At 40.5% G+C, this 72,089-nt stretch overlaps 2 protein-coding genes across 2 annotated transcripts; both read right to left on the reverse strand.

The window, feature by feature from the left end:
* Nucleotides 1-10,312: 10,312 nt before the first annotated feature.
* Nucleotides 10,313-10,963, reverse strand: LOC110924462. The gene is made up of 2 exons (XM_022168465.1): nt 10,772-10,963; nt 10,313-10,675 (listed from the first exon to the last, which is right to left on the reverse strand). Exons 1-2 carry the CDS (start codon nt 10,961-10,963, stop codon nt 10,313-10,315), a joined length of 555 nt encoding a protein of 184 aa, XP_022024157.1.
* A 17,279-nt stretch (nt 10,964-28,242) lies between these two features.
* Nucleotides 28,243-29,774, reverse strand: LOC118489038. The gene is made up of 3 exons (XM_035986552.1): nt 29,446-29,774; nt 29,145-29,365; nt 28,243-29,067 (listed from the first exon to the last, which is right to left on the reverse strand). The coding sequence occupies exons 1-3, from the start codon at nt 29,669-29,671 to the stop codon at nt 28,630-28,632; spliced, it is 885 nt and encodes a 294-aa protein (XP_035842445.1). The 5' UTR covers nt 29,672-29,774; the 3' UTR covers nt 28,243-28,629.
* Between the last annotated feature and the right edge of the window lie 42,315 nt (nt 29,775-72,089).

The raw sequence follows: 72,089 nt of genomic DNA on the forward strand, positions 1-72,089 counted from the left end.
ACGCATCCCATCTTCATATCAGACGCATCCCATCTTCATCCCAGACGCTTCAAGTTTTCAGACGCATCTCGTGCATTTGGATCCGTGATGCCCTACTCCAAGGACGCATGAGCTGGCTATTTTGGTAAGTCAACCATTTTCCTGGCCATTTTAGTAATTTTCTCATGTATTTATCGCATACGTAGTGTGGCAAGGATAAGAACCTGAATTCTATTCACGGGACACGATATGTAGCTCCTGATATTGAACCTTTATTGATATTTAGTGTAACTAATTAAGATGTTGATGGAATTTTTTTATGGAAACAAAAGAATTACTAACCAACTTGAGGTTCTTAATGAATTTCCATGGGATGGCAAAAAAAAAAAAATGATTCAAAATTTCAAATTGATAATTCGTACAACGGTACTTGCTTTATAATTTAATATATAACCACATAAAAAGGTTTGAGTGTATGATAAAAATTAAACACCTATTTTCTATGATAAAAATTCTCGGATGAGGCTAAATTAGATGGATGCTTTTGTGGTGTAGAACATATCCCATCATGAGGTACTCATAGCCTCCAGGCTACGAGATTATAAGGTAGAGAAGGGAAAGTCTTGGACAGTTAGCAATATTTTCAATTAGGGTTTCAATTTAAAATGTTACTACATAACAGGAGTTTTTTTTTTTTTTTTCAAATTATTTGGTTTCCTTATAAATTGGTGTATATGCATTATGTCTAGTGGAGATAGATATAATCAGGTGGTTCCGCTAGAGGCACGATTATACTCTAGTGGTCTATCAGCGATACAAATTTTCTGTTAAAAAAAATATAGTTTATAATTTAATATAGAAACGGAAATTATATGCAAGACCAGAAGGGCAATTAAACACATGTTTTCTATGATAAAATTTTCCAGTGACGAATGACGATGAGACTAAATTTAGATAGATGTTTTTGTGGTGTATAGAATATCTTACGTACGGTGTAATCAGATAAGAAGAAAGAGAAAGGCGAGTAGTTGGCAATATATTGAGGTTGTTTAAATTTAAAAATGTGACTACACAATTTAAAAAATATATTCAAGTGGTTTAAATTTAAAAATATGACTACAAAATTTAGAAAGTGAAAGTTTGAGTGGCGCTGTGAGAGACAACAATGTGTGGGTAATGAAATACACAAATTAATAAAATGGATCATTCTAATTCAATACGGTATTGTTTGATTATCATATGGAAAATAGAATCATTTATTACTTTGTGTTGTTTCATTCTAACTCATCCTACTCACATAACACTTTTAGTATATAAATCAATGTTTTCATGATCGGACCAGAGATTGATCCGGTCTCCTTACAGGGTTAAAGGTCAGACCGGTTCGACCGGATTTAAAACCCGGATTACTTCATAAATCATATAAAAATATATATAAAATACATAACATGACAAGCCTGAAAAATTATATAAATATATATATATAAGTAATATATAAACATATAGAGTTTTAGGGTTATTTTAGTTAGGGTAATGAAAAAAAAATACATAACATGACTAGGGATGACAAAAATGTTGGGTTCGTAGGCTTTAGGGTAGCCGACCCTAATTAGGGTTAGCCTGCCCTAGTTAGGGTTAGCCGGCCCTAGTTATTAGGCCCACTTAGTTAACTTGTTGACCAAGTAGGAAACCCTAATCTTGTTCTATAAATACCTATGATGTAATTGTCGTCTGTGTCATTCTGAAAACAGTTGTGAGCATCTTATAAAAGTAAAACCCTAGTTGCAACCCGTGGACGTAGTGTAGATCCCAAAACGTATCCGGATCACAGTGGTTGGTTGTTTTAGCCCATAACACCTATTGATTAGGTGTTTGAGATATGAAAAGTCAAGAAGAATCAAAGATGAAGGTGAAGCTAATGGATTAATGAATACAACAAGTGTTGTATTGAATCCAAACAATAAGATATAACAATAAACAACCTTGGATATCAGATTTGAGCACAAGATCAACAAGAGAAAGTAACAACACTAATATTCATCAAAGAGCCAAAAGCTTGGCTAGGTTACAATGCTTAGGGTATTTATAGTAGACTCCTGACTTGCCAGCGAATTTATAAATTTGCTGGAATCTTAACTACACCAAGTCAGGATTACTAATTCTAGAGAGTTACAAAATAAGCCCCTATACATTCAAAATAGCTACTAACTACTATTAAACTAATCCAGCACAAGTATCAACGATCTCATAAGCTCTAACAATATCCCCCTAGATCGTTGCATACTTGTCTTTTCATTCTTCGGTAGTTGCCGCTGGATTCCCAATAGCTTGCTTCTCGGGCTCTGTTGGATTTTCTTCGATAACTATTGTTTCTGGTGGTGCCACGGTCTCGGTCGGTGCTTCCGGAGTTTCTTGAGTAACATTAGCTTCACACGTTGGTTGGTCCTCCTTAGTGGCCTCATATGTGGATGAGGCCGGAGGTGTTGGTGTTGTTTGTGAGGTTGTGGTGGGTGGATCAGCAGTAGAAGCAGAAGATCCGCCCTTCTTTCTTTCATGTTTCTTTTTCTTTCTCGCTTCCTGTTTCTTTGCATCCTTTTCTTTTCTCTTCTCCATTTTGTCAACCATATCCAGCATATCTCTTTTTAGCCTCCATGCTCGCTCCACCGCTCTCGAAAATAACGCCGCCTCCTCCAAATTAGCATTTCCTGCTCCCACGTTTATACGGTTGGCGTTTAGTATTGTCAGATCAGAGAGCCCAAACATGAAGACATCCATTGGATCCAGAATACGGATATCTTCATTTTCATTTGATCTTATAACAGCTTCACCGGTATTACTGTCATAGAACCATTTCTTGAAGTTTGTGAGAGCGACAGGAGCTTCTTCTGGAAGTTTGATCCGAGTGACAACTTTAGCTGGGTTGATTACCCACGCCACCTTCCCTTTTCCTGTAACTGGATCGATGGTTGTTTTGGACACTCTGCGCCTTGGTCGCTGAGGAGCGTGATTTTGGAATCCTTTGTTACATTCCTTAGCAATTATACGTTCAAAGTCCCTTCCTATTCCTCTTTCTTCGTGATTCAGTAAGTTTAGACGCCCAAGTTCCTTGAGATCCCATCTCGGAAGTGTGAATAGATCAAATCCAGTTTCAAAGTACTGAATTACTCCACCGCGTCTTTTTACCACGAACATTCCTCTAAGATTATCATACTTCCAACTGATAATCTTATCAGTAGCCTCAGATTTTTCAACTTTGATAACTTGATGAAAATCAGGAAGTCGTTCTCTTTCCTTTTTGAACCATTCCGGGTGCTCGGGAGCTAATGTTTTTCCATTTGCTTGCTCGTATAGAACTTCATCCTCAAGCCCCCATTCAATGAACTTTGATGGCATATCTTCCCGATCTACCGCTTCTTCCTCACTTTCATTACCTTCCGATACTTTGTCAACTGACTCTAACCGCCTCTTCTTTGCTTCAGCCTCTTTTTCTTTTCGAGATGTTTCTTCTTCAATAAAAGTATCGAAGTCAAAGATTTCGTCAAACGTGAACATTGGCTCGATTTTCATTTTCTCACACATCCCTCGCATCATCCTGTACATTTTCTCCAGCCCTGCTTGCTGGAACCTGATGAATTTGGACTGCTTAGCCATGTATGCAGTCATATCTTTGTTTTTTTTCCTCTGGTCTTTAAGCTTTTCCCTGAGGATGTTGGTATCATTTACTTGATTTTTCAATAAGCAGATTTCTTTTGCCACTAAAGGCCCGGTGTCTTTGATTAACTTGTCGTATAGGTCTTGAAAGGGGCGAACCCTTTGCGGAGGAACCGGAGGCCTTGAAATCCTTGTAGGCTTTACTGGAGACACATTTGATGGACCTTGACTTGCTTGGACTTCATCGGGATCAACAAGTATGGCGTCAACAAAATCATTCATTGTTTGAATTTCTTCAGGTATCGTTTCGGGCCTTTCTGTGGGAGATATTTCTTTACGCTTTAAACTTTTCTCTCTTTTCTCCTTCTCTTGCAGAGCGTGAATTGCTTTCAAATCTTTGATGTGTTGGCGGTGCTCTTCAGATTCAGCTGCCCTTATGCTTGCACCCATGAAATGTTCAGAGCTTTCTGTTGTCTTTTTCTTCTTGGGCGGTTCCCCTTCAGCAGGTTGTTTTTCTTTTCTTTTACCTTTACCGCGTTCTTCTCTTGCAGCTGCTTCGGCCTGAGCCTGAGCAGCTCTCTGCTGTTTTTCTCTTACTCCCTCTTTGTACTTCTGATAAGCTGCCTTGACATTTGGTAGTCTTTCTGCTCGGTACATCCAATCTTGCAGCAACACCCATTCATTGGTCTTTATTTCAGTATACTGTCGGCTGGTGGGGACATGAAACTTGTAAGTGTTTCCATCATTAGGGAGATCCTTGTGTTGATCGTTGATAAGCATTTGAATGAATCTAGGGTACATCGCCCACGTAGCTCCGTTTGCATTTTCACGCATGTAGTTGAATATTAAGCCCGAGAAGTTGAACTTCTGACTTAGGCATAAATTCAACATGGCCGCCGACCATTCCAGGTTCAACCCATCAAATCCACCTTTTCGATGAGCTAGACTCATAGAGATCACATGAACGATGAATCTCCAATCTCGGGTGAGTCCACCTCTCTTGATTTCTTTCTTATTGCGGAAGTCTCCAACATAGCCCATTCCTCTAAAACCATCAAGGACATCATCTTGACTTAGAGTTCACGAATCTTGATTGTTGTCTTGAAACCTTAACACCTGACGAATCCTGTCTTCAGTCACCTCCACTCTCTTGTTACGAACGATTGAAACTATTCCTGGTTTGTTGTTGATGGATTCTAGCTTCACATTTTGCCAGAAGTGTTGAATGTGTATGGGGTAGACTATAACAGATGTCTCCACAGCGTATCCGATCCTGCTGGAACGCACCCATCTGGTTACGTCTTCAAAATCAGTAGGCACTTCGTATAGATTTATACTTTGATTGTGCTTTAGCGTTTTATCCCATTCCAGATTCTTCACCATACTGCACATTACACGGAAAACGAGGCAAGTTAGAATGGGTAACTACACGATAAACTGTGCATAGAATAGAATTTACAAGAAATATACAGAATTATATTACATATTTAATTAAAAAATGAATTTAAACAAAATAAAACTATAATTTCGCTGTCAGATCAAGCATTTTCATCGCTAATGCTGGTTATCGGGTTCAACCACTAGATCAATAAGCGAAGATTGATCATCGCTGACTTCGCTAACTGATCAGACCCCGATTAACTTTGCTAAGTTCGCTAAGTTCGCTAGAGATCTGATGCAATAAAGTTTGATCATGTTCACTTGTTTTCAAGGATAATTTCGCTGGCGAACATAGCGATGACGACGTTTCTTTTCCGGAAACGGTTTACCAGCGAAGACAACACTCTAAATCGCTACACGAGCGAAATAGATAGTTTGCTGGTTGCTCGAACTCGCGTTCGAGACTTTTGAGTTTCTCAAGTAAATTCGCTATATTCGCTGACATCATGTTTATTTCGCTGTATTCAAAAATTTCATATAGAACCCTTTTAAAACCCTCTTAACTGTTCATATCCCACCGATCACACATTGGATTGCTCATATCTGAAATTATACAGACATTTTGATGGCTGATTCATCTTGGTTTTAACACTTATATCCTATAACATGAATCTAAGATCTGTAATTGCATCAAGAACAACCCGAAAACCCATATAATTTCAAGACCCAAAACCCACAATATATTAATCAATCATAACCGAAAGATCAGAGAATGTATCGAACCAAGAAATGAGAATCGTGATTTCGTGAAGGAGATTACCTGATATTCTTGATAGGATATGAATTCTGTGTTGAGTTTATGAACAAATCGGAGATTAAGTGATAGAGAAGATGAAGTGACCGGCGTTGAGAGGTTTTGAAGATGATTTTGAAATTTTAACTGTTGGTAAAAAAAACGTATACATATGTACGAATTAGGATAACTAGCGAACTTATAAGTTCGCTGGTATCTTAATTTCGCCGCTGTTTTCTCCTTTTCAAACAATTTTTATTTATTTTTTTTTTGCTTGATGATTTCAAACTTTCTCGAAAAACGTGCCCATTTTTTATTAAAAAGCTTTTTACTTCCAAATATTTACAATAATGCTAAAAATTTGGCCATTTTGACTCCGAACTTCAAATTTCTTGCTTTGGGAGGATTCATTTAACGCAGATTTTCTTGAAATATCTGACGCTTATCGAACTTACCTGCAGAAGATCACATTGCCGACACTTGCCAAATTCTTAATATATTATTATTATTTTGCTAACCAGGGCACAAGAAAAACTGTCAGTATGTTTGTCAGCTTAAATCCATGCATCCTTCTTTCAACATACCTTCGGAGAGCGTGTTTATCATGTTTTCAGTAATATTGACAAGTCTTCGATGGCCCCCACACAAGCTATTGAAAATAGAATCATTACGCCCTCGTAAGTCCCACATCAGGACATACCCCCGCGATCAAGGTATGCACAAAGATTCCTCATAACGGGTGAGTATATTGGTTTCATTCTCTTCAACGATAGAACGGAGATCAGGTCTGTACTTTCGTACAACAGAGATTCCAGGAGCTATCGAGGGTTAAGATAGATAGTTCGGCGAACAGGTCAGTACCACCGTACAGCAGAGTTACCAAACTGATCTATCAAAGGATTTGGCCAAAGATGGCACTTATTGTGGATTTTGGCCAAAAATGGCGCTTATTAGAAAGGGTTTGGCCTCTTTTTTTTTTTAGGCACTTATTATTAAAAGAATATCATAGCGTCTAGGTCAGCATGTATCTGGATGCAGCAGAAGAGCAACTATGATATCCTCCGAATGAAATACCAATATAAAGACCCGAAATCTCAGACTTTGGCAATCTGTCAACGCAAGATTCAAGACCATTAAGCCATATGCCGCAACGTGTTACCCACTGAGATGCGTAATGCCTGAGAAAAGCCAGAATTCTTGTGTAGACATTATGTTTTGCTCCCTAACAGCAGTTTACTCGTTGGTGTTGCTGAATCTACCGACACGTCGTTGCTTGGTACCCTGATTTCATTTTGTATTCTGTTCAAAGAAATGACAAAGTGTTAGCAATTTTCTATCGCTTCCTCTAACAGGAGTCTGACCTAAGCAAAGGATTTTCTGAATATCCCCCCTAAAATTTTTATTTTCGTGAGTCTGTTTGCCCGAAAATAATTTTTTTTTAACCAGAAAATCTTTTTGGTGGGCGACATCCTTCGATACTTGTTTTATTTTCAACAAGTTTTTTTTTTTTAATCAACACAAGATTCATTTCCAGTCAGGGAAATTGACCATTTCCAACCAGGTTACCAACTGGTTGAAACGAGTTTTGTCGAAGGCTTTCGTGAAGATGTCGGCCCGTTGCTGTGTTGTATCCACTGGCACCACTTGAATATATCCCTTTTCATAAGCATCTCGAATTGCGTGAATACGAATTTCGATGTGCTTTGTTCTTGAGTGGTGTATGGGATTCTTCACAATTCCTAGACACGCTTCATTGTCGATGAATATAGGAGTCTTCATGATGTTGATTCCGTAATCCAGCAACTGATTTTGTATCCAAAGAACTTGTGAACAGCAGCTGTAGGCCGCGGTATATTCTGCTTGAGCGGTTGAGGTGGATACTGTTGTTTGCTTCTTGCTCTGCCATGAAATCAAACGGTTTCCCAGAAATTGACATCCTCCTGATACAGACCTGCGATCTACTTTGCAGCCTGCATGATCACTGTCAGAATATGCAATTAAATCAAAGTTACTATCTTTAGGATACCAAAGCCCTAGTTTCGGAGTTCCTTTGAGATAGCGGAAGATGCGCTTTACAGCAATTTCATGGGATTCCTTGGGATTTGTTTGGAAACGATCACAAAGACAAACTACCCACATGATGTCTGGTCTACTGGCTGTCAAGTACATCAGGGAACCGATCATTGAGCGATAAAAGGATTTGTTTACTGGCTTTCCCTGAGGATCTAGAGTGAGTTCTGTCTGAGAGGCGAATGGCGTGCTTGCAACTTTGCAGTCGTTCATGTTGTACTTCGAGAGAATGTCCCGAATGTACTTAGCCTGATGAATAAGAATCCCATCCTCCTTTTGCTTCACTTCTAGCCCCAAAAAGAAATTCAGCTCTCCCATCATGCTCATCTCGAATTTCGCCTTCATGACCGTTTCGAATTCTCTGCACAGTGCCTCGTTGGTTGACCCAAAGATGATATCGTCGACATAGATTTGCACGAGCATTACATCCTCTCCGATCTTTTTTGTAAATAAAGTCATGTCGATCTTCCCTCTGGTATATCCACATTCCAACAAATAAGTGGACAAAGTCTCGTACCACGCGCGTGGAGCTTGATGAAGACCATAAAGTGCTTTATCTAGCTTGAAGTAGCGACCTGGAAAGTGTGGATCTTCGAACCCTGGAGGCTGACATACGTAAACTTCTTCCTTTACTTTCCCGTATAGAAATGCACTTTTAACATCCATTTGAAAGACTTTGAAGTTTCTATATGAGGCGTATGCCAGGAATATTCTGATTGCCTCCAATCGTGCGACTGGAGCAAAGACTTCTTCGTAGTCAATCACTTCTACTTGTCGAAAACCCTGTACTACCAATCGAGCCTTGTTCTTGATAACCACCCCACGATCATCCATCTTATTTCGAAAGACCCATTTAGTGCCAATTGGAAACTTTCCTTCAGGTAGATCTACAAGTTCCCAAACTTTGAGCTTCCTGAATTGAGATAACTCTTCTTGCATTGCCTGAACCCAGCTGGAGTCTTGAATAGCGTCTTCGATGTCACGTGGAACTGATTGTGATAGAAAAGCTGCGAAGAGACCTTTGTTGATGCTTGACGACTGCCCGCGAGTACGTACTCCTTCTTCTACGGCGCCGATGACGTTTTCAAGAGGATGATTTCTATTTGTCTTGTATCCGGCATTTGTCAGAGATTCAATCTGCTGCGGAAGGTTGGTGAAGTGTTCGTCCACGTAAATCACTGGTGGATCATCTTCTTGAGTTGGCTCATTCACATTCGCCTGTGAAGAAGAAGCACCATTGTCTTGGGTGTTCTCAGGCGAAGTGTCACCAGTTGTTTCATTTACAGTCAGAATAGGATCAGCGGATGATGGAGATAAGCGGGTGGTGAAAGGAGTCAAGCCAATGTCAGACGAGTCAAACAATGGTTCAACTTGAGTGTCTTCAACTGGCTCATGGTCAGGTACAATCTCCGGAATTTCAAAGTTGTTGAAGATCACACCCACATCATAGAACCAATCAGGAGTACTTCCGGTGTTGGTGTAATTTCCTTCTTGAAAGTCAACATAGTAAGATTCAATTACCATTTTTGTTCGTTTGTTGTAGACACGGTAAGCTTTCTGTGTGGATTAATACCCCATAAAGTAGCAGATATCACCCACTGCTTCAAATTTGACGAGATTTTCTTGAGTGTTTAAAAGAGTGCACGAGCAGCTGAATGGTCTAAAGAAGTCAATAAGTGGCTTTCTTTTGAAGAGAATTTCATATGCTGTCTTTCCATGAGGTTTCACGATGAGTACCCTGTTTAGAACGTAGCATGCCGTATTAACTGCTTTTGCCCAGAAAATAATTGGAAGCTTTGAGTCCACCAGCATGGTTCGTGCAGCTTCGATCAGCGTTCTATTCTTGCGTTCAGCAACTCCATTTTGTTGGGGAGTTCTGGCTGCACTGTATTGGAGATGAATTCCCTTTTCTGTACAGAACGATATGAAGGTCTGATTCTTGAACTCGGACCCGTTGTCGCTTCTGATAGACTTCACTTTTAGCTTGGTCACGTTTTCAATCAGCGGAATGAATGATTTCAAAACTTCAGCTGTCTCGCTTTTTGCTTCAAGAAAATATACCCATGAAAACCGAGAGAAATCATCTGTTACAACCAAACAATAAGAGCTTTTAGCAAGACTTTTAACACTGATAGGACCAAAGAGATCCATATGCAACAATTGAAGTGGTGCAGATATCGTGTTCACTGCTTTGGACTTGTGCGGTTTCTTATGCTGCTTTCCCTGGGCGCATGCAATACATTTTTCAGAAAATGGAAATTCTTTAATTGGAAGACCTCTAACTAAGCTTAACTTAGAGAGTTTGTTCATATTTTTGAAATTAACATGGCCCAGTCGTCTATGCCAAAGCAGTGACTCCGATTCTGAAGCTTTGGAGATTAAGCATGTCAAGTTGTCATTTGTCTTGGCATTTTTCATGTTGAGCACGTATGTGTTGTTCTATCTTGGAGCAGTGAGCATGATCATTTCTGCAGGAACAACATAGCCGGGCTTCAGGAACAAGCATTCCATGTCATTGAAAAGCACCGAGATTCCTTTATCGCAGACTTGAGAGACACTCATAAGATTGTAGCACAGCTCTGGAACATAGTTGACATTTTCCAGCGTGAGGGCTTCGGACACCACATCTCCTACTCCAACAATCTTTCCTCCCTTTTCGTCTCCAGCGAAAGATACGAAATCACCATCAATGAAGCGAAAGTTCTTCAGCAGTTCCTTCAATCCAGTCATGTGTCTTGAACATCCGCTGTCGACGTGCCAGATGTATTCCATGAGCATTCGAAGCCATTTCTGGAGTTTATTCTGATATACACAAATATAAAAATATACAAATTAGTTTGATTTAGGAACCCAAATTTGCTTCATTTCGAATCTGTCGTGGTTTTGACCCACGTTGACCTCTTTTTGTTTCCAAAAATAGGCAATTGATTCCACCAGATTTTTAACAGATTTCTTAAGATAATTTAATTGATATGTGACGTTTGTAAGAAAATCATGTTCTGGTTTGGAAAACTTTTTGGTTTTACAATGTTTCGCTGTATGTCCTAAATGACCACAGCGAAAGCATCTTGAATTTTCTGCTTTCTTCATTTTCTTGTCCACTCTGCTTTCATCTTCTGAAAGTTCTTCATCGCTGTCTGAATCGAATCAGTTTTCAGACGTGTTGTCCTCGCTCGAGCTTTGTTCTTCACTTGCTTCGTAATTTGACTCATTGTAGCTTCGATCTTTGTTTGTGCCTTTTGAATCTTGGTCTTCAATAGCTTCATAACTTGAACACTCGAAGCTTTCAACACTAGTTGCTTGATCTTCACTTGAACTTTCTGATATTTGCTCGTCTTCTGTGGTAGTGACGCTTGAATTTTCATTATCATGGTCTTCAGTGACGCTCCTTTCTGATTCTGTCATACCTGTTCTGGAAGGAATAAATTCGGGAATTTCCTTTGTAAGGAATTTTCCAAAGCTATTCCTTTTTAATTCTGGCACAAATACAGGAGATTCACAAGCAACTTTATCATCACAACACACATAATTCAAATCATGACATTCAGACACAAAATGTTCACGATCACGGGTCTCAAATGTAGGCACATGGTCCTTACAGTCATCCAAGGATTTAAATTTAGGCACTTGGCCATTACAGTCATCCATCCTACTTAAATTATTACATTCATCCTTAACATTGTTTTTCTTAGAACAATTCCAGACGAACCAGTTAACGGTGGAATAACTGTCGCCTGAATATCCAATTCCTATTTTTGACCCGCCGCAGTCTCCATCCTCATCGCACACATCTTCTTTACCCTCAATGGGATCTGCATTGCTTTTAGAACAGTTAGCGGTTGTCTCATTTTTATAAAATTCATTTTGTTCAACTGAGGCCTTTTCATTTATGAGATCATTTTCGGGATGGGGAGTCGGCATAGGCACGTAGTTTTTGCTGTGGGGTGGAAAGAAAAGTTTTCTTTCATTTCCGTGCCTATCCTTATATCCAATCCCGTCTTTCACAAACGTTGGTCGTTGGCAATTTTTCATGTCAGTAAAGGCCTTTTGACTGACATTCCATTTATCTATTATAATTTGAAGTTTGTTCTTTTCGTTCAAAGCTTTTTCTAATCTTTCTGTAAGATCATTAATGATAAAATCTTTTCTAAACACAAATTCTTTAAGGGTTTGCATTTCAGCCAAAGTTGAGTTCAACTTTCTCTGATATGCAGCCTCGTTCTGTTTAAGCTCGTTGTTAAATTTTAAAGCTTTGTCTTTTTGCCTTTCAAATTCTAGGTTTAAGAATTTGTAATGTGCCACGACATCAACGCATGCTGGTGAGCATAATTTTTCTTTAAAACTAAGTGGAATACTATTTACCAAGTCCTTGTCAGCCTTTTCTTTTGATGAATCTGCTTTCATGGCTGCTGCTTGGACCTTATCCTTGCCTTTCTCAGATGTTTCTTTAGCAACATGTTTTTTTTGCTTGATCACAAGTCTCCAATGAAGTAAGAATGCTTTTCAATCCCTTGTCAGCAGCATTGTCTCCAGTCGGAATTCCAGCTGTCTGCTTCTCAAACTGCCTTGCAGATGATTCACCTGAGATCTTGGCCATCAGGGCTTTGTTAACTTGCTGCTTTGCTTCAGTGATTTCCTCACTCCAATCATAGTCTTCAACGACTAAAGCTTTTGGCATGCTGGGAGACGCATTGTTTTTGTTCTCTTCAACTGTGATTTGCTTAATAGCAGGAGTAGTTTCACTGTTTCCTTCTTTTAACAGAGGACAATCGCGCTTGAAGTGTCCTAGATTCTTGCAGTTGTAGCACCTCAGCTTAGATTTGTCAAAGCCAGCTTTTCCAAGACCTAAACGCTTTCCTGTCTTGTCTTGAAATTTCTTTAACCTCAAAGTGATCATGGCCATTTGCCATTTCAGATCCATTTCTTCCATATCATCTGGATCAACCTGCTCAGAAATGTGTTGAAGAGTGCCACATTTTCAGTGGATACTTTCAACACTTGAGTATCCACAGTGATGGTCTTTTCAACAAGTTGTGGGGCTTTAGATGCGCTTGCGGAAGCGTTCGCGTAAATTAAGTCAGAAGCTTGTGGAGTGATGCCCCCTGAAGCGAGAAATGCCACATTCTTCAATCCAGCTGAAGGTTGAGTTGACTTAGGTTGATACCCAGTAGTGTTCATCTCTCTTTTGTTAACATCCATTTCAAAGGCTCTTAGGGTGTTGATCAGATCTGACAGAGTGACAGGATTAGGATTGTTGAGGAAATCCTTCTTGATCATCATGCATTGTAGGCTCCATTCCTTGGGGAGTGAATCAAGCAGCTTCTTTATTGCAGCACGATTGGTAACAGGATTTCCTGCCTTCTTCATTTTGGTCATCATGTTCAAGAAGCGACTGATGTGATCAGAAAGACTTTCTCCACGAACTCCGCAAAACATGTCGTATTGTTTCTACACCATATCTCTCTTGCTTTCGATCAGTTCTTCATTTCCTTCATAGTACTCGATTAATGCATTCCAGAGTGCATTTGCAGTTCGGTGTTCTTCAAACATGTTGCAATCGTTGGTTGATAGAGCCATGGTTAGAGCAGCGTGTGCGCGACGATCACGTTGAATGAGAGCCTTGTCTTCATCAGTGAAGGTAGTAGCGTCATTGTTAGCAACTACTGCATCACCTCGAACTACCGTTGGAATATGAGGACCAGCGGTAACAGAGAGCCACAAATTGTAGTCCGTGTACTCGAAGAACGATTGAATTCGATTTTTCCAAGTGCTAAAGTCTTCCGCCCCTTTCAACTTTGGTGGACGAGTGGTAGTTCCAGTTTCAAGTTCCGCTTGAGCAATTGGACTTAGTTGATTTAGCGACATCTTTGCTTGATTTAGACAAGTATGAGCTGATCAGATATTAAATTCGCTGACAGGGCACTTAATTTCGCCGATGACCGATGATGATTGAACACCTTCGCTAGCTAATCCGCTACCTTCGCTGGAGAGTTATGCAATCCTGCACGAGCGATCACGTAACTTCGCTGACAAATCAAAACACAGACAGATGTTAGGTAAATTTCACTGATAACCGTGATAAGAACGCTGTGGTTCGCTATTACGGCTCTCGAAGTCGCCTTCGATAATTTCGCTCAAGGGACAATTGACACTATTTCGCTAATGATCAACAATTTCGCTTGAACAATGGTCGGCGAAATTAATGATTATGCGATAAGATTCTCAACGATTTGGTTTACTTCGCTATATTCAACGCTGAGTTCGCTGGCTTCAAGTTAATTTCGCTGGACAGAGGGTTTAACACGAACTAAAACCCTCTAATCACTCAAAAACAGCTCAAAAACCATGTTTTGATGCAACAAAATGTCCAAAATGACTCTCTAATCAAGTATTAACAGCATCCTATCGATTAAACACACCAAATCAATCCATTTTAAGCTCAAAAATTTGAAAAACCTTGAAACTTTAAAAAAACCTTCAAAACAATGAAAAATCTCAACAAGAACACAACAACCAAGAGCACAAAGGCTCTGATACCAAATTGTAGATCCCAAAACGTATCCGGATCACAGTGGTTGGTTGTTTTAGCCCATAACACCTATTGATTAGGTGTTTGAGATATGAAAAGTCAAGAAGAATCAAAGATGAAGGTGAAGCTAATGGATTAATGAATACAACAAGTGTTGTATTGAATCCAAACAATAAGATATAACAATAAACAACCTTGGATATCAGATTTGAGCACAAGATCAACAAGAGAAAGTAACAACACTAATATTCATCAAAGAGCCAAAAGCTTGGCTAGGTTACAATGCTTGGGGTATTTATAGTAGACTCCTGACTTGCCAGCAAATTTATAAATTTGCTGGAATCTTAACTACACCAAGTCAGGATTACTAATTCTAGAGAGTTACAAAATAAGCCCCTATACATTCAAAATAGCTACTAACTACTATTAAACTAATCCAGCACAAGTATCAACGATCTCATAAGCTCTAACACGTAGGTCACCTTGACCGAACCACGTAAATTCTCGTGTTCTTTATTTTCTGCTAGTGTGTGTGTTTGTTTGTTCCGCTGCCGCTCGAGCCTACTCTGATCCGGTCTCCTTACAGGGTTAAAGGTCGGACCGGTTCGACCGGATTTAAAACCCGGATTACTTCATAAATTATATAAAAATATATATAAAATACATAACATGACAAGCTTGAAAAATTATATAAAAATATATATATATAAGTAATATATAAACATATAGAGTTTTAGGGTTATTTTAGTTAGGCTAATGAAAAAAATACATAACATGACTAGGGATGACAAAAATACCCGAGCCGACGGGTACACCCGAAACCCGACACAAATGGGATGGGTATCCCGATACCTAATGGGTATTGGGCTGGGTATGAGATTAGTTTTAAAATATTCGCGGGTATGGTAGGGTATGGGATTAGGTGATACCTGACCTGATTACCCAAAACCACATACCCATTTACCCGATTACCCGAATGCAAATGATTGGGGACTTGTAATCGTCCATGAGCTTGTGGATCTAAATGAAGGTTGGCCAGTTTTGAAGCATTTGGATGATGCAGCCAAAGAAGGGAAGAGGAGTTGGACCTGGTGGCAGTTGGTGTGTGTTTTTTTTTTTTTTTTTTTTGAATTTCTTTTAAGGGAAATTGGCCGGTGATAATCTCTACTAGACGTCATTGGCCATTGGCAGTCACACCTTTGAATATTATCCCTACTAGTCCAATCTTTCACCTATTTTTCCTCCACTGGTTCCTCGTCAAAAAACTTAACGGAGTTAAGTTTTTTTTTCTGAATAACAAACAAATGTTTTATGACTTTTGATTAGAACGATGATGCGAGTCTATTGACGTAAAACTTACCTCGAAATGATGCTCCAAACGACTTGTTTTTTGTTAATTGGAAGTTTAAACACCCGAATTGAAGCATCATTTTCGTCGTTTGGAGGACCGTTTCGAGGTAAGTTTTATGTCAATCGACTTGTATCGTAATTCTGTTAAAAAATTCCTAAAACATCTGTTTGTAATTCAGAAAAAACTTAATTGCGTTAACTTTTTAAACGGGGGACAGGTGGAGGAAAAATAGGTGAAAGGTTGTCCCGGCAGGAGAAATATTCAAAGATGAGACTGCCAAGAGCCAATGACGTCTAGTAGAGATTATTACGGACCAATTTCCTTTTTTTAATGACATTGAAGAACAAGAGGAATATGATGATGCCAATAGAAGATTGAAAAGTGGTTGTTGCTAAATTTGAAACATCTTGATGGAAATTTTTGGCACTGACTTAAGGCTACTAATGAATTTCATGGTATGGAAAAAAAAACATTTAATGCAAATTGCTAATAACATCTACTAATGGCGCAACTTTGAAGGGGCTGGTGGGTCGTCCGATCCTCCGAACTTTTAACTAAATAGCATTATATATGTAGTTTTCGTATATAAATTTTTGGGTACATACGTTTTCGACCCCCTGGTCGAAAACGTCAAGCTTCGCCACTGAAAGCTGCAACTGTACTTGCTTTATACTACACTAGATTATAACCCCGTGTATTACACGGGTTGAATAAATAAATTTTATATACTAAATAATAAAATAATATATACTTAAAAACTTTTTTTATTGCATGAGTTGAATAAATATAATTTTATATATTAAATAATAAAAAGTTATATCTATAAGAACAATATTGTACAAGTTAAATAAATGTAATTTTATATACAAAATAAAAAAGTTATATTTTTAAAACCACATGTATTACACGGGTTGAATAAATGTAACATTGTTTACCAAATAATAAAATAATACATCTTTAAAAAACTCCATTTATTACACGGGTTGAATAAATGTAATTTTATATACCAAATAATAAAAAAATATATCTTTAAAAATGTGCGTATTACACGGTTTGAATAAATCTAATTTTCTTTACTAAATAATAAAAAAATATATATATCCTTAAAAACCTCGTGTATATTACGAATTGAATAAATCCAATTTTATACATCAAAAATTAAAATTACGATTTTGGCCCCGTGGTTATATCACTTTTACCCTTTTAGCCTAAAAAAGAATTTTTTAACATCTAAGCCCCCAACGTCTTTTTTTCTAACCTTTTTGGCCCCTAACGTCTTTTTTTAACCCTTTTGGCCCATAACATTTAATGGATGGGGTTAGTGTTAGGGGTCAAAAGGGCTAGAAAAAAAGACAGTGGGGGCTTAGATGTTAAAAAATTCTTTTTTGGACTAAAAGGGTAAAAGTCATATAACTACAGGGGTCAAAATCATAATTTTCTCTAAATAATATTATAAATGAGAAGAAAAGATTAAACTAAATAATAATTATTCATAAGATATTAAACTAAATAATATTTAATAGGAGAGTTATCTATAATTAATTAGAAAAGATTAAATTAAAATAATAATTATCTATAACAGGTGGCCTAATATGATGACAAGTGTCCCTAAAGTGGTTTCTTTTATTATAGTAGTTAGAAAGTTAGAATTTAGATTTACATAGGTTTCTTGTAATATTGATAATTAATATTAATTATTAATAATAAAATAGGGTGGAGATACAATAGGAAGTTTATTTGGCTAGGAAGGATAGAAAGTGATCTTGACCATCCATTAAGTTAATCAAGGGCTAAGATTAAATCAGGGAAATTGAAAGGAAGAAAAGAGGCGCGTGAGTTTGTTCAAGGGCATTCTAGTCAATCCAAACCAATAGTTTCTCTCTCCTCCAATTCCCCCACATTTTTTAAACGTTAATAACTCTTTCATACGACATTATTTTTTTTATAAAAATTGCACCAAAAAAACGAGCGTTTTTTTATCTTTAAAACGAGTATACTATTGCTATATTTAAAAAAAAAAATTTAACCCAGTTGCGTAAAACGCAATAGAAAAACAACGTAAAACGCAATGAAAAAAAAACCTAAAAAGTGACATTTTTCTAAAACGCAATGCACCAAAAACACAAAGAAATGACTTATTTGTAAAACGTAATGACCAGAAAACACATAGAAATGTCTTATTTGTAAAACGTAATGGCCAGAAACACATAAAAAAGTGTTTTACCTAAAACGCAATGCACAAAAAACACAAAGAAATGACTTATTTGTAAAACGCAATGGCCAGAATACACTTAAAATGTCTGTTTTCTAAAACGCAATGGACTGAAAACACATAAAAAAGTGTTTTACCTAAAACGCAATGCACCAAAAACACAAAGAAATGTCTTATATGTAAAACGCAATGGCCAGAATACACTTAAAAATGACTCATTCTAAAACGCAATGGACTGAAAACACCTAAAAAATGTGTTTTACCTAAAACGCAATGACTAAAAACACTTAAAAGTGTGTTTTTTTTTCTAAAACGCAATAGCCAGAAACCACATAAAACTCTCTTATTTCTAAAACGCAATGGACACATAAAACTGTCTGTCCCTGTGAACTGTCTGAATTGTCTACGAATTACTGTCTTCGAAATGAGCAAATTTCTGGAAAATTAATTTTTCTGATGCGTTTTTAGTACAGCAATTTAATCGAAAAAAAAAATTTTCCCAGCCAGGGGCTGCCGCCCCTAGGACCCCGCTACCGGGGGCTGCCGCCCCCGGACCCCCGCAAAGATCGTAAAACGCAATGACTAAATCAAAAACCCAGATCATGAAAATGAAATTAAAGAATTTCTTACATGGATTGAAGCCGATTTCTTCATCAATTGACGAAATTTGAATGATAGAAACACTTATCAACGCTCGAATCGAACGAATCGAGTGATTATCTCCAAAATCACCGGAAAAATGAGATTTTTTTTTATGAAATTAAACTGGGTTTTCTTCAAAAAAAGCTGAAGAACACGTTGATCGGGTACTGAATCATTAATTGGTGATGAAAATCGCACTATAATGTAGTGATTATTGAGATAGAAAGTGAAGAAATAGTTGAAGATGGTGGGTTTTGAAAATGGTGGATTTTTGAATTTACTGGGTTTTTAAAAAGGAAAAAGAAGGAGTTAGATTGACTAAAATACCCTTTCTCTTTATTTTAAAATTTGCCACATGTCATAATCCTATGGCTTCCTATCCTTCCTAGCGAAAATTAACTTCCTATTTGATCTTTTCCCTAATAAAATAATATATAAACACATTAAAAGGTAAAACACATGTTTCCTATGACAAAAATTCACGGTGCCGATGAGGCTAAATTTAGATAGATGCTTTTGTGGTGTAGAACATTTAGAGAAAGTCTAGAATTTGTTGTCCAAATATTCAAATGAGGTTTGAATTAAAAATGGGACTAAATTAAAAATCGCAAGTTTCTATGGGACTGTGGGGGACCAACAAAATGGATTGTCTTAGTTTTTTTTTTTTTTTTTTTTTTGGGATTATTACCATGGAGAAGATGAACAACCTTTAACATGGAGGAAACATTATCAGAAAATAGGATTTTTGTGAACGCATTTTGTCACCGTTTTGTCATCAAAACTCGATAGGAAACCGTTTTGCTGCTGCTTTACTACTCTTTTGTCATTTTTTGCTTCCTTTTTATGTGTACCTGCTCCATTGAAGATTTTTTTTGCAAATCTAACTATTTATGAAATTTGAAATCATCATCAAACATCAAATAACCCAAATTAAAATATCGAAATCCAAATATTCAAACTAAGAGCATTCACAATGGTGACCTGCACCATTGGCTCCAATTCAACCCTTTCAAACAACCACCAGAACCATAACCACCTGCACCACCGGATAATCACAATGAACAACCGACAACCTACAAGAATAGAACAACCACTATGGATCTACATCATATCAACCACCGTAACCACCTTTGAACATCATTAACCACCGACGGCACCCTGTCTCCGTCTTCCCACTTCTTCGTCTGAATATACCATTCGTCCGGATGCCATGGCCGGCGGTCTCTTCTGCCATCTCTGATCTCTCTCTCAATTTCTCTCTATGGCGCCCCTCTATCTCCGGTGGTGGTTAATGGTAGTTGCTTGAAATGGGTTAATCAGAGCCACCCCCACCTTCTTCGAGCACCTCAACCCCCACTTACCGTGCACCACTGTTGACCCCCTTCACCGTTTTTAAATCCAAACTATCTTTCCACCACCTGAAACCTAAAACCACTGCAACCCCTCGCTTCCAGCGACCACCACCTCAAACCTGCAACCCCCACCTATCCCGATAATCGGTTGAGCCATGATTCCCATCTGCAACTAAAGTTTTTTGTTCTTTCCCTATTGTTAGGGATAGAATTTTACAGCCTATGGATCACGGATCCTCTAGTGTGGCATGGATCACAGATCCTCAGTTCAGTTTGAATTAAGGATCTTCAAAAGACATTGCAGGACTAAGGATCCAGGATCCTCATTATTATCCTAATACTAACAATTGTTTTCATTATATTTGAACTTGTTTTGCAGGTCGAGTGGGACTTGGTCTAACCGAGATTTCAGGGGAATATGCCTTCTAATTCTGCACGTGCATGAGCTCTTCGACCGTTGTGGTGATCGTGGGAGAACTTGCACCTTTTTCGGATTGTTAGTTAGCTAGCTAGTTTCTATTTTTAAAAGGGGACAATAAGCTTGATTAGATAACAGTTAGCAACACACACTACTCTTGAGAACTCTTTGCACACTAGTGATCCTTGTACCGAGCTTGTTATCATCCCGATTTGTAAACCTTATATGTTTAATATAGTTGGTGATCGGTAGTTTCCATCACCCGAGATTTTTTGTGCCGGAGATCATACATTGATCAAGGGCTTTTTCCTCGTATAAATCCTTGTGTTCACCATTCATTTCATTCATACATTATTCATACATTTGATCATTAAACCAAGCATCACACCTCACAAAATCGGATTTGGTTGCATTATCCTTGTGTGATTTTTGACCAAAACAGTTTGGCGCCCACCGTGGGGCAATTGGTGCTTCAATTCTGAGAAATTTTGTTCATTTCATTCATTTCGGTTCATTACCATCAACCACATGGCTTCTCAAGTGAAGAACACTTCAAGCTCCATGCCGGCGATCATCTCTTCACAGGGCATTCCACCTTTGCCACTTGTTTCTTCTGGATCCTAGAAGAATGCGGAGAACGCTGCGAAGAAACAAACCTCCGTTTTCTCAAAATTAACCTCCGTTGTTTCTTCTAGTCTTACTAACAATGATCTTTATTCATTGATTTTGCAGATGAGGGATTACATGCAGCAGCAGGACAGAACTAATGACAGGATCCTTCGAGAGATTGACGACATCAAGAAATTGAAGAGATCAACGGAGGATCACTCTCCTTTGATGCCGAGATCGCTGAATTTCGACACTCCAGTCACAACCGCCCAACACTCTACAGCATCAGAGATGTCCAGTACCAGGGTGGATCATTGGGTATGCGTTATGGATCATCGGCAATGACTCAGGCACAAGGATCCTACTTTCAGCCTTCAGGATCCTCTTTTCAGCCTCAAGGATCCTCCTTCCAGCATCAAGGATCCTTCACTAGTTCAGGAGGATACATGGGGACGCAGACAGTTCAGGGATCCTACTCTCAATATCCGGATCCTCATCTCAGGTTCAAGGATCCCCGTCTCAGGGTCAAGGATCCTCATCTCAGGCTCACGGATCCATGGATTATCCTCCAAGACCTCAAGCTTTGGTGTTTCAAGGATCCCACATATTTCAGGATCAAGGATCCTTAAGAAGTGCAGAACCCAGAAGTTCAGAGATTCACTTGGGAGACTCCATACCAGAATCTCGCCAATATGGATTCACATCAGGAATCCCAACCTTGAATCCCTCAGGAGGTAACACTTTGAATACTTCTTATAATGCCAACCATGGCTTTGTGCAGGATAAAGGAATCAACCAAGCTATGGCTAAGGAATTGCAGAAACTCAAGGATATGATATCCAGCGTTCCAGGAGTGGTTAAGCCCATTCCTGAAATTTCAGATGGGAGTCACAAGATATCTCTCTTTGCACCACCTATTTGTGATGCGGAGATTTCGAAGAGGTTTCAGACACCAAATATGAAGCTATATGATGGTTCAACTGATCCAGAAGAGCATGTAGCTCAGTATAGAGAAAGAATGGAGATTAATCCCATTCCTGAGAGGTTAAAAGAAGCATGTCTATGCAAGGGTTTTAGATCCACACTGACGTCATCAGCTCTTAAATGGCTGCTAAGTCTTCCCCCTTACTCTATTACTTCATTTGCTAATCTAGTTAATTTGTTTAATAGCCAGTTCTCATGCAGTAGGAGATTTGAACGATTAACTAGTGATCTATATAGGGTAACACAAGGTCAAAATGAATCACTTAGAGAATATATCACTAAATTCAGTATAGAATCCTTAGAGATTCCTAATTTGGATATTGCTACGGCTGTAGAAGCCTTTAAAATGGGTTTACTTAAGGATTCACAATTCTATGATGATCTTGTCATGACCCATTGCAGGAATCTTGATGAAGTAAGAACCAGGTCCCTTAGATTCATCCGTCTAGAGGATGATAAAAGGATCCAAGAAAGACTGGCAGGATCTTAAAAGCAAGGATCCTACTTCAGGAACAACAAGTCCAAATCATATAACAAGTCTGATAATCAAAACGTGCATGCAGTGGAGCAAGAAGAGGATGACGAAGATTATCCACCCATTTCTGAATATTGCTTTGCTGTTGATAATAATGAACTAATCCTTGCAATGCAGAATCTAGGTGAAAAAGCAATATGGCCCAGAAAGAATGATAAGCCAGCTGCAACAAAAGACAAATCCAAATGGTGTGCATATCATGAAGATTTCGGCCATCTCACTGACGAATGCATAGCACTCAGGAAAGAGATTGGTTATCTGTTAAGTAAAGGACATTTGAAGGAGTTATTCGGAAGAAAAAATTCAAGGATCCAGGATCCTGAAAAGATTCCAGAAAGAGCTCCTGCTCCCCCAGCTGATGCACAAATCATCAACTTCATATCTGGTGGATCAGACATATGTGGTACTTCCTTTTCAGCAGCTAAGATGCATGCTAAAGAGACGAAGATGGATAATGGGGATAGACCCATTCGAACCTCAGTCCTTACACAGGAGAAAGTTATATCCTTCGATGAGGATAATCGTGTGGATATTCAGGATCCTCATCATGATGGTCTTGTTATTACTTTGTTTATATCTAACCATTTTGTTTGAAGGATTCTCATATATGGAGGAAGCTCAGTGAATATCATTCAACTTGATGTCCTCAAGAAGATGAACATCCCTGAATCAGAAATTATCCCAAGATCATCAGTTCTTGTGGGATTCAGTGGAGAAACCAAGAACACATTGGGGGACATTAAACATCCCATTTACATAGAGGGAGTTAATTCTTTTAAAAAAAATGGTGTTATTGATTGCTTATCCTGTTGCAATGTATCCTTGGCAGGCCATGGATACATGACATGAAAGCGGTTCCATCTACATACCATCAATGTGTCAAACTCCCTACTCCATGGGGAGTGGTGAAGATTGAAAGCGACAAACAAGAGGCCAAGAATTGCTATACTTCATCAATGAAGCCAGCCTCAAGACCTAGGGAGCAATAACAATTAAAGTATCCTCCAAGAGATGTCCTGGAGGCGAGAGAACAAGATGTTAAAGTTATCTTGGTGGATCCTCAGGATCCTGAATCCAAAGTCTTTATAGGATCCAGGATCCTCAATGACATCGAACAGGATCTAGTATCCTTCCTCAAGAGTAGAAAAACTACCTTTGCCTGGAAGCATGAGGACATGGCAGGTATTTCTAAAGATATTATCACTCATAAACTTGGCATTGACAGGTCATTCAAACCCATACATCAAAAGAGGAGAAAGTTTACACCTGAGAGGAATGCCATCATCCAGGAGGAGGTAGATAGACTGCTCCGAGCAGGTATGATTAGAGTGGTTAAGTATCCAAGGTGGTTAGCCAATGTGGTTGTTGTTCAAAAGAAAAATGGAAAGTGGAGGGTATGTGTTGACTTTACTAATTTAAACAAGGTATGTCCCAAGGATCCTTTCCCATTACTCCACATTGACTCCATGGTGGATGCTACCGCAGGTCATGAGTTGTTGACTTTCATAGAGGCTTCATCTGGATTTTAACAAATTCAGATGGAACCATCTGATCAAGAGGATACAACCTTTATGACCCCAACTGGTATCTAATGTTATATCGCTATGCCATTTGGACTAAGAAATGCAGGTGCTACCTACCAAAGGCTAGTCAATATGATGTTTAAAGAACAAATTGGACGCACGATGGAAGTGTATATAGATGACATGGTGGTTAAGTCCAAAAGAGCTGAGGATCACCTTAGAGATTTAGAAGAAGCATTTGATATCCTTGATAAATTCAACATGAAATTGAATCCTTCCAAGTGCCACTTTGGTGTAAAAGCTGGCAAGTTCCTACGTTACATGGTGAGAGGCATAGAGGCAAGTCCAGAGCAAATCAAGGCGATTGTGAATATTAAGTCTCCTGCCAATGCTAAGGATGTGCAAAGATTGACAGGAAGGATCGCAGCTTTGAACAGGTTCATCTCAAAGTCATCAGAGAATTGCAAGGAATTCTATAACATCCTAAGAATGAACAAGAAATTTGAGTGGACTGAAAAGCATGAGAATGCTCTCAAAGCCCTTAAGGATTATCTATCCTCAGCCCCAGCCTTAATGAAACCGGAAAATGGGGATATATTATCCTTATACTTGGCAGTTTCTTCTAAGGCAGTAAGTGTAGTCCTTGTAAAGGATCATGAAGGTACCCAACATCCTATGTAATATGTAAGTAAAAGTTTGCTTGATGCTGACTCCAGGTATTCACATTTAGAAAAACTTATCCTTGCTTTGATTATGGCATCTACTAAATTACGCCATTATTTTGAAACTCATGCTATTATTGTTAAGACTGACTTCCCAATTAATAATGTTCTTAGGAAACCTGAATTGTCAGGAAGAATGGCAAAATGGGCAGTAAAGCTTAGTGCTTATGGCATACGATATGAACCAAGAACTGCCATGAAATCTCAAGCCTTGGCTGACTTTGTGGCTGATTTCAGTAGTGATCTACAAAGGGAAGCTGAATTGGAAGTTCAACAGCTTGAAGAGACTAAGGATCCTTGGATACTCTTCATAGACGGGGCTTCAAATGTCATGTTGGTGCATATTTGTGACAACAACTTAGATTTGGTCTTTGGATATCTTGTAATTAGTAAAACGATAATCAGTTAGTGCGCTTAGCTTTGTAATAGTTAATTAAGAGTGATTGGGCCAAACCAAACCCACATATGGGGGATGGTTTGCGAAATGGGCCTTGCCCATGACCTAGCCCATATGCAAAGCTTTGTCCTATATAAACAAAGCTTAGCATTAGGGTTTAGGTTAATCTTCTAATCACCTTAATCATCTTGGAGAAAATTCGTGAAAGAGAAAGGCTTGGACGAATTGGGATCTTTATTGATTATAATCGTTTGAAGATAATCAATAAAGATCGGGTTTATAGAGATTTCTGTTTCTTCACTTTTCTGTGAAATCTGATCTAGGGGATTCCGCACTCTAGGTTAGATCGACGATTCTGTTATGATCCGCACAGTTAGGGGACCTACATGTCAAAGGAACTGGACTAGGAGTACTACTAAAATCGCCACAGGGGGACATAATACCCCACTCAATTGCTTGTGAGTTTCAAACTACTAATAATGAGGCTGAATATGAAGCCTTAATAACTGGTTTGCAAATTGCCAAGCATATGAGGATCAGGTATCTTAAGGTACATGTAGACTCATTGTTAATTACTAACCACTTTAATGGTTCTTATGTTGTTAAAGGTGAAAGACTAATCAAATATCTAGAGATAGTCAAGAAGTTGGTAGACTCTTTTTCTTCTTTTAGTTTGACACAGGTACCCAGGGAAGAAAATGCAGAAGCTGATGCTTTGGCCAACCTTGGATCATCATTGAAGATTCCAGAGGATATTAAAATTCCCATCATCTATATCTTGACTCCTGCTATTGAGGATCACACAGCTATGGAATAGGGGAGGATTCTGCAATCATACCTAGTGATGATGTACAGTCACATTCAGGATCCTGGATCCTTCCAATCATGAGATATATACAACATGGAGAGATCCATACAGGAGAAAATCCCAGAGCTTTCAAAGTCAAGGTATCTCAATTTACAATATTAAATAACATGTTATACAAACGATCTCTTGCAGGTCCATATCTAAGGTGCATTGAGGATCCTGAAATCCAAGAAGTCCTGAAGGATTTCCATGAAGGAAATTGTGGAAACCACACTGGGGGCAGAGTATCGTTCTCAAGGATCCTCAGAACAGGATACTATTGGCATACAATGAAGAAGGATGCTGTGGATTATGCCAAGAAATGTGATGCTTGTCAAAGACATAGCAATATCCTTCATCAACCAGCGGAGCTCCTACATCCTATATCCTCTTATTGGTCATTCATGAGATGGGGAATGGATATAGTTGGCAAACTTCCCAAAGCACCAAGAGGAAAAATGTTTATGCTTTCCATGATTGATTACTTTTCCAAATAGATAGAAGCTGAAGCATTTGCTCAAGTCAGAGAAAAAGAAGTGATATCATTTATTAAAAGAAACATTATTACCAGATTTGATGATAACATCAACACCAGTCCACCCACAAGCTAATGGTCAAGTAGAATCATCCAACAAGATCATCATCAACAACTTGAAGAAGAAGCTTGGATCCAAGAAAGGAAAATGGTCAGAAGAGCTACCTTATGTGTTATGGGCTGATAGAACTACTCCCAAGAATGCCACTGGCCAGACTCCATTTTCTTTAGTGTTTGGAGCTGAAATAGTGATCCCTACAGAGATGGTAGTTCCTACTGCAAGAACAAGCATCCGTGATCCTGAAGGAAATGCTGAAAACTTGAATCAAGATTTGGATACCATAGAAAAATTCAGGGATTTGGCAAGGATAAGATTGGTTAGTTACCAACAAAGGATGGCTGGAGCTTATAACAAGAATGGCAGGATCAGAAAGTTTCAAGTTGGTGACATGGTGTTAAGGAAAGCATTTCAAAATACCACAAATCCTGCTGATGGCAAGTTAGCACCAAAGTAGGAAGGCCCCTATCTTATTGAAGTTGAAGCAGGGAAGGGGGCATATCGTTTATTAACTATGGAAGGTGATCTGTTACCAAGAGCTTGGAATGTTGTCCATTTGAAGAGATACTTCATGTTAGAAGGATCTAGGATCCTTAGTCATCCTCATATCTGGTATACGTAAAGGATCCTTAGAGGATATACGATCCTCATTCTGGTAATGATTTAATTCTAATTTATTTAATCCTTTAATTTATTTGATTACAAGGAGAAGGATTCAGAATCCTTTATCTTTTTTCACTAAGTTATGAGTTTTCAGAAATGGGTGCATCTTAAGTTTTTGGTCAAAGGATCCTCATCTTAAGAAGTGGGCAAAGGATTAAGCATCCACAAAAGTCTACTAAGTTTTATGGGCTTGTCCCCAGTTTTATGGGTTTATCCTTAGTTTTTGGGCTTGTCCCCAGTTCGAGGTATCTATTACCTCCTACGAATCAGGTTCTTACACCTTCGCCAGTAGCGCCCGATTATCCTGGTGCAGTTAAAGGCAATGGGACCAGTACCCGCTTTAGGGGCTGACAATTTCATTGAACTGGCTGTATTTAGGATCCTAAGTATAATGATAGACGTGCCATACATCCGTTCCTAAGCTTTCTAACGTTTTCACGTTAGCTAAGGTTTTGGCATCTTCATGTCACTAAGTTTGGATAGTCGCCAGTATGGGCCATACTCCAGTTTACACAAGATCCTTTGGGCTTGTCCCCAGTTTTTTGGTCTTGTACCCAGTTTATTGGGCTTGTCCCCAGATTGTTGGGCTTGTCCCAAGATAAACAGTTATGTTTTATTTCAGGTTTCTAAAGCTAAACAGTTAAGGATCCTGGATCCTAACTTTATACAAGGGTTTGTCTTAAAATTGTTACAATTGTATGCATTAAGGATATAGGATCCTAACTTGGATTCTCTGGTATGATCCTTAGTTACTCTAACTTTATTCTTGATTTATCAATGTCACCCTTATTCTTTGACAACAGGATGTATGATCCTAAAATTATCCCACTTTTTAACTTTTCAATTATAGGATATTTGATCCTTGATCATATCCTAAATTTTTGACTTAAACTGATTTTTATACCTTCACTAATAACTTGTAAATTCAAAGAATTATACAATAATAATTGAAAGGTAAATATACATATAATACACAGAATGAACAACAAAAAGATAGTCGAAAGGTTAAAGTTTTATTTATTTATCCAAAGCTAAAACCCTTTAAAGGTTGTCAAAATTACCTACCCTGAGCATCTACCAGCAATACGTGGCCCGCCCGCTGGGGTAGGTAAAGGGTGTCCATATTAACAAGTCTTAAAGTGCAGGAAAGTAAAGATAGCAGAGTAATAGTGGCTTCATCCCCCCAAACAGAGGATCCTCCACCAACTATCATCCTACCTATTGTTCCAAGGATCATTGATCCTTAAACCTAAATACTACTGTTTAGTTATTACAGACCATAATTGTTCAGCATCAAAACATCACCAAAAAACCACTAAACCATAAAAAATGGGCCCCGGCCGCGCCTAGATATATCCATCATCGCACATTGCTGTAGCCTAAACCTTCACTGCCTTAACCTTCTCACCATCACCACCAGCTGCCACCTCAGGATCCATAACCCCACTGCTGCCGGCTTCGAGTGCCAAGACCTCCTCAGTTTCCTCCTCTTCATCCAGCTCGGCTAGCCTTTGCTTCCAACCCTCTTGGTCCCATTCAGCTCTGTCAAGGACAGGATCCTCAGCCTCCTTAGCCATTTGCAGCTTGATCTTCAGCATGGCAACCGTAGCAGAGTGCTTAGCCCCTTCCATGACCTTTGCCTTCTCCTGCTGAGCTGTGATCTGAGTCAGGACCAGTTCCTTCTGCAGCAGGTTGATATCCTTTTCAAAGGAAGAAATCTTCTTGTCTTTAGCAAGGAACATATGCTGGAAGTCCAAGTTTTTCTGCTTAGCTTCTGCTAGGTGTTGATCAAGGAGCATCTGGATCTCAGCAAATTTCTGCACAAGAGAGTTAACAATCAGGATCCCTTATCCTCAGAAAGAAAAGTTCAGACTTAAGGATTTAGGATCCTTACCTCGGAGACGTATTCCTCAAACTGATGTTGAATGAGAGGGAGGCCTTCAGTGGGCTCAGCGGTCTTTCTCTTTTTGGCACCCTTGCTCCTTGTGCTCATGCTCTTAGGATTCGGGATGCTTGGGCTTGCAACCAGCTCCTTCTTGAGAGACCTTGAGGTGGCGTATTCATTAAGATCACTTACACTGAACCTGGAAGCATACTTTGAGGATTTTCCAGTGCCTACAAATACAAAACACAGATAAGTATTCATACCTTATATTTATTTAAACATTTATTTACACATAGATATGGATACTTACTTGACATTGTGTAGGAACCGGAGGAGATTTCTTGAGAATCCTTTGTTTTGCCTTGAAATGTTCTAATGGCAGGATCAAGCTTCCAAAAAGCAGCAATCCTTTCTTTTGTAACAGGAGACTCTTGGATGTGAGAGACTGAGATAGCTGCACAACAAAAACAGAAAGAAGGATCAGTTATCCTTGACAGAAAAAGAATCCTACTCTGGTCCTGGTCCAAGGATCCCATATCCTACCCTGGGTGATCCACTTTTTGGGGAGGTCATTCCCATTCGGGATAGAGTCCCTCTTTACATAGAAGAACTGGTTTCTCCAGTTGGAATCATTTTTGGATGACAAGATTGTAAATTGAGATACCTTGACTTTACAGTTGAGAACCGGTTTCTCCAGTTAGAATTATTTAATATTGTAAATTGAGATACCTTGACTTTGAAAGCTCTGGGATTTTCTCCTATATGGATCTCTCCATGTTGTATATATCTCATGATTGGAAGGATCCAGGATCCTGAATGTGACTGTACATCATCACTAGGTATGATTGCAGAATCCTCCCCTATTCCATAGCTGTGTGATCCTCAATAGCAGGAGTCAAGATATAGATGATGGGAATTTTAATATCCTCTGGAATCTTCAATGATGATCCAAGGTTGGCCAAAGCATCAGCTTTTGCATTTTCTTCCCTAGGTACCTGTGTCAAACTAAAAGAAGAAAAAGAGTCTACCAACTTCTTGACTATCTCTAGATATTTGATTAGTCTTTCACCTTTAACAAAATAAGAACCATTAAAGTGGTTAGTAATTAACAATGAGTCTACATGTACCTTAAGATACCTGATCCTCATATGCTTGGCAATTTGCAAACCAGTTATTAAGGCTTCATATTCAGCCTCATTATTAGTAGTTTGAAACTCACAAGCAATTGAGTGGGGTATTATGTCCCCCTGTGGCGATTTTAGTAGTACTCCTAGTCCAGTTCCTTTGACATGTAGGTCCCCTAACTGTGCGGATCATAACAGAATCGTCGATCTAACCTAGAGTGCGGAATCCCCTAGATCAGATTTCACAGAAAAGTGAAGAAACAGAAATCTCTATAAACCCGATCTTTATTGATTATCTTCAAACGATTATAATCAATCAAGATCCCAATTCGTCCAAGCCTTTCTCTTTCACGAATTTTCTCCAAGATGATTAAGGTGATTAGAAGATTAACCTAAACCCTAATGCTGAGCTTTGTTTATATAGGACAAAGCTTTGCATATGGGCTAGGTCATGGGCAAGGCCCATTTCGCAAACCATCCCCCATATGTGGGTTTGGTTTGGCCCAATCACTCTTAATTAACTATTACAAAGCTAAGCGCACTAACTGATTATCGTTTTACTAATTACAAGATATCCAAAGACCAAATCTAAGTTGTTGTCACAAATATGCACCAACATGACATTTGAAGCCCCGTCTATGAAGAGTATCCAAGGATCCTTGGTCTCATCCAGCTGCTGGACTTCCAATTCTGCTTCCTTTTGTAGATCACTACTGAAATCAGCCACAAAGTCAGCTAGTGCTTGGGATTTGATGGCTGTTCTTGGCTCATATCTTATATCATGGGCACTAAGCTTTACTGCCCACTTAGCCATTCTTCCTGACATCTCTGGTTTCCTGAGGACATTCTTAATTGGAAAGTTAGTTCTAACAACAATAGTATGGGTTTCAAAATAATGCCTTAACTTAGTTGATGCCATGATTAATGCAAGAATAAGTTTTTCGAGGTGTGAGTACCTGGATTCGGCATCAAGTAAACTCTTACTTACATAGTAGATAGGATATTGTGTACCTTCGTGATCCTTAACAAGGACAGCACTTACAGCGGTTGAGGATACCGCCAGATATAAGGATAACACATCTCCTTTTTCGGGTTTTGTTAATGCTGGTGCTGAGGACATATATTCTTTAAGGGCTTGTAAAGCATTCTCATGTTTCTCAGTCCATTCAAACTTCTTGTTCTTCCTTAGGATATCGTAAAATTCTTTACATTTTTCTGAGGATTTTGATATGAACCTGTTTAAAGCTGCTATCATGCCTGTTAGCCTTTGCACATCCTTAGCATTGGCAGGGGATTTGATATTCACCAGTGCTTTAATTTGCTCCGGACTTGCTTCAATGCCCCTCTGAGTTACCATATATCCTAGGAATTTACCTGCCTTAACACCAAAGTGGCATTTTGAAGGATTAAGCTTCATGTTATAATTATCAAGGATATCAAACGCTTCTTCCAAATCCCTTAGGTGATCCTCAGCTTTCTTTGATTTGACTACCATATCATCTATGTATACTTCCATAGTTTGTCCAATTTGATCTTTGAACATCATATTCACCAGCCTTTGATATGTTGCACCTGCATTTCTTAATCCAAAAGGCATGGCAATATAACAATACAAACCGGTTGGGGTCATAAAGGCTGTATCCTCTTGGTCAGATGGTTCCATCTGAATTTGTTGGAATCCAGATGATGCATCCATAAAGGTCAACAGTTCATGCCCCGCTGTAGCATCCACCATGGAGTCAATGTGGGGTAATGGGAAAGGATCCTTGGGACATGCCTTATTCAAATCAGTGAAATCGACACATACCCTCCACTTTCCGTTTTTCTTTTGGACAACGACCACATTGGCTAACCATTTTGGATATTTTACCTCTCTGATCATACCTGCTCGAAGTAGTCTCTCTACTTCTTCTTGGATAATGGCATTCCTTTCTGGTGCAAACTTCCTCCTTTTTTGATGGATTGGTTTGATAGACCTGTCAATACCAAGTTTATGAGTTATGATATCCTTAGATATACCTGTCATATCTTCGTGCTTCCATGCAAAGGTAGACTTTCTTCTTTTGAGGAAGGATATCATGTCTTCTTTCATCTTGCCAAGGATCCCTGATCCGATATAGATTTTTGATTCAGGATCACTAGGATCCAAGAGGATTTCGTCCACATCTTGTTCCCTTGCCTCCAAGACATTCGTCGGAGGATACTGTAATTGCTATTGCTCCCTTGGCTTCGAGGTTGGCTTCATGGATGAGGTATAACAATCCTTAGCTTCCTGCTGATCACTGTCGATCTTGATTATCCCCCATGGGCTAGGGAGTTTCACACATTGATGATAGGTGGATGGGACTGCTTTCATATCATGTATCCAGGGCCTGCCGAGGATAACATTGCAACAAGATAAACAGTCAATAACACAAAATTTTTGATAATTATGTAATCCTTCCACGTAGATTGGGAGTTTGATGTCCCCCAGAGTTTTCTTCGTTTCTCCACTGAATCCTACAAGCACGGAGGATCTTGGTGTGATGTCTGATTCTGGGATACCCATTTTCTTCAGAACATCAAGCTGGATAATGTTTACTGAGCTTCCTCCGTCGATAAGGATCCTGCGGACAAAATGGTTAGAGATAAAGAGAGTAATAACTAAACTATCATGATGAGGATCCTGGATGTTAATGCGATCATCCTCGTCAAACGTTATCGTCTTTCCTTCTGAGACACTTGATGTTCGAATAGGTCTCTCTCCATTATCCATTTTTGCTTCCTTTGCATGCCTTTTGGCCGCCGAGAAGGATGTACCACAGATGTCTGATCCTCCGGAAATAAAGTTGATCACTTGTGCATTCGCCGGAGGGGCTGGAGCCTTTTCAGGGATCCTTTCAGGATCCTGAGTCCTTTGCTTTTTTCTTCCCAACAATTCTTTTAGATGCCCCTTGCTTAATAGATATCCAATTTCTTTTCTTAAAGCTATGCATTCTTCAGTTAGATGCCCGAAATCCTCATGGTATGCACACCATTTTGACTTGTCTTTAGTCCCGGATGGTTTATCATTCTTCCTGGGCCACCTAGCTTTTTCTCCTAGATTCTGCACTGCAAGGATTAGTTCATGATTATCAACGGAAAAACAATATTCGGATATTGGAGGATAATCTTCATCATCCTCTTCTTGGTCAACAGCATGCACATTCTGGTTGTCATTTCTGTGGTAGGATTTGAATTTATTATTCTTGAAGGAGGATCCTTGCTTCTCCTGCTTTGAGGATCCTACTTGTCTCTCTTGGATCCTCTTGTCATCCTCTAGCCGGATGAACCTGAGTGCCCGAGTTCTTACTTCATCTAGATTCCTGCATGGTGTCATAACAAGATCATCATAGAATAATGAATCCTTAAGCAGTCCCATTTTGAAGGCTTCAACAGCCGTAGCCATATCCAAGTTGGGAATGTCCAAGGATTCTTTACTGAATTTAGTTATATAATCTCTTAATGATTCTTTATGACTTTGAGTTACCCTATATAAATCACTAGTTAATCTCTCAAATTTTCTACTACAAGAGAATTGGTTATTGAATAAATTAACTAAATTAGTAAATGAAGTAATAGAGTAAGGGGGAAGACTTAGCAGCCATTTAAGAGCTGATCCAGTAAGAGTGGATCCAAATCCTTTACATAGGCATGGTTCCTTTAACTTTTCCGGGATTGGATTGATCTCCATCCTCTCCCTGTATTGTGCTATGTGCTCCTCAGGATCCGTTGTACCATCATACAGCTTCATAGTAGGGATATGGAACCTTTTGGGTACCTCTGCATCACAAATCGGTGGTGCAAAGCGAGATACCTTATGGCTTCCATCTGCAATCTCTGGGATAGGCTTGACTACCCCTGGAACACTTGAGATCATATCTTTTAGCTTCTGCAACTCCCTGGCCATAGCATGATTGATACCTGTATCCTGCATGAATCCATGGTTAGTGGTAAGATAATTATTTAAAGTGTTACCTCCCATTGAGTTCAAGTTAGGAACATTGGGTGTGAATCCATATTGCTGGGATTCTGGGATAACGGAGGGACCAGTGGAAGCAATGGTCTGCATTGGAATGAAGTCCCCTTGATGGACATCTAGACTTCCTGTTTGCAAACTTTTTAGGGATCCTGGCATCTAGAAGGATCCTGGTATCTAGGATGATCCTGGAACGAAGGAGGATCCTTGAACCTGGGACGATCCTGGAACAAAGAAGGATCCTTGAACCTGGAACAAAGGAGGATCCTTGACCCTGGGATGATCCTGGAACAAAGTAGGATCCTTGAAACTGCTGTGCTCTCGGATAGGCTCCTGAATTCATGAAAGATCCCATATGCTGGTGATAGGATCCTGCCGGCTGAAAGTGTGAGCCTGATGCCTGAGTCATTGCTGCCGATCCGAGGTGCAATCCTCTTGATTCTCCCATAATTTGCACGTCTGGGACTCCCGATGGCTGAGAAGTGATCATTGGAGTATCAAAGCTCAGGGATTTGGGCATTAGTGGGGAATGATCCTCTGCCGCTATCTTTTGCCTTTTGAGGTCTCCAATTTCCCTGAGGATCCTGTCATTCGTTTCATCCTGCCGCTGCATACGATCCTTCATCTGCAAAATCAAAGCAAACACATCACTAGTACTGGGAACAGAAGAATTCATAGCAGAAGAAGATGGAGGTTTAGAGAAGGCAGGATTTGGTCTCTTCTCAGCATTTTTCTGGGATCCTGCCGGTGGTGGAGGCAGAGTGTTCTGGGACGAGGTGACTGCAGACATCGCCGTGGACGTATTCTTCAATGATGAAGCCATGTAACTCTTTGAAATGATTTCGAACAAAAGGTTTTCTTATGAATGAAGCACCAATTGCCCCACGGTGGGCGCCAAACTGTTTTGGTCAAAAATCACACAAGGATAATGCAACCAAACTCTAAGTAAACGGGGAATGATGCTTGGTTTGTTGGAAAAGTTAAGGATCACTTTGATAAGAAATATGCAAATGACACAAGGATTTATACGAGGAAAAAGCCCTTGATCAATGAATGATCTCCGGCGTAAAAAACCTCGGGTGATGGCAACTACCGATCACCAACTTCAATATATCAAAATATGGTTACAACTTCGGATGATAAGGAGCTGAGTACAAGGATCACTATCGTAATGTGTGTCTAAGCGTGTGAGAATTGTGTTGTGTGTTCTTCCGAATGGGGAAGAGTGTTATATATACAAGTGTAGGTGACCTATTTTAGGTAAAAAGACTAATAATCAGCTCATTACCCCTTTAGAAATAAAAGTAATTCTAGCCTAAATTGTCGCCCTTAAATCATGCCAAGTTTCCATATCCTTTGCAACGTCCATCTCCGATTAAGCACATGCTATAATTGTAAAGACGCGTCCTTTGATCGTGATGCTAAGAGCGGATCCTGCTAGATGTTCCTGCAAGATATCATTTAATTCAATGAAGGTAACTGTTAGCATGAGGATCCTATAATGGTCCATGATCCTGATCCTGAAGTCCTGCTGAGGATCACTATCTGCTAAAGAAACAAGGATCACTGGTTAGGATCACATGTAAGGATCATATATCATAAAAATCCAGCCCTAACAGAGACCAAATCCTACCTTCTCTAAACCTCCATCTTCTTCTGCTATGAATTCTTCTGTTCCCAGTACTAGTGATGTGTTTGCTTTGATTTTGCAGATGAAGGATCGTATGCAGCGGCAGGATAAAACTAATGACAGGATCCTCAGGGAAATTGGAGACCTCAAAAGGCAAAAGATAGCGGCAGAGGATCATTCCCCACTGATGCCCAAATCCCTGAGCTTTGATACTCCAATGATCACTTCTCAGCCATCGGGAGTCCCAGACGTGCAAATTATGGGAAAATCAAGAGGATTTCACCTCGGATCGGCAGCAATGACTCAGGCATCAGGCTCACACTTTCAGCCTGCAGGATTCTATCCCCAGCATATGGGATCTTTCATGAATTCAGGAGCCTATCTGGGAGCACAACAGTTTCAAGGATCCTACTTTGTTCCAGGATCATCCCAGGGTCAAGGATCCTCCTTTGTTCCAGGTTCGTCCCAGGTTCAAGGATCCTTCTTTGTTCTAGGATCGTCCCAGGTTCAAGGATCCTCCTTCGTTCCAGGATCATCCCAGATACCAGGATCCTTCCAGATGCCAGGATCCCTAAAAAGTTTGCAAACAGGAAGTCTAGATGTCCATCAAGGGGACTTCATTTCAATGCAGACCATTGCTTCCACTGGTCCCTCCGTTATCCCAGAATCCCAGCAATATGGATTCACACCCAATGTTCTTAACTTGAACTCAATGGGAGGTAACACTTTAAATAATTATCTTGCCACTAACCATGGATTCATGCAGGATACAGGTATCAATCATGCTATGGCCAGGGAGTTGCAGAAGCTAAAAGATATGATCTCAAGTGTTGCAGGGGTAGTCAAGCCTATCCCAGAGATTGCAGATGGAAGCCATAAGGTATCTCGCTTTGCACCACCGATTTGTGATGCAGAGGTACCCAAAAGGTTCCATATCCCTACTATGAAGTTGTATGATGGTACAACGGATCCTGAGGAGCACATAGCACAATACAGGGAGAGGATGGAGATCAATCCAATCCCGAAAAAGTTAAAGGAAGCATGCCTATGTAAAGGATTTGGATCCACTCTTACTGGATCAGCTCTTAAATGGCTGCTAAGTCTTCCCCCTTACTCTATTACTTCATTTGCTAATTTAGTTAATTTATTCAATAACTAATTCTCTTGTAGTAGAAAATTTGAGAGATTAACTAGTGATTTATATAGGGTAACTCAAAGTCATAATGAATCATTAAGGGATTATATAACTAAATTCAGTAAAGAATCCTTGGACATTCCCAACTTGGATATGGCTACGGCTGTTGAAGCCTTCAAAATGGGACTGCTTAAGGATTCATTATTCTATGATGATCTTGTTATGACACCATGCAGGAATCTAGATGAAGTAAGAACTCGGGCACTCAGGTTCATCCGGCTAGAGGATGACAAGAGGATCCAAGAGAGACAAGTAGGATCCTCAAAGCAGGAGAAGCAAGGATCCTCCTTCAAGAACAATAAATTCAAATCCTACCATAGAAATGACAACCAGAATGTGCATGCTGTTGACCAAGAAGAGGATGATGAAGATTATCCTCCAATCTCCGAATATTGTTTTTCCGTTGATAATCATGAACTAATCCTTGCAATGCAGAATCTAGGAGAAAAAGCTAGGTGGCCCAGGAAGAATGATAAACCATCCGGGACTAAAGACAAGTCAAAATGGTGTGCATACCATGAGGATTTCGGGCATCTAACTGAAGAATGCATAGCTTTAAGAAAAGAAATTGGATATCTGTTAAGCAAGGGGCATCTAAAAGAATTGTTGGGAAGAAAAAAGCAAAGGACTCAGGATCCTGAAAGGATCCCTGAAAAGGCTCCAGCCCCTCCGGCGAATGCACAAGTGATCAACTTTATTTCTGGAGGATCAGACATCTGTGGTACATCCTTCTCGGCGGCCAAAAGGCATGCAAAGGAAGCAAAAATGGATAATGGAGAGAGACCTATTCGAACATCAAGTGTCTCAGAAGGAAAGACGATAACGTTTGACGAGGATGATCGCATTAACATCCAGGATCCTCATCATGATAGTTTAGTTATTACTCTCTTTATCTCTAACCATTTTGTCCGCAGGATCCTTATCGACGGAGGAAGCTCAGTGAACATTATCCAGCTTGATGTTCTGAAGAAAATGGGTATCCCAGAATCAGACATCACACCAAGATCCTCCGTGCTTGTAGGATTCAGTGGAGAAATGAAGTAAACTCTGGGGGACATCAAACTCCCAATCTACGTGGAAGGATTACATAATTATCAAAAATTTTGTGTTATTGACTGTTTATCTTGTTGCAATGTTATCCTCGGCAGGCCCTGGATACATGATATGAAAGCAGTCCCATCCACCTATCATCAATGTGTGAAACTCCCTAGCCCATGGGGGATAATCAAGATCGACAGTGATCAGCAGGAAGCTAAGGATTGTTATACCTCATCCATGAAGCCAACCTCGAAGCCAAGGGAGTAATAGCAATTACAGTATCCTCCGAGGAATGTCTTGGAAGCAAGGGAACAAGATGTGGACGAAATCCTCTTGGATCCTAGTGATCCTGAATCAAAAATCTATATCGGATCAGGGATCCTTGGCAAGATGAAAGAAGACATGATATCCTTCCTCAAAAGAAGAAAGTCTACCTTTGCATGGAAGCACGAAGATATGACAGGTATATCTAAGGATATCATAACTCATAAACTTGGTATTGACAGGTCTATCAAACCAATCCATCAAAAAAGGAGGAAGTTTGCACCAGAAAGGAATGCTATTATCCAAGAAGAAGTAGAGAGACTACTTCGAGCAGGTATGATCAGAGAGGTAAAATATCCAAAATGGTTAGCCAATGTGGTCGTTGTCCAAAAGAAAAACGGAAAGTGGAGGGTATGTGTCGATTTCACTGATCTGAATAAGGCATGTCCTAAGGATCCTTTCCCATTACCCCACATTGACTCCATGGTGGATGCTACAGCGGGGCATGAACTGTTGACCTTTATGGATGCATCATCTGGATTCCAACAAATTCAGATGGAACCATCTGACCAAGAGGATACAACCTTTATGACCCCAACCGGTTTGTATTGTTATATTGCCATGCCTTTTGGATTAAGAAATGCAGGTGCAACATATCAAAGGCTGGTGAATATGATGTTCAAAGATCAAATTGGACAAACTATGGAAGTATACATAGATGATATGGTAGTCAAATCAAAGAAAGCTGAGGATCACCTAAGGGATTTGGAAGAAGCGTTTGATATCCTTGATAATTATAACATGAAGCTTAATCCTTCAAAATGCCACTTTGGTGTTAAGGCAGGTAAATTCCTAGGATATATGGTAACTCAGAGGGGCATTGAAGCAAGTCCGGAGCAAATTAAAGCACTGGTGAATATCAAATCCCCTGCCAATGCTAAGGATGTGCAAAGGCTAACAGGCAGGATAGCAGCTTTAAACAGGTTCATATCAAAATCCTCAGAAAAATGTAAAGAATTTTACGATATCCTAAGGAAGAACAAGAAGTTTGAATGGACTGAGAAACATGAGAATGCTTTACAAGCCCTTAAAGAATATATGTCCTCAGCACCAGCATTAACAAAACCCGAAAAAGGAGATGTGTTATCCTTATATCTGGCGGTATCCTCAACCGCTGTAAGTGCTGTCCTTGTTAAGGATCACGAAGGTACACAATATCCTATCTACTATGTAAGTAAGAGTTTACTTGATGCCGAATCCAGGTACTCACACCTCGAAAAACTTATTCTTGCATTAATCATGGCATCAACTAAGTTAAGGCATTATTTTGAAACCCATACTATTGTTGTTAGAACTAACTTTCCAATTAAGAATGTCCTCAGGAAACCAGAGATGTCAGGAAGAATGGCTAAGTGGGCAGTAAAGCTTAGTGCCCATGATATAAGATATGAGCCAAGAACAGCCATCAAATCCCAAGCACTAGCTGACTTTGTGGCTGATTTCAGTAGTGATCTACAAAAGGAAGCAGAATTGGAAGTCCAGCAGCTGGATGAGACCAAGGATCCTTGGATACTACACACTGATGGATCCTCAAATATCAAGGGCACAGGGCTCGGGATACTACTAAAATCGCCACAGGGGGACATAATACCCCACTCCATAGCCTGTGAGTTCCAAGCAACTAACAATGAGGCTGAGTATGAAGCCTTAATTGCTGGCTTGCAAATTGCTAAGGATATGGGGGTGAAATATCTTAAAGTATATGTGGACTCATTATTGATCACCAATCACTTTAATGGATCCTATGCTGTTAAAGGAGAAAAACTAACCAAATATTTAGAGATAGTCAAGGAATTGGCACTCTCTTTTGTCTCTTTCAGCTTAACACAGGTACCAAGGGAGGATAACACGGAAGCTGATGCATTGGCCAACCTAGGATCATCCTTAAAGATTCCAGAAGATATAAGTATCCCTATCATCCATATCCCGACTCCTGCTATTGAAAATCAGGTGGCCATGGAAATAGAAGAGGATACTGCAGTGATCCCTAGTGAAGAAGCTCAATCTTATTCAGGATCATGGATCTCTCCAATCATGAGATACTTGCAATACGGGGAGATTCCGATGGGAGAAAATCCTAGAGCTTTCAGGATTAAGGTATCTCAATTCACAATTTTGAAAAATGTATTATATAAACGATCTCTTGCAGGACCATATTTAAGATGTATCGAGGATCCTGAAATTCAAGAAGTATTGAGAGACTTCCATGAAGGAGATTGTGGAAACCACACTGGGGGCAGAGCATTATTCTCAAGGATCCTTAGAACAGGATACTACTGGCCAACTATGAAAAGGGATGCTGTAGAATATACTAAGAAGTGTGATCCTTGTCAAAGACACAGCAATATCCTCCATCATCCAGCTGAATTTCTACACCCAATACCATCCTCTTGGCCATTCATGAGATGGGGAATGGATATAGTTGGCAAGCTTCCTAAAGCACCTGGTGGAAAAGTGTTTATGCTCGCCATGACCGACTACTTCTCTAAGTGGATAGAAGCTGAAGCTTTTGCTCAAGTCAGAGAAAAGGAAGTTATATCCTTTATTAAAAGAAACATCATAACTAGATTTGGCATTCCCTCTGAAATTGTATGTGATAATGGTTCCCAATTCATTGGGAGCAGAACCACTAACTTTTGTGACAGTTGGGGAATTAAGATGATAACATCAACACCAGTGCATCCACAAGCCAATGGTCAAGCAGAATCATCCAACAAGATCATCATCAACAATCTGAAGAAGAAGCTAGGATCCAAGAAGGGGAAATGGGCAGAGGAGTTACCTTATGTGCTATGGGCTGATAGGACAACTCCCAAGAATGCCACTGGTCAAACACCTTTCTCTTTAGTATTTGGGGCAGAAGCAGTGATCCCAACAGAGATGGTGGTCCCAACTGCTAGAACAAGTGCTCGTGATCCTGAAGTGCTCACATTTTTTGAACACATTCTCTTAGCACACTAACTAATTTGATCACTAAATTGCTTCGGTAATTTTTGACCAAAACAATATGCAAATGGTTTGTTGGGCGCCAAATTGTTTTGGTCAAAAATTACCGAAGCAATTTAGTGATCAAATTAGTTAGTGTGCTAAGAGAATGTGTTCAAAAAATGTGAGCACTTCAGGATCACGAGCACTTGTTCTAGCAGTTGGGACCACCATCTCTGTTGGGATCACTGCTTCTGCCCCAAATACTAAAGAGAAAGGTGTTTGACCAGTGGCATTCTTGGGAGTTGTCCTATCAGCCCATAGCACATAAGGTAACTCCTCTGCCCATTTCCCCTTCTTGGATCCTAGCTTCTTCTTCAGATTGTTGATGATGATCTTGTTGGATGATTCTGCTTGACCATTGGCTTGTGGATGCACTGGTGTTGATGTTATCATCTTAATTCCCCAACTGTCACAAAAGTTAGTGGTTCTGCTCCCAATGAATTGGGAACCATTATCACATACAATTTCAGAGGGAATGCCAAATCTAGTTATGATGTTTCTTTTAATAAAGGATATAACTTCCTTTTCTCTGACTTGAGCAAAAGCTTCAGCTTCTATCCACTTAGAGAAGTAGTCGGTCATGGCGAGCATAAACACTTTTCCACCAGGTGCTTTAGGAAGCTTGCCAACTATATCCATTCCCCATCTCATGAATGGCCAAGAGGATGGTATTGGGTGTAGAAATTCAGCTGGCTGATGGAGGATATTGCTGTGTCTTTGACAAGGATCACACTTCTTAGTATATTCTACAGCATCCCTTTTCAAAGTTGGCCAGTAGTATCCTGTTCTAAGGATCCTTGAGAATAATGCTCTGCCCCCAGTGTGGTTTCCACAATCTCCTTCATGGAAGTCTCTCAATACTTCTTGAATTTCAGGATCCTCGATACATCTTAAATATGGTCCTGCAAGAGATCGTTTATATAATACATTTTTCAAAATTGTGAATTGAGATACCTTAATCCTGAAAGCTCTAGGATTTTCTCCCATCGGAATCTCCCCGTATTGCAAGTATCTCATGATTGGAGAGATCCATGATCCTGAATAAGATTGAGCTTCTTCACTAGGGATCACTGCAGTATCCTCTTCTATTTCCATGGCCACCTGATTTTCAATAGCAGGAGTCAGGATATGGATGATAGGGATACTTATATCTTCTGGAATCTTTAAGGATGATCCTAGGTTGGCCAATGCATCAGCTTCCGTGTTATCCTCCCTTGGTACCTGTGTTAAGCTGAAAGAGACAAAAGAGAGTGCCAATTCCTTGACTATCTCTAAATATTTGGTTAGTTTTTCTCCTTTAACAGCATAGGATCTGTTAGGGCTGGATTTTTATTATAGGTGATCCTTACACGTGATCCTAACCAGTGATCCTTGTTTCTTTGGCAGACAGTGATCCTCAGCAGGACTTCAGGATCAGGATCATGGGACATTATAGGATCCTCATACTAATGATCATCTTCGCTTAATGCAATGTTATTTTTGCAGGAATATCTAGCAGGATACGCTCTAAGCAACATGATCAAGGGACGCGTCTTCACAATTATGGCAAGAGCTTAATCGAAGATAGGCATTGCACAGGATATGGAAACATGGCTTGATTTATGGGCGACAATTTAGGCTAGATTGTCTTTTATTTCTAAAGGGGTAATGAGCTGATAATTAGTCCTTTTACCTAAAATAGGTCACCTACACTTGTATAAATACCACTCTCCATCATTTGGAAGAGGAGACACGACATACAACGCAACTCTCACACACTTAGACACTCGAAACAATAGTGATCCTTGTACTCAGCTCATTATCATCCGAAGTTGTAACCATTTTGTTCTTATATTGAAGTTTGGTGATCGGTAGTTGCCATCACCCGAGGTTTTTTATGCCGGAGATCATATATTGATCAAGGGCTTTTTCCTCGTATAAATCATTGTGTCTTTGCATATTTCTCATAAAAGTGATCCTTTACTTTTATAATTAACCAAGCATCATACCCCGTTTACATAAAGTTTGGTTACATTATCCTTGTGTGATTTTTGACCAAAACAGTTTGGCGCCCACCGTGGGGCAATTGGTGCTTCATTCATAAGAAAATCTTTTGTTCGAAATCATTTCAAAGAGTTACATGGCTTCATCATTGAAGAACACGTCCACGGCGATGTCTGCAGTCACCTCATCACAGACCACTTTGCCTCCTCCACCGGCAGGATCTCAGAAAAATACTGAGAAGAGATCAACTCCCACTTTCTCTAAACCTCTATCTTCTTCTGCTATGAATTCTTCTATTCCCAGTACTAGTGATGTATTTGCTTTAATTTTGCAGATGAAGGATCGTATGCAGCGGCAGGATGAGACTAATGACAGGATCCTCAGGGAAATTGGAGACCTCAAAAGACAAAAGAAAGCGGCAGAGGATCATTCCCCACTGATGCCCAAATCCTTGAGCGTCGATACTCCAATGATCACTTCCGAGCCATAAGGGATCTCGGACGTGCAAATCATAGGGGAGTCAAGAGGATCACATCTCAAGTCGGCAGCAATGACTCAGACATCAGGCTCACATTTTCAGCCAGTAGGATCCTATCCTCAGTACATGGGATCCTTCATGAACTCAGGAGCCTATCCGGGGGCACAGCAGTTTCAAGGATCCTACCTTGTTCCAGGATCATTCCAGGGCCAAGGATCCTCCTTTGTTCCAGGATCATCCCAGGTTCAAGGATCCTCCTTCGTTCCAGGATCATCCCAGACACCAGGATCCTTCCAGATACCAGGATCCCTAAAAAGTTTGCAAACAGGAAGTCTAGATGTCCATCAAGGGGACTTCATTCCAATGCAGACCATTGCTACCACTGGTCCCTCCGTTGTTCCAGAATCCCAGCAATATGGGTTCCCTAACTTGAACCCAATGGGAGGTAACACTTTAAATAATTATCCTACCACTAACCATGGATTCATGCAGGATACAGGTACCAATCATGCTATGGCCAGGTAGTTGCAGAAGCTAAAAGAGATGATCTCAAGTGTTCCAGGGGTAGTCAAGCCTATCCCAGAGATTGCAGATGGGAGCCACAAAGTATCTCGCTTTGCACCACCAATTTGTGATGCAGAGGTACCCAAAAGGTTCCATATCCCTACCACGAAGCTGTATGATGGCACAACGGATCCAGAGGAGCATATAGCACAATACAGGGAGAGGATGGAGATCAATCCTATCCCAGAAAAGTTGAAGGAAGCATGCCTATGTAAAGGATTTGGATCTACTCTTACTGGATCAGCTCTTAAGTGGCTGCTAAGTCTTCCCCCCTACTCTATTACTTCATTTGCTAATTTAGTTAATTTATTCAATAACCAATTCTCTTGTAGCAGAAAATTTGAAAAATTAACTAGTGATTTATACAGGATAACTCAAAATCATAATGAATCATTGAGGGATTATATAACTAAATTTAGTAAGGAATCCTTGGACATTCCCAACTTGGATATGGCTACGGCTGTTGAAGCCTTCAAAATGGGACTGCTTAAGGATTCATTATTCTATGATGATCTTGTTATGACACCATGCAGGATCCAGGAGAGACAAGTAGGATCCTCAAAACAGGAGAAGCATGGATCCTCCTTCAAGAGCAACAAGTTCAAATCCTACCATAGAAACAATAATCAGAATGTGCATGCTGTTGACCAAGAAGAGGATGATGAAGAATATCCTCCAATCTCAGAATATTGTTTTTCCGTTGATAATCATGAACTAATCCTTGCAATGCAGAATCTAGGTGAAAAAGCTAGGTGGCCCAGGAAGAATGATAAACCATCCGGGACTAAAGACAAGTCAAAATGGTGTGCATACCATGAGGATTTCGGGCATTTAACTGAAGATTGCATAGCCTTAAGAAAAGAAATTGGATACCTGCTAAGCAAGGGGCATCTAAAAGAATTATTGGGAAGAAAAAAGCAAAGGACTCAGGATCCTGAAAGGATCCCCGAAAAAGCTCCAGCACCTCCGGCAAATGCACAAGTGATCAACTTTATATCTGGAGGATCAGACATCTGTGGTACATCCTTCTCGGCGGCCAAAAGACATGCAAAAGAATCAAAAATGGATAAAGGATCCTTATTGATGGAGGGAGCTCAGTGAACATTATCCAGCTTGATGTTCTGAAGAAAATGGGTATCCCAGAATCAGACATCACACCGAGATCCTCCGTGCTTGTAGGATTCAGTGGAGAAACAAAGAAAACTCTGGGGGACATCAAACTCCCAATCTATGTGGAAGGATTACATAATTATTTGAAATTTTGTGTTATTGACTGTTTATCTTGTTGCAACGTTATCCTTGGCAGGCCTTGGATACATGATATGAAAGCAGTCCCATCTACCTACCATCAATGTGTGAAGCTCCCTAGCCCATGGGGAATAATCAAGATCGATAGTGATCAGTAGGAGGCTAAGGATTGTTATACCTCATCTATGAAGCCAACCTCGAAGCCAAGGGAGCAATAGCAATTACAGTATCCTCCAAGGAATGTCTTGGGGGCAAGGGAACAAGATGTGGATGAAATCCTCTTGGATCCTAGTGATCCTGAATCAAAAATCTACATCGGATCAGGGATCCTTGGCAAGATGAAAGAAGACATGATATCCTTCCTCAAAAGAAGAAAATCTACCTTTGCTTGGAAACATGAAGATATGACAGGTATATCTAAGGATATTATTACTCACAAACTTGGCATTGACAGGTCTATCAAACCAATCCATCAAAAAAAGAGGAAGTTTGCACCAGAAAGGAATGCCATTATCCAAGAAGAAGTAGAGAGACTACTTCGAGCAGGTATGATCAGAGAGGTAAAGTATCCAAAATGGTTAGCCAATGTGGTTGTTGTCCAAAAGAAAAATGGAAAGTGGAAGGTATGTGTCGATTTCACTGATCTGAATAAGGCATGTCCCAAGGATCCTTTCCCATTACCCCACATTGACTCCATGGTGGATGCAACGGCGGGGCATGAACTGTTGACCTTTATGGATGCATCATCTGGATTCCAACAAATTCAGATGGAACCATCTGACCAAGAGGATACAGCCTTTATAACCCCAACCGGTTTGTATTGTTATATTGCCATGCCTTTTGGACTAAGAAATGCAGGTGCAACATATCAAAGGCTGGTGAATATGATGTTCAAAGATCAAATTGGAAAAACTATGGAAGTGTACATAGATGACATGGTGGTCAAGTCAAGGAAAGCTGAGGATCACCTAAGGGATTTGGAAGAAGCATTCGATATCCTTGATAGTTACAACATGAAACTTAATCCTTCGAAATGCCATTTTGGTGTTAAGGCAGGAAAGTTCTTAGGATACATGGTAACCCAGAGGGGCATTGAAGCAAGCCCGGAACAAATCAAAGCATTAGTAAATATCAAATCTCCTGCCAATGCCAAGGATGTTCAAAGACTGACAGGCAGGATAGCAGCTTTGAACAGGTTCATATCGAAATCCTCAGAAAAATGCAAAGAATTCTACGATATCCTAAGGAAGAATAAGAAGTTCGAATGGACTGAGAAGCATGAAGACACTTTACAAGCCCTCAAAGAATATATGTCCTCAGCACCAGCATTAGCTAAACCGGAAAAAGGAGATGTGTTATCCTTATACCTGGCGGTATCCTCAACCGCTGTAAGTGATGTCCTTGTCAAGGATCATGAAGGTACACAATATCCTATCTACTACGTAAGTAAAAGTTTACTTGATGCCGAATCCAGGTACTCACACCTCGAAAAACTTATTCTTGCATTAATCATGGCATCCACTAAGTTAAGGCATTATTTTGAAACCCATACTATTGTTGTTAAAACTAATTTTCCAATTAAGAATGTCCTCAGGAAACCGGAGATGTCAGGGAGAATGGCTAAGTGGGCAGTGAAGCTTAGTGCCCATGATATAAGATATGAACCAAGAACAGCCATTAAATCACAAGCCTTAGCCGACTTTGTGGCTGATTTCAGTAGTGATCTACAAAAAGAAGCAGAATTGGAGGTCCAGCAGCTGGATGAAACCAAGGATCCTTGGATATTACACACTGACGGATCCTCAAAAGTCAAGGGCACAGGGCTCGGGATCCTACTAAAATCGCCACAGGGGGACATAATACCCCACTCCATAGCCTGTGAGTTCCAAGCAACTAACAATGAGGTTGAGTATGAAGCCTTGATTGCTGGCTTGCAAATTGCTAAGGATATGGGGGTAAAATATCTTAAAGTATATGTAGACTCATTATTGATCACCAATCACTTTAACGGATCCTATGCTGTTAAAGGTGAAAAACTAACCAAATATTTAGAGATAGTCAAAAAATTGGCACTCTCTTTTGTTTCTTTCAGCTTAACACAGGTACCAAGGGAGGATAACACGGAAGCTGATGCATTGGCCAACTTAGGATCATCCTTGAAAATTCCAGAAGACATAAGTATCCCTATCATCCATATCCTGGATCCTGCTATTGAAAATCAAGTGGCCATGGAAATAGAAGAGGATACTGCAATAATCCCTAGTAAAGAAGCTCAATCTTATTCAGGATCATGGGTCTCACCAATCATGAAATACTTGCAAAACGGAGAGATTCCAATGGGAGAAAATCCTAGAGCTTTCCGGATCAAGGTATCTCAATTTACAATCTTAAATAATGTGCTATATAAACGATCCCTTGCAGGACCATACTTAAGATGTATTGAGGATCCTGAAATTGAAGAAGTGTTAAGAGACTTCCATGAAGATTGTGGAAACCACACTGGGGGCAGGGCATTATTCTCAAGGATCCTTAGAACAGGATACTACTGGCCAACCATGAAAAGGGATGCTGTAGAATATGCTAGGAAATGTGATCCTTGTCAAAGACACAGCAATATCCTTCATCAACCAGCTGAATTACTACACCCCATACCATCCTCTTGGCCATTCATGAGATGGGGAATGGATATAGTTGGCAAGCTCCCTAAAGCACCTGGTGGAAAAGTATTTATGCTTGCCATGACTGACTATTTTTCTAAGTGGATAGAAGCTGAAGCCTTCGCCCAAGTCAGAGAAAAGGAAGTCATATCCTTCATCAAAAGAAATATTATAACTAGATTTGGCATTCCCTCTGAAATTGTATGTGATAATGGCTCCCAATTCATTGGAAGCAGAACCACTAACTTTTGTGACAGTTGGGGAATCAAGATGATAACATCAACACCAGTTCATCCACAAGCCAATGGTCAAGCAGAATCATCCAACAAGATCATCATCAACAATCTGAAGAAGAAGCTAGGATCCAAGAAGGGGAAATGGGCAGAGGAGTTACCTTATGTGCTATGGGCTGATAGAACAACTCCCAAGAATGCCACTGGTCAAACACCCTTTTCTTTAGTATTTGGGGGCAGAAGCAGTGATCCCAACAGAGATGGTAATCCCAACTGCTAGAACAAGTGCTCGTGATCCTGAAGAAAATGCTGCAATCCTGGCTCAGGATTTGGATACTATTGAGGAAATCAGGGATCTGGCTAGGGTAAGGATGGCTAGCTACCAACAAAGAATGGCTGGTGCCTACAACAAAAATGTTAGGATAAGGAAGTTCCAAGTCGGAGATATGGTGTTGAGAAAAACATTCCAAAACACTATTAATCCTGCTGACGGGAAGTTAGCACCAAAATGGGAAGGCCCTTACTTAATTGAAGCTGAAGCAGGAAAGGGGGCATACAGATTGCTAACTATGGAAGGAAACTTGTTGCCAAGAGCCTGGAATGCTGTTCACTTGAAGAAGTATTTCATGTGAACATGATCCTTCATGCATGTGATCCTTACATTGAAGTATCCTTGAAGGATCCCGGTGACATCAGTGATCCTTACTCTGGTAATATGCTTATCCTAGAAACTATTGCATTTTCTTACTTTTTACCTAAGGATAAGGATCGTGTATCCTTCATCCTCTACTCACGAAACATTTGAGTTATGATAGTTCAGGTGTCTTCAGCATATCGTCAAAGATCTTCAAAAGCACCGCAGATCCTTGGGTCCAACCCCAGTTATCCTTGGGATTATCCCCAGTTTCCGCCAGCAGCGCACGATGATCCTGATATAGTTCACGTCTTTGGGACCAGTACCCACTTCCGGGGCTGACAACCTCATCGTACTGGCTATATTTAGGATCATACGTATAATGGTAGACGTACCATACATCCGTTCCTAAGGTTTCTAACGTTTTCACGTTAGCTAAGGTTTTGACATTTTCATGTCACTAAGTTTGGATAGTCGCCAGTAAGGGCCATACTCCAGTTTACATACGATCCTTTGGGCTTGTCCCCAGTTATCCTTTGGGCTTGTCCCCAGTGATCCTCCGGGATCACTCTCAGTTATCCTTTGGGCATGTCCCCAGTTACTAATTTATTTCTTACATTGGCTTAGTCCCAAGTTGTGCTTCGTTTTTCAGGATTGTCAAAGGTAAAACACATAAGGATCCTTAATCCTTATTATCCATCAAAATCTTATCTACGATTGTCTCGATTGAAGGTTAGGATCCTAACTTGGATCCTCAGGTATGATCCTTGACTATTTTGATTATACCCATTATCCTAACCGACCCATATACTTTGACAACCAAACCTATGATCCTTGAACTAAAGTACTTTGAAAATTTTCAATATCAGGATATTTGATCTGGGATCATATCCTAAATTTGGATAACATATTTTCAACTCTTGCCACTTTAAACAAATATACTACAAAAACAATTGGAAACTAAAAAGATAAATAAAGGATAACAACACAGGATAAGCCAGAAAGATTAAGGTTATATTATTAACAAAAGGATCTTTAACCTTTGCAAAAAGTTGTCAAAATTGCCAACCCACGTTTCTACCAGCAAAACATGGCCCGTCCACATGGGTTGGCAAAGGGTGTCCATTGTCTATGCGGTCTTAGCAGGTGCAGGAAAGTAAAAGCAGCATGATCACAAAGGCTTCATCCCCCAAACAGAGGATCCCTCCACCTTTTGTAATCCTACCTATTGTTCGAAGGATCCAGGATCCTTTACCCTAAAAACTATTGTTCGAAGATTACAGACCATAATTGTTCACAAACACCACTACCACAAAAAACCACTACCAATCCTAAAAAATTGGGCTCCGGCCTAGTCAACAATATCCATCATCGCCCAATCATGCAGCCTACTCCTTCGCTGCTCCATCACCACCAGCCTCTCCACCCTGATCCTTTTCAGCATCACCGCCTTCCAGCATGGGAATATCCTCAGCCTCATCCTCGTCCTCCAGGTCCGCCAGCCTTGCCTTCCAACCTTCAACGTCCCACGAGCTTTTGTTAAAGGTAGGATCCTAAGCCTCCTCAGCCATCTGAAGTTGTATCTTGTACATAGCAATTGCCGCGGAGACCTTGGCATCTTGGGTGATCTCCTGCTTCTCGTTATCCATATCGATCAACCTCTGAGCAGCCTCATCCTTCGTGGCCCGGAGTTCCTTCTCAAGATCCGCTATCTTGAGATCCTTAAGCACGCCCATCTGTTGAAGGTCGGCAATCTGGCGATCCTGATCTTCAATGTGGCTAACATAAGATTCTATTTCAGTAAGTTTCTGCAAAAAACAACAGGATATGACGTCGGACACGGGTGATCCTCAAAAACCATCAGGATAACCAACAGGGGCAGTGATCCTAACCTCGTTGACAGAATCAAGAAACTGTTGGCGAATTAGGGGAAATCCTTGAAGATCCTCAGAAACCTTCCTCTTCTTTCCCTTACCCCTAATGGGTAATTTAGGGGCTGAAGCAGAAGGACTAGCAACAGAAGTCTTCTTCTTCGAAGACTTGACGTTGGCAAGATCATCAATCCCAAACAAGGAGGCAGACTTGGCAGACTTAGCAGATTTCCCAGCACCTACACAATCAAAACAAGATAAGTCCCCTAACTTATTTAATATTTTTGCATAGAACTCACTTTTTGGTAAGGATACTTACTTGACATTGTGGCAGATGCGGAGGATACTTCTTGAGAATCTTGGATGGTGACTTGAAAACTTCTGATCTCAGGATCAAGCTTTTTAAAAGCTAACACTCTTTCTTTTGCAGCAGGGGTCAATTTTAGGTGAGCAACGAAAATAGCTGCACAAAAGACAAAGGAAAAAAGACGTTAGTGATCCTCATCATATGAGACAAGTCTGATAGTGATCCTTCCAGGATCCTCTACCCTACCATGAGTGGCCCATTCCTTGGGCAGATCCTTCCCATCTGGGATGGAATCCCTTCTAACAAAGAAAAAGCGACGCTTCCAGTTTGTGTCATTCTTAGTAACCTTGAAGACAGGGTGATCCTCCCCAGCTTTCCGTTTTAGCAGATATCGGCAAGAACCAAACGTGGTAAGATCATAAAGTGCAGCCAACTCTGCCATCCCCAAATCAATTCCTTTCTGCTCGATGATCCTCTCGAAGGTATACAGGACCCTCCAGATCATCGGCATGGCTTGGATATAGGAGATGCCGGTTAAGGAAAAGAAAGATTGGGTGAAGGATGGAAAAGGATACGAGTACCCTATGGTAAACGGAGTAGCAGGAAAAGCCACCCAGACGTCTGAAACAAAGTCGCTCAAAGCGGTAGGTGTGAAGGATTTGAAAACTGCGTTCGCCGGAAAGCAATGACGAATTCTGTCTACGTGAGCGTCAGTAAAGCAACACCTCTCCGTAGGAGAATCCTTGATGATCCCTTGGCTTTTTAGGGGACTACTCTTCTTGGAATCCTTGTGTGGAGAATTCCGGAGCAACATGCTTGTGACGGAACAGAAACAGAATAAAAGCAGAAAAAACAGAGCAAAGAGAAGGAAGAAAGGAAAGAGAGAAGAAGAGGATACCTGATCAGTCTTCGGTAGCGATTATAAAGGGAAGATATCTCGAATTTAAATGCAGAGTGATCCTAACCATATCTCCTATTTATAATCATGATTTGCAGGGATTGTCACATCCATGACGTAATGATCGCAACGGCTAGTTCAATATTAACGGCTAGTTATTCGGAGTTGTCCGTTGGAGATAAGATCAAAACAAAATACAACTCGTCAATTTACAATAAACTCCTTATATTTTGGGGGCAATTGTTAGGGCTGGATTTTTATTATAGGTGATCCTTACACGTGATCCTAACCAGTGATCCTTGTTTCTTTGGCAGACAGTGATCCTCAGCAGGACTTCAGGATCAGGATCATGGGACATTATAGGATCCTCATACTAATGATCATCTTCGCTTAATGCAATGTTATTTTTGCAGGAATATCTAGCAGGATACGCTCTAAGCAACATGATCAAGGGACGCGTCTTCACAATTATGGCAAGAGCTTAATCGAAGATAGGCGTTGCACAGGATATGGAAACATGGCTTGATTTATGGGCGGCAATTTAGGCTAGATTGTCTTTTATTTCTAAAGGGGTAATGAGCTGATAATTAGTCCTTTTACCTAAAATAGGTCACCTACACTTGTATAAATACCACTCTCCATCATTTGGAAGAGGAGACACGACATACAACGCAACTCTCACACACTTAGACACTCGAAACAATAGTGATCCTTGTACTCAGCTCATTATCATCCGAAGTTGTAACCATTTTGTTCTTATATTGAAGTTTGGTGATCGGTAGTTGCCATCACCCGAGGTTTTTTATGCCGGAGATCATATATTGATCAAGGGCTTTTTCCTCGTATAAATCATTGTGTCTTTGCATATTTCTCATAAAAGTGATCCTTTACTTTTATAATTAACCAAGCATCATACCCCGTTTACATAAAGTTTGGTTACATTATCCTTGTGTGATTTTTGACCAAAACAGGATCCATTAAAGTGATTGGTGATCAATAATGAGTCCACATATACTTTAAGATATTTCACCCCCATATCCTTAGCAATTTGCAAGCCAGCAATTAAGGCTTCATACTCAGCCTCATTGTTAGTTGCTTGGAACTCACAGGCTATGGAGTGGGGTATTATGTCCCCCTGTGGCGATTTTAGTAGTATCCCGAGCCCTGTGCCCTTGACATTTGAGGATCCATCAGTGTGTAGTATCCAAGGATCCTTGGTCTCATCCAGCTGCTGGACTTCCAATTCTGCTTCCTTTTGTAGATCACTACTGAAATCAGCCACAAAGTCAGCTAGTGCTTGGGATTTGATGGCTGTTCTTGGCTCATATCTTATATCATGGGCACTAAGCTTTACTGCCCACTTAGCCATTCTTCCTGACATCTCTGGTTTCCTGAGGACATTCTTAATTGGAAAGTTAGTTCTAACAACAATAGTATGGGTTTCAAAATAATGCCTTAACTTAGTTGATGCCATGATTAATGCAAGAATAAGTTTTTCGAGGTGTGAGTACCTGGATTCGGCATCAAGTAAACTCTTACTTACATAGTAGATAGGATATTGTGTACCTTCGTGATCCTTAACAAGGACAGCACTTACAGCGGTTGAGGATACCGCCAGATATAAGGATAACACATCTCCTTTTTCGGGTTTTGTTAATGCTGGTGCTGAGGACATATATTCTTTAAGGGCTTGTAAAGCATTCTCATGTTTCTCAGTCCATTCAAACTTCTTGTTCTTCCTTAGGATATCGTAAAATTCTTTACATTTTTCTGAGGATTTTGATATGAATCTGTTTAAAGCTGCTATCCTGCCTGTTAGCCTTTGCACATCCTTAGCATTGGCAGGGGATTTGATATTCACCAGTGCTTTAATTTGCTCCGGACTTGCTTCAATGCCCCTCTGAGTTACCATATATCCTAGGAATTTACCTGCCTTAACACCAAAGTGGCATTTTGAAGGATTAAGCTTCATGTTATAATTATCAAGGATATCAAACGCTTCTTCCAAATCCCTTAGGTGATCCTCAGCTTTCTTTGATTTGACTACCATATAATCTATGTATACTTCCATAGTTTGTCCAATTTGATCTTTGAACATCATATTCACCAGCCTTTGATATGTTGCACCTGCATTTCTTAATCCAAAAGGCATGGCAATATAACAATACAAACCGGTTGGGGTCATAAAGGCTGTATCCTCTTGGTCAGATGGTTCCATCTGAATTTGTTGGAATCCAGATGATGCATCCATAAAGGTCAACAGTTCATGCCCCGCTGTAGCATCCACCATGGAGTCAATGTGGGGTAATAGGAAAGGATCCTTGGGACATGCCTTATTTAGATCAGTGAAATCGACACATACCCTCCACTTTCTGTTTTTCTTTTGGACAACGACCACATTGGCTAACCATTTTGGATATTTTACCTCTCTGATCATACCTGCTCGAAGTAGTCTCTCTACTTCTTCTTGGATAATGGCATTCCTTTCTGGTGCAAACTTCCTCCTTTTTTGATGGATTGGTTTGATAGACCTGTCAATACCAAGTTTATGAGTTATGATATCCTTAGATATACCTGTCATATCTTCGTGCTTCCATGCAAAGGTAGACTTTCTTCTTTTGAGGAAGGATATCATGTCTTCTTTCATCTTGCCAAGGATCCCTGATCCGATATAGATTTTTGATTCAGGATCACTAGGATCCAAGAGGATTTCGTCCACATCTTGTTCCCTTGCCTCCAAGACATTCCTCGGAGGATACTGTAATTGCTATTGCTCCCTTGGCTTCGAGGTTGGCTTCATGGATGAGGTATAACAATCCTTAGCTTCCTGCTGATCACTGTCGATCTTGATTATCCCCCATGGGCTAGGGAGTTTCACACATTGATGATAGGTGGATGGGACTGCTTTCATATCATGTATCCAGGGCCTGCCGAGGATAACATTGCAACAAGATAAACAGTCAATAACACAAAATTTTTGATAATTATGTAATCCTTCCACGTAGATTGGGAGTTTGATGTCCCCCAGAGTTTTCTTCGTTTCTCCACTGAATCCTACAAGCACGGAGGATCTTGGTGTGATGTCTGATTCTGGGATACCCATTTTCTTCAGAACATCAAGCTGGATAATGTTCACTGAGCTTCCTCCGTCGATAAGGATCCTGCGGACAAAATGGTTAGAGATAAAGAGAGTAATAACTAAACTATCATGATGAGGATCCTGGATGTTAATGCGATCATCCTCGTCAAACGTTATCGTCTTTCCTTCTGAGACACTTGATGTTCGAATAGGTCTCTCTCCATTATCCATTTTTGCTTCCTTTGCATGCCTTTTGGCCGCCGAGAAGGATGTACCACAGATGTCTGATCCTCCGGAAATAAAGTTGATCACTTGTGCATTCGCCGGAGGGGCTGGAGCCTTTTCAGGGATCCTTTCAGGATCCTGAGTCCTTTGCTTTTTTCTTCCCAGCAATTCTTTTAGATGCCCCTTGCTTAACAGATATCCAATTTCTTTTCTTAAAGCTATGCATTCTTCAGTTAGATGCCCGAAATCCTCATGGTATGCACACCATTTTGACTTGTCTTTAGTCCCGGATGGTTTATAATTCTTCCTGGGCCACCTAGCTTTTTCTCCTAGATTCTGCATTGCAAGGATTAGTTCATGATTATCAACGGAAAAACAATATTCGGAGATTGGAGGATAATCTTCATCATCCTCTTCTTGGTCAACAACATGCACATTCTGGTTGTCATTTCTATGGTAGGATTTGAATTTATTGTTCTTGAAGGAGGATCCTTGCTTCTCCTGCTTTGAGGATCCTACTTGTCTCTCTTGGATCCTCTTGTCATCCTCTAGCCGGATGAACCTGAGTGCTCGAGTTCTTACTTCATCTAGATTTCTGCATGGTGTCATAACAAGATCATCATAGAATAATGAATCCTTAAGCAGTCCCATTTTGAAGGCTTCAACAGCCGTAGCCATATCCAAGTTGGGAATGTCCAAGGATTCTTTACTGAATTTAGTTATATAATCCCTTAATGATTCATTATGACTTTGAGTTACCCTATATAAATCACTAGTTAATCTCTCAAATTTTCTACTACAAGAGAATTGGTTATTGAATAAATTAACTAAATTAGCAAATGAAGTAATAGAGTAAGGGGGAAGACTTAGCAGCCATTTAAGAGCTGATCCAGTAAGAGTGGATCCAAATCCTTTACATAGGCATGCTTCCTTTAACTTTTCCGGCATTGGATTGATCTCCATCCTCTCCCTGTATTGTGTTATGTGCTCCTCAGGATCCGTTGTACCATCATACAGCTTCATAGTAGGGATATGGAACCTTTTGGGTACCTCTGCATCACAAATCGGTGGTGCAAAGCGAGATACCTTATGGCTTCCATCTGCAATCTCTGGGATAGGCTTGACTACCCCTGGAACACTTGAGATCATATCTTTTAGCTTCTGCAACTCCCTGGCCATAGCATGATTGATACCTGTATCCTGCATAGATCCATGGTTAGTGGCAAAATAATTATTTAAAGTGTTACCTCCCATTGAGTTCAAGTTAGGAACATTGGGTGTGAATCCATATTGCTGGGATTCTGGGATAACGGAGGGACCAGTGGAAGCAATGGTCTGCATTGGAATGAAGTCCCCTTGATAGACATCTAGACTTCCTGTTTGCAAACTTTTTAGGGATCCTGGCATCTGGAAGGATCCTGGTATCTGGGATGATCCTGGAACGAAGGAGGATCCTTGAACCTGGGACGATCCTGGAACAAAGAAGGATCCTTGAACCTGGGATGAACCTGGAACAAAGGAGGATCCTTGACCCTGGGATGATCCTGGAACAAAGTAGGATCCTTGAAACTGCTGTGCTCCCGGATAGGCTCCTGAATTCATGAAAGATCCCATATGCTGGGGATAGGATCCTGCCGGCTGAAAGTGTGAGCCTGATGCCTGAGTCATTGTTGCCGATCCGAGGTGCAATCCTCTTGATTCTCCCATAATTTGCACGTCTGGGACTCCCGATGGCTGAGAAGTGATCATTGGAGTATCAAAGCTCAAGGATTTGGGCATCAGTGGTGTTAGGGCTGGATTTTTATAGGTGATCCTTACACATGATCCTAACCAGTGATCCTTGTTTCTTTGGCAGACAGTGATCCTCAGCAGAACTTCAGGATCAGGATCATGGGACATTATGGTGATCCTCGTACTAACGGCCACTTCCGCTTAATACAATATTGTTTTGCAGGAATGTTGGGGCTGGATTTTACTATAAATGATCCTTATACGTGATCCTGACCAGTGATCCTTATTTCTTTGGCAGGCAGTGATCCTCAGCCGGACCTCAGGATCAGGATCATGGGACATTGAGGTGATCCTTATACTAACGGTCACTTTCGATTACTACAATATTATTTTGCAGGAACATCTATCAGGATATGCCCTACACATCATGATCCAGGGACGCGTTTTCACAAATATGGCAAGAGCTAAATTGGAGATAGACGTTGTACCGGATATGGAAACTTAGCTTGATTAATGGGCAGCAATTTAGGCTAGATTATCTTTATTTCTAAAGGGGTAATGAGCTGATTAGTGGTCTATCTACCTAAAATAAGTTACCTACACATGTATAAATACCCATCTTCCTCATTCGGAAGAACACACACAACATACCACACAACTCTCATACACTTAGACACCAAAAGCGATAGTGATCCTTGTACTCAGCTCATTATCATCCAAAGTTGTAATCATATTTTTGTTATATTGAAGTTGGTGATCGGTAGTTGCCATCACCCGAGGTTTTTTATGCCGGAGATCGTTCATTGATCAAGGGCTTTTTCCTCGTATAAATCATTGTGTCTTTGCATCTTCATCACAGAAGTGATCCTTTACTTTCATAATTAACCAAGCATCATACCCCGTTTTGATAAAGTTTGGTTACATTATCCTTGTGTGATTTTTGACCAAAACAGTTTGGCGCCCACCGTGGGGCAATTGGTGCTCCATTCATAAAGAAAATCTTTTGTTCGAAATCATTTCAAAGAGTTACATGGCTTCATCATTGAAGAACACCTCCACGGCGATGTCTGCAGTCACCTCAGCACAAACCACTCTACCTCCTCCACCGGCAGGATCCCAGAGAAATGCTGAGAAGAGACCAACCCCTTCTTTCTCTAAACCTCCATCTTCTTCTGCTATGAATTCTTCTACTCCCAGTACTAGTGATGTGTTTGCTTTAATTTTGCAGATGAAGGATCGTATGCAGCGGCAGGATGAAACTAATGACAGGATCCTTAGGGAGATTGGAGATCTCAAAAGACAAAAGAAAGCGGCAGAGGATCATTCCCCACTGATGCCAAAATCCTTGAGTTTTGAGACTCCAATGGTCACCTCTCAGCCATCAGGGATCCCAGACGTACAGATCACAGGGGAGACGAGAGGATTACATCTCAAGTCAGCAGCAATGACTCAGACATCGGGCTCGTATTTTCAGCCAGCAGGATCCTATCCTCAGTATATGGGATCCTTTATGAATTCAGGAGTATATCCGGGTGCACAGCAATTTCAAGGATCCTACTTCGTTCCGGGCTTATCCCAGGTTCAAGGATCCTCCTTTGTTCCAGGATCATCCCAGGTTCAAGGATCCTCCTTTGTTCCAGGATCTACTCAGACACCAGGATCCTTCCCGATGCCAGGATCCTTAAGAAGTTTACAAACAGGAAATCCAGATGTCCATCAAGGGGACTTCATTCCAATGCAGACCATTGCTTCCACTGGTCCCTCCGTTGTTCCAGAATCCCAGCAATATGGATTCCCTAACTTGAACCCAATGGGAGGTAACACTTTAAATAATTATCCTTCCACTAACCATGGATTCATGCAGGATACAGGTACCAATCACGCTATGGCCAGGGAATTACAGAAACTAAAGGACATGATCTCAAGTGTTCCAGGGGTAGTCAAGCCTATCCCAGAGATTGCAGATGGAAGCCACAAGGTATCACGCTTTGCACCACCAATTTGTGATGCAGAGGTGCCCAAAAGGTTCCATATCCCTACCATGAAGCTGTATGATGGCACAACGGATCCAGAGGAGCATATAGCACAATACAGGGAAAGGATGGAAATCAATCCTATCCCAGAAAAGTTGAAGGAAGCATGCCTATGTAAAGGATTTGGATCCACTCTAACTGGATCAGCTCTTAAGTGGCTGCTAAGTCTTCCCCCTTACTCTATTACTTCATTTGCTAATTTAGTTAATTTATTCAATAACCAATTCTCTTGTAGTAGAAAATTTGAAAAATTAACTAGTGATTTGTACAGGATAACTCAAAATAATAATGAATCATTAAGGGATTATATAACTAAATTTAGTAAAGAATCCTTGGATATTCCCAACTTGGATATGGCTACGGCTGTTGAAGCCTTCAAAATGGGACTTCTTAAGGATTCATTATTCTATGATGATCTTGTTATGACACCATGCAGGAATCTAGATGAAGTAAGAACTCGAGCACTCAGGTTCATCCGGCTAGAGGATGACAAGAGGATCCAGGAGAGACAAGTAGGATCCTCAAAACAAGAGAAGCAAGGATCCTCCTTCAAGAACAACAAATTCAAATCCTACCATAGAAACGAGAACCAGAATGTGCATGCTGTTGACCAAGAAGAGGATGATGAGGATTATCCTCCAATCTCAGAATATTGTTTTTCCGTTGATAATCACGAACTAATCCTTGCAATGCAGAATCTAGGTGAAAAAGCTAGGTGGCCCAGGAAGAATGATAAACCATCCGGGACTAAAGACAAGTCAAAATGGTGTGCATACCATGAGGATTTCGGGCATCTAACTGAAGAATGCATAGCTTTAAGAAAAGAGATTGGATATCTGTTAAGCAAGGGGCACCTAAAAGAATTATTGGGAAGAAAAAAGCAAAGGACTCAGGATCCTGAAAGGATCCCTGAAAAGGCTCCAGCACCTCCGGCAAATGCACAAGTGATCAACTTTATATGGTAACTCAGAGGGGCATTAAAGCAAGTCCGGAGCAAATTAAAAGCACTAGTGAACATCAAGTCCCCTGCCAATGCTAAGGATGTGCAAAGGCTAACAGCCAGGATTGCAGCTCTGAACAGGTTCATATCAAAATCCTCAGAAAAATGTAAAGAATTTTACGATATCCTAAGGAAGAACAAGAAGTTTGAATGGACTGAGAAACATGAGAATGCTTTACAAGCCCTTAAAGAATATATGTCCTCAGCACCACCATTATCAAAGCCCGAAAAAGGAGATGTGTTATCCTTATATTTGGCGGTATACTCAACCGATGTAAGTGCAGTCCTTGTTAAGGATCATGAAGGTACACAATATCCTATCTACTATGTAAGTAAGAGTTTACTTGATGCCGAATCCAGGTACTCACACCTCGAAAAACTTATTCTTGCATTAATCATGGCATCAACTAAGTTAAGGCATTATTTTGAAACCCATACTATTGTTGTTAGAACTAACTTTCCAATTAAGAATGTCCTCAGGAAACCAGAGATGTCAGGAAGAATGGCTAAGTGGGCAGTAAAGCTTAGTGCCCATGATATAAGATATGAGCCAAGAACAGCCATCAAATCCCAAGCACTAGCTGACTTTGTGGCTGATTTCAGTAGTGATCTACAAAAAGAAGCAGAGTTGGAGGTCCAACAGCTGGATGAGACCAAGGATCCTTGGATACTACACACTGATGGATCCTCAAATGTCAAGGGCACAGGGCTCGGGATACTACTAAAATCGCCACAGGGGGACATAATACCCCACTCCATAGCCTGTGAGTTCCAAGCAACTAACAATGAGGCTGGATATGAAGCCTTAATTGCTGGCTTGCAAATTGCTAAGGATATGGGGGTAAAATATCTAAAAGTATACGTAGACTCATTATTGATCACCAATCACTTTAATGGATCCTATGCTGTTAAAGGTGAAAAACTAACCAAATATTTAGAGATAGTCAAGGAATTGGCACTCTCTTTTGTCTCTTTCAGCTTAACACAGGTACCAAGGGAGGATAACACGGAGGCTGATGCATTGGCCAACTTAGGATCATCCTTAAAGATTCCAGAAGATATAAGTATCCCTATCATCCATATCCTGGCTCCTGCCATTGAAAATCAGGTGGCCATGGAAATAGAAGAGGATACTGCAGTAGTCCCTAGTGAAGAAACTCAATCTTATTCAGGATCATGGATCTCGCCAATTATGAAATACTTGCAATACGAAGAGATTCCGATGGGAGAAAATCCTAAAGCTTTCAGGATTAAGGTATCTCGATTCACAATCTTAAATAATGCATTGTATAAACGATCTCTTGCAGGACCATATTTAAGATGTATCGAGGATCCTGAAATTGAAGAAGTGTTGAGAGACTTCCATGAAGGAGATTGTGGAAACCATACTGGGGGCAGGGCATTGTTCTCAAGGATCCTTAGAACAGGATACTACTGGCCAACCATGAAAAGGGATGCTGTAGAATATGCTAAAAAGTGTGATCCTTGCCAAAGACATAGCAATATCCTCCATCAACCAGCTGAATTCTTACACCCAATACCATCCTCTTGGCCGTTCATGAGATGGGGAATGGATATAGTTGGCAAGCTTCCTAAAGCACCTGGTGGAAAAGTATTTATGCTCGCCATGACTGACTATTTTTCCAAGTGGATAGAAGCTGAAGCCTTTGCTCAAGTCAGAGAGAAGGAAGTTATATCCTTTATCAAAAGAAACATTATAACCAGATTTGGCATTCCCTCTGAAATTATATGTGATAATGGTTCTCAATTCATTGGAAGGAGAACCACTAACTTCTGTGACAGTTGGGGAATCAAGATGATAACATCAACACCAGTTCATCCACAAGCCAATGGTCAAGCAGAATCATCCAATAAGATCATCATCAACAATCTGAAGAAAAAGCTAGGATCCAAGAAAGGGAAATGGGCAGAAGAATTGCCTTATGTGCTATGGGCTGATAGGACAACTCCCAAAAACGCCACTGGTCAAACACCTTTCTCTTTAGTATTTGGGGCAGAAGCAGTGATCCCAACAGAAATGGTGATCCCAACTGCTAGAACAAGTGCTCGTGATCCTGAAGAAAATGCTGCAATTCTAGCTCAGGATTTGGATACTATTGAGGAAATCAGGGATCTAGCCAGAATAAGGATGGCAAGCTACCAACAAAGAATGGCTGGTGCCTACAACAAAAATGTCAGGATAAGGAAGTTCCAAGTTGGAGATATGGTATTAAGAAAAGCATTTCAAAATACTATTAATCCTGCTGACGGGAAGCTAGCACCAAAATGGGAAGGTCCCTACTTAATTGAAGCCGAAGCAGGAAAGGGGGCATACAGGCTGCTAACCATGGAAGGGAACTTGTTGCCAAGAGCATGGAATGCTGTTCACTTAAAGAAATATTTCATGTGAACATGATCCTTCATGCGTGTGATCCTTACATTGGAGCATCCTTGAAGGATCCCGGTGCCATCGATGATCCTCATTCTGGTAATATGCTTATCCTAGAAACTATTATATTTTCCTATTTTTTACCTAAGGATAAGGATCACGTATCCTTCATCCTCTACTCACAAACCATTTGAGTTATGATAGTTCAGGTATCTTCAGCAAATCGTCAAAGATCTCCAAAAGCACCACAGATCCTTGGGTACAACCCCAGTTATCCTTGGGATTATCCCCAGTTTCCGCCAGCAGCGCACGATGATCCTGATATAGTTCATGTCTTTGGGATCAGTACCCATTTTCGGGGCTGGCGACCTCATCGTACTGGCTATACTTGGGATCCTACGTATAATGGTGGACGCACCATACATCCGTTCCTAAGGTTTCTAACATTTTCACGTTAGCTAAGGTTTTGACATTTTCATGTCACTAAGTTTGGATAGTTGCCAGAAAGGGCCATACTCCAGTTTACATACGATCCTTTGGGCTTGTCCCCAGTTATCCTATGGGCTTGTCCCCAGTGATCTTCCGGGATCATTCTCAGTTATCCTATGGGCTTGTCCCCAGTGATCTTCCGGGATCATTCTTAGTTATCCTATGGGCTTGTCCCCAGTGATCTTCCGGGATCATTCTCAGTTATCCTATGGGCTTGTCCCCAGTGATCCTTTGGGATTGTCCCCAGTTACCCTTTGGGCTTGTCCCCAGTTATCCTTTGGGCTTGTCCCTAGTTACTAACTTATCTTTTATATTGGCTTAGTCCCAAGTTATACTCCATTTTTCAGGTTTTCGAAGTTAAACAATTAAGGATCCTTAATCCTTATTGTTCATTAAGATTTTTACTTATGGTTATCCTGATTAAAGGTTAGGATCCTAACTTGGATCCTCAGGTATGATCCTTAACTACTTTTAATTTCATTATTCATTTGAATAACCTTTAGACCTTGACAACTGAACCTATGATCCTTAAAATAAACTATCTTGAAAACTTTCGATTATAGGATATTTGATCCAGGATCATATCCTAAATTTCTTAAACATAATTTGCTCAACTTTTCAAACAAACATGTGTCAAAACAATTGAAAATCAAAAAGGATAATAACACAAGATAAGCGACAAAAGTTTAAGATTTTATTTATTAAACAAAAGGATCTTTAACCCTTTCAAAAAGTTGTCAAAATTACCTACCCAAAGCATCTACCAGCAATACGTGGCCCGTCCGCTGGGGTAGGTAAAGGGTGTCCATGATAATAGGTTCAAAAGCATTGCAGGGAAATTAAAAGGCGGCAGGATCACAACGGCTTCATCCCCCAAACAGAGGATCCCTCCACCATGTGTAATCCTACCTATTGTTCAAAGGATCCAGGATCCTTAACCCTAAGAAACTAGTGTTCGGAAATTACAAACCGTAATTGTTCACAAAAAACCACTACCAATCCTAAAAAATTGGGCTCCGGCTATGTCTAGAAGTTTCCATCATTGCCCAATCTTGCAGCTCAAACCTTCGCTGCACCATCACCACCAGCTCCACTCGCTTCACCCTGATCCTTACCAGCATCTCCACCTTCAAGCATAGGGATATCCTCAACATCATCGTCGTCCTCCAACTCTGCTAGCCTTGCCTTCCAGCCTTCAATATCCCATGTGCTCTTGTCAAAGGTAGGATCCTGAGCTTCCTCGGCCATCTGAAGTTGTATCTTATACATAGCGATTGCCGCGGAGACCTTAGCATCTTGGGTGATCTCCTGCTTCTCGTTATCCATATCAATCAACCTTTGAGCAGCCTCAGTCTTCATGGCCCGGAGTTCCTTCTCAAGATCTGCTATCTTGAGATCCTTGAGCACGCCCATTTGTTGAAGGTCGGCAATCTGGCTCTCTTGATCCTCAACATGGCCTAGATAGGTCTCGATCTCGGCAAGTTTCTGCAAAGAAGGGAATAAGGTAAGTACAGAACCGGATGATCCTCGAAAGAAACAGGACATACAAACAGGATATTCAAAACGGATGACCAACAGGGGCAGTGATCCTTACCTCATTCACGTAATCAAGGAATTGCTGACGGAGGAGGGGAAATCCTTGGAGATCTTCAGAGGTTTTCCTCTTTTTTCCCTTGCCCCGGATAGACGCTTTGGGAGCGGATGCTGAAGGACTGACAGCAGGAGCCTTCTTCTTCTTAGAAGACGTGACATTGGCAAGGTCACTTATCCCAAACATGGAGGCAGATTTAACAGACCTGGCAGATTTTCCGGCACCTACACAATTCAAAAACAAGATAAGTTCCCTTGTTAAATTAAATACTTTCACATAAAACTTATTTTTTATGAGGATACTTACTTGACATTGTGGCAGACGCAGAGGATATCTCTTGAGAATCTTGGATAATAATCTGGAAGCTTCGAACTTCAGGATCAAGCTTCTTGAAAGCTAACACTCTCTCTTTGGCAGCATGGGTCAACTTTAAGTGAGCAACGGAGATAGCTGCATAAAAAGACAAAAAAAGAAAAGACATCAGTGATCCTCATCATATGAGACAGAACTGATAGTGATCCTTCGAGGATCCTCTATCCTACCATGAGTGGCCCATTCCTTGGGCAGATCCTTCCCATCCGGGATGGAATCCCTCTTAACAAAGAAAAATCGACGTTTCCAGTTGGTATCATTCTTGGTCACTTTTGAAAATAGGGTGACCCTCCCCAGCTTTCCGTTTCAGCAGATACCGGTGGGAACCAAACGTAGTAAGATCATAGAGCTCGGCCAGCTCTGCCATCCCCAGATCAATCCCTTCTTGCTCGATGATCCTCTCGAAGGTATATAGAACCCTCCAGATCATCGGCATAGCTTGGATATATGAGATGCCGGTGAGAGAAAAGAAAGATTGGGTGAACATCGGAAAAGGGTATGAATACCCAATGAGGAAGGGAGTAGCAGGAAAAGCCACCCAGACATCAGAGACAAGATCGCTCAAAGCAGTAGGATCAAAGGGTTTGAAAACAACATTCGCTGGGAAACAATGGCGAATCTTGTCTATGTGGACATCAGTAAAGCAGCATCTCTCCACGGGAGAATCCTTGATAATTCCCTGGCTCTTTAAGGGACTCTCCTTCTTGGGACTCTTGTGCGGAGAATTACGGAGCAGCATATTTTGAACAAAAAACAGAGTAAAAGCACGAAAGAACAGAGCAAAGAAGAGAAAGAAGAAGATGATACCTGATCAAGAGTCTTCAATGATGGTTATAAAGGGAGATACTTCGAATTTAAATACAAAATGATCCTAACCCTATCTCCTATTTATAATGATGATTTGCAGGGATCGTCACATCAGTGACGTAAATATCACAACGGCTAGTCCATATGTAACGGCTAGTAACCCGGAGTCGCCCGTTAGAGATAAGCTCAAAACAAAATATAACTCATCTATTTACAATTAACTCCTTATATTTTGGGGGCAATTGTTGGGGCTGGATTTTACTATAAATGATCCTTATACGTGATCCTGACCAGTGATCCTTATTTCTTTGGCAGGCAGTGATCCTCAGCCGGACCTCAGGATCAGGATCATGGGACATTGAGGTGATCCTTATACTAACGGTCACTTTCGATTACTACAATATTATTTTGCAGGAACATCTATCAGGATATGCCCTACACATCATGATCCAGGGACGCGTTTTCACAAATATGGCAAGAGCTAAATTGGAGATAGACGTTGTACCGGATATGGAAACTTAGCTTGATTAATGGGCAGCAATTTAGGCTAGATTATCTTTATTTCTAAAGGGGTAATGAGCTGATTAGTGGTCTATCTACCTAAAATAAGTTACCTACACATGTATAAATACCCATCTTCCTCATTCGGAAGAACACACACAACATACCACACAACTCTCATACACTTAGACACCAAAAGCGATAGTGATCCTTGTACTCAGCTCATTATCATCCAAAGTTGTAATCATATTTTTGTTATATTGAAGTTGGTGATCGGTAGTTGCCATCACCCGAGGTTTTTTATGCCGGAGATCGTTCATTGATCAAGGGCTTTTTCCTCGTATAAATCATTGTGTCTTTGCATCTTCATCACAGAAGTGATCCTTTACTTTCATAATTAACCAAGCATCATACCCCGTTTTGATAAAGTTTGGTTACATTATCCTTGTGTGATTTTTGACCAAAACAAGGAACATCTAGCAGGATATGCTCTAAAGACCATGATCCAGGGACGCGTCTTCACAAATATGGCAAGAGCTAAATCAGAGATAGACGTTGCACAGGATATGGAAACATGGCTTGATTCATGGGCAGCAATTTAGGCTAGATTATCTTTATTTCTAAAGGGGTAATGAGCTGAATATTAGTTTAGCTACCTAAAATAGGTCACCTACACACGTATAAATACCACTCTTCCTCATTCGGAAGAACACACACGACATACGACACAACTCTCACACACTTAGACACCAGAAGCAATTGTGATCCTTGTACTCAGCTCATTATCATCCAAAGTTGTAATCATATTTTTGTTATATTGAAGTTGGTGATCGGTAGTTGCCATCACCCGAGGTTTTTTATGCCGGAGATCATTCATTGATCAAGGGCTTTTTCCTCGTATAAATCATCGTGTCTTTGCATCTTTATCACAAAAGTGATCCTTTACTTTCATAATTAACCAAGCATCATACCCCGTTTTCATAAAGTTTGGTTACATTATCCTTGTGTGATTTTTGACCAAAACAGTTTGGCGCCCACCGTGGGGCAATTGGTGCTTCATTCATAAGAAAATCTTTTGTTCGAAATCATTTCAAAGAGTTACATGGCTTCATCATTGAAGAACACGTCCACAGCGATGTCTGCGGTCACTTCATCACAGATCACCTTGCCTCCTCCACCGGCAGGATCTCAGAGAAATACTGAGAAGAGATCAACTCCCACTTCCTCTAAACCTCTATCTTCTTCTGCTATGAATTCTTCTATTCCCAGTACTAGTGATGTATTTGCTTTAATTTTGCAGATGAAGGATCGTATGCAGCGGCAAGATGAAACTAACGAAAGGATCCTCAAAGAAATTGGAGATCTCAAAAGACAAAAGAAAGCGGCAGAGGATCATTCTCCACTGATGCCCAAATCCTTGAGCTTTGATACTCCAATGATCACTTCCCAGCCATCAGGGATCCCGGACGTGCAAATTACAGGGGAGTCAAGAGGATCACATCTCAACTCGGCAGCGATGACTCAGACATCAGGCTCACATTTTCAGCCCGTAGGATCCTATCCTCAGTACATGGGATCCTTCAGGAATTCGGGAGCCTATCCGGAGACACAGCAGTTTCCGGGATCCTACTTTGTTCCAGGATCATCCCAGGTTCAAGGATCCTCCTTTGTTCCAGGATCATCCCAGGTTCAAGGATCCTCCTTTGTTCCAGGATCATCCCAGGTTCAAGGATCCTCCTTCGTTCCAGGATCATCCCAGATACCAGGATCCTTACAGATGCCAGGATCCCTAAAAAGTTTGCAAACAGGAAGTCTAGATGTCCATCAAGGGGACTTCATTCCAATGCAGACCATTGCTTCCACTGGTCCCTCTGTTGTTCCAGAATCCCAGCAATATGGATTCCCTAACTTGAACTCAATGGGAGGTAACACTTTAAATAATTATCCTACTACTAACCTTGGATTCATGCAGGATACAGGTACCAATCATGCTATGGCCAGGGAATTACAAAAACTAAAGGACATGATCTCAAGTGTTCCAGGGGTAGTCAAGCCTATCCCAGAGATTGCAGATGGAAGCCACAAGGTATCTCGCTTTGCACCACCGATTTGTGATGCAGAGGTACCCAAAAGGTTCCATATCCCTACCATGAAGCTGTATGATGGCACAACGGATCCAGAGGAGCATATAGCACAATACAGGGAAAGGATGGAAATCAATCCTATCCCAGAAAAGTTGAAGGAAGCATGCCTATGCAAAGGATTTGGATCCACTCTAACTGGATCAGCTCTTAAGTGGCTGCTAAGTCTTCCCCCCTACTCTATTACTTCATTTGCTAATTTAGTTAATTTATTCAATAACCAATTCTCTTGTAGCAGAAAATTTGAAAAATTAACTAGTGATTTGTACAGGATAACTCAAAATCATAATGAATCATTAAGGGATTATATAACTAAATTTAGTAAAGAATCCTTGGACATTCCCAACTTGGATATGGCTACGGCTGTTGAAGCTTTCAAAATGGGACTGCTTAAGGATTCATTATTCTATGATGATCTTGTTATGACACCATGCAGGAATTTAGATGAAGTAAGAACTCGAGCACTCAGGTTTATCCGGCTAGAGGATGACAAGAGGATCCAGGAGAGACAAGTGGGATCCTCAAAACCGGAGAAGCAAGGATCCTCCTTCAAGAGCAACAAATTCAAATCCTACCATAGGAATGAGAACAAGAATGTGCATGCTGTTGACCAGGAAGAGGATGATGAAGATTATCCTCCAATCTCAGAATATTGTTTCTCCGTCGATAATCATGAACTGATCCTTGCAATGCAGAATCTAGGTGAAAAGGCTAGATGGCCCAGGAAGAATGATAAACCATCCGGGACTAAAGATAAGTCCAAATGGTGTGCATACCATGAGGATTTCGGGCATCTAACTGAAGATTGCATAGCCTTAAGAAAAGAAATTGGATACCTGCTAAGCAAGGGGCATCTAAAAGAATTGTTGGGGAGAAAAAAGCAAAGGACCCAGGATCCTGAAAGGATCCCTGAAAAGGCTCCAGCACCTCCGGCAAACGCACAAGTGATTAACTTTATATCCGGAGGATCAGACATTTGTGGTACATCCTTTTCAGCGGCCAAAAGACATGCAAAAGAATCAAAAATGGATAATGGAGAAAGGCCTATTAGAACCTCAAGTGTCTCAGAAGGGAAGATGATAACATTTGATGAGGATGATCGCATTAACATTCAGGATCCTCACCATGATAGTTTAGTTATCACTCTCTTTATCTCTAACCATTTTGTCCGCAGGATCCTTATTGACGGAGGGAGCTCAGTGAACATTATCCAGCTTGATGTCTTGAAAAAGATGGGAATCCCAGAATCAGACATCACACCAAGATCCTCCGTGCTTGTAGGATTCAGTGGGGAAACGAAGAAAACTCTGGGGGACATCAAACTCCCAATCTACGTGGAAGGATTACATAATTACCAAAAATTTTGTGTTATTGACTGTTTATCCTGTTGCAACGTTATCCTTGGCAGGCCTTGGATACATGACATGAAAGCAGTTCCATCTACCTACCATCAATGTGTGAAGCTCCCTAGCCCATGGGGGATAATCAAGATCGACAGTGATCAGCAAGAGGCTAAGGATTGTTATACCTCATCTATGAAGCCAACCTCGAAGCCAAGGGAACAATAGCAATTACAGTATCCTCCAAGGAATGTCTTGGAGGCAAGGGAACAAGATGTAGATGAAATCCTCTTGGATCCTAGTGATCCTGAATCAAAAATCTATATCGGATCAGGGATCCTTAGCAACATGAAAGAAGACATGATATCCTTCCTCAAAAGAAGAAAATCTACCTTTGCTTGGAAACATGAAGATATGACAGGTATATCTAAGGATATTATTACTCACAAACTTGGCATTGACAGGTCTATCAAACCAATCCATCAAAAAAGGAGGAAGTTTGCGCCAGAAAGGAATGCCATTATCCAAGAAGAAGTAGAGAGACTACTTCGAGCAGGTATGATCAGAGAGGTAAAGTATCCAAAATGGTTAGCCAATGTGGTTGTTGTCCAAAAGAAAAACGGAAAGTGGAGGGTATGTGTCGATTTCACTGATTTGAATAAGGCATGTCCCAAGGATCCTTTCCCATTACCCCACATTGACTCTATGGTGGATGCAACAGCGGGGCATGAACTGTTAACTTTTATGGATGCATCATCTGGATTCCAACAAATCCAGATGGAACCATCTGACCAAGAGGATACAGCCTTTATGACCCCAACCGGTTTATATTGTTATATTGCCATGCCTTTTGGACTAAGAAATGCAGGTGCAACATATCAAAGGCTGGTAAATATGATGTTCAAGGATCAAATTGGAAAAACTATGGAGGTGTACATAGATGATATGGTGGTCAAGTCAAAGAAAGCTGAGGATCACCTAAGGGACTTGGAAGAAGCATTTGATATCCTTGATAGTTACAACATGAAACTTAATCCTTCAAAATGCCATTTTGGTGTTAAGGCAGGAAAGTTCTTAGGGTACATGGTAACCCAGAGGGGCATTGAAGCAAGCCCGGAACAAATCAAAGCATTAATAAGTATCAAATCCCCTGCCAATGCCAAGGATGTTCAAAGACTGACAGGCAGGATAGCAGCTTTGAACAGATTCATATCGAAATCCTCAGAAAAATGCAGAGAATTTTACGATATCCTAAGGAAGAATAAGAAGTTCGAATGGACTGAGAAGCATGAGAATGCTTTACAAGCCCTAAAAGAGTATATGTCCTCAGCACCAGCATTAGCAAAACCGGAAAAAGGAGATGTGTTATCCTTATATCTAGCGGTATCCTCAACCGCTGTAAGTGCTGTCCTTGTTAAGGATCACGAAGGTACACAGTATCCTATCTACTATGTAAGTAAAAGTCTACTTGATGCCGAATCCAGGTACTCACACCTCGAAAAACTTATCCTTGCATTAATCATGGCATCGACTAAGTTAAGGCATTATTTTGAAACCCATACTATTGTTGTTAAAACTAATTTTCCAATTAAGAATGTCCTCAGGAAACCGGACATGTCAGGGAGAATGGCTAAGTGGGCAGTGAAGCTTAGTGCCCATGATATAAGATACGAACCAAGAACAGCCATTAAATCTCAAGCGTTAGCTGACTTTGTGGCTGATTTCAGTAGTGATCTACAAAAGGAAGCAGAATTGGAGGTCCAGCAGCTGGATGAGACCAAGGATCCTTGGATCCTACACACTGACGGATCCTCAAATATCAAAGGCACAGGGCTAGGGATCCTACTAAAATCGCCACAGGGGGACATAATACCCCACTCCATAGTCTGTGAGTTCCAAGCGACTAACAATGAGGCTGAGTATGAAGCCCTAATCGCTGGCTTACAAATCGCTAAGGATATGGGGGTAAAGTATCTTAACGTATATGTAGATTCATTATTGATCACTAATCACTTTAACGGATCCTATGCTGTTAAAGGTGAAAAACTAACCAAATATTTAGAGATAGTCAAAGAATTGGCACTCTC

The sequence above is a fragment of the Helianthus annuus genome, chromosome 17 (assembly GCF_002127325.2).
Source record: "Helianthus annuus cultivar XRQ/B chromosome 17, HanXRQr2.0-SUNRISE, whole genome shotgun sequence".
NCBI lineage: Eukaryota > Viridiplantae > Streptophyta > Magnoliopsida > Asterales > Asteraceae > Helianthus > Helianthus annuus.

Coding starts and splice junctions, on each gene's coding strand:
- LOC110924462 (XM_022168465.1), bottom strand. CDS start 10,963: ATGAAGAAAGCAGAAAATTCAAGATGCTTTCGCTGTGGTCATTTAGGA. Junction 10,676..10,771: donor ATTTTTGGAAACAAAAAGAG/GTCAACGTGGGT, acceptor TGTGTATATCAG/AATAAACTCCAGAAATGGCT.
- LOC118489038 (XM_035986552.1), bottom strand. CDS start 29,671: ATGGGATCCTTGGACCAGGACCAGAGTAGGATTCTTTTTCTGTCAAGG. Junction 29,366..29,445: donor CGGTTCCTACACAATGTCAA/GTAAGTATCCAT, acceptor TTGTATTTGTAG/GCACTGGAAAATCCTCAAAG. Junction 29,068..29,144: donor TTGAGGAATACGTCTCCGAG/GTAAGGATCCTA, acceptor TCTCTTGTGCAG/AAATTTGCTGAGATCCAGAT.